Source organism: Podarcis muralis, chromosome W (genome assembly GCF_964188315.1).
Source record: "Podarcis muralis chromosome W, rPodMur119.hap1.1, whole genome shotgun sequence".
In the NCBI taxonomy this organism is placed as follows: Eukaryota; Metazoa; Chordata; class Lepidosauria; order Squamata; family Lacertidae; genus Podarcis; species Podarcis muralis.
This window is the reverse complement of record NC_135674.1, coordinates 4,777,633-4,849,721: the sequence shown is the minus strand read 5'-3', so window position 1 is coordinate 4,849,721 and position 72,089 is coordinate 4,777,633. Positions and strand designations below refer to the sequence as shown.

The 72,089-nt window shown below is 45.7% G+C and overlaps 1 pseudogene; it reads left to right on the top strand.

The window, feature by feature from the left end:
• Positions 1-23,088: 23,088 nt before the first annotated feature.
• Positions 23,089-64,955, top strand: LOC144326448 (uncharacterized; annotated as a pseudogene).
• Positions 64,956-72,089: the final 7,134 nt, after the last annotated feature.

Here is a 72,089-nt window from a genome sequence, read left to right as displayed (position 1 = left end):
GTTTTTTACCCTGTTAGCTTCAACTGGTGAAATCCATCTTGGGGTCTTTGGTTCTAAGAGTCTTCTATATTTTTCCCAAACTCTAAACAGGGCATTCCTTACTATGTGGTTTGTAAAGCTCTTATGTACTCTACACTTATCATAATTTAAGTACACATGACACCCGTACCGGATGTCATGCCCTTCTATATCTAGTACATCTGTATTACTAAGAAGGAACCAGTCCCTCATCCACAAAAAGCAGGCAGCCTCATAGTTTAATTTTAAATCAGGGAGGCCAAAGCCTCCCCTTTCATTAGTATCTATTAAGACCTTATGTTTTATTCTTGGTCTTCTCCCTGACCAAATGAATTTAGATATTTCTTTCTGCCAGCAGTTGATGCAACCTGTTTTCTCAATAACCGGAATAGTCTGAAACGAGAAAAGCATCTTTGGCAAAATGTTTAATTTAACTGCAGATATATGGCACCAAAATGATATTTTTAACTTACTCCACCTCTCCATATCTCTTTTAATTCCTGCCCAGCACTTAACATAATTCTCTTCATAAAGATTTATATTTTTAGATGTCAGCCAAATTCCCAAATATTTGATTTTTGAATATATTTTTAATTCTGTTAATTTCTCAAATTCCTCCTTTTCTATTGGTGATAGATTTTTTACTAATAATTTGGTTTTATTGATATTCAATTTAAATCCAGAAACCTTTCCATATTCTTGAATGATTTCCAGCCCTTTAGTAAGACTCTCTTTCGGATCCTCAGTTGTTATAATAAAATCGTCAGCAAACGCCCTCAGTTTATAACTACTACTCCCCAGCTTTATCCCTTTAATATTTTTTTCCTCTCTGATTTGTTTATTTAGAATTTCCATTGTTAAGATAAATATTAACGGAGAGAGAGGACAACCCTGTCTCGTCCCCTTGTTAATTTCGCATTCCTGAGTTATATTCCCATTTATTATAATTTTAGCTTTTTGTTTGGTATATATTGCTTGAATAGCTTTACAATATTGATCTCCAAATTCCATCTGTTGCAACATACCCTTCATAAACGTCAAGGATACGTTGTCAAAGGCTTTCTCCGCATCCACTGCCATTAAAATAGCTGGTTTATCTATTCTTAAATCCAGGTATTCCAGCAGATTTATAATATTTCTTGTATTGCTCTGAATCTGTCTACCGGGGAGAAAGCCTGCTTGATCACTATGGATAATTTTCTGGAGGCTTCTTTTTGTTCTTTCAGCTAAAATATACACGTATAATTTATAATCATTATTAAGGAGCGATATGGGTCTAAAGCTAGTTATTGCTTGCTGATCTGTTTCCTGTTTCAGAATTAGCGTAATAAAACTTTCTTTCCATGACTCGGGCATCTCGTCCTCTTTCAGAATGTTATTCATAATATTTTTGAGAGGTTCAGAGAGAACATCCTCTAATTTTTTATAATAAATGGCCGGGAGGCCATCCGGCCATGGTGTCTTTCCAGACTTAGATTCCTTAATGGCCCAAACCATTTACATTCCAAGTTATTATTTTTAAATCCATACGATATACGATATCTTTATTGTCATTGTCCCATACAGAACAATGAAATTGAAAAACTACATAAAACATTCAAAAACCCCTAAAAACTCTGGAACCCCATTTTAAAATACACTATACTATACTATACTATACTATACTATACTATACTATACTATACTATAAAAACCCCTAAAAATTCTGAAACCCCATTTTGAAATACACTATACTATACTATAAAATACACTATACTAAAAAATACACTATACTATAGAGACTCCTTATACTGCGTTTAAAACCAGAATTGCATTTGTGTAGAAACTGTTTCTCAGGCAGCTAGTCCTGGCCTTTATAACCCTATACCTTCTTCCAGAAGGCAGAAGCTGAAAGAGATCATTTCCGGGGTGCGTACTATCCTGCGCTATCTCTGCCGCTTTCTTATGGCACCTGGCAGCATAGATTTGATCTAAGGTGGGAAGAGTGCACCCAATTATTCTCTCTGCAGTCTTTACTTTAAATCCATAATTTACTTTATTAGTTTAACGATCAACAAATTGAAATTATCTGTAAAAATACGACTGCTCTCAGTCAAAATAAATTGTTCATGATATAGTTTTGAACCTTTATGTTTTCCTTAACCCCGCTTCCTAGCCTTCCTCCTCTTCTGATTGTTTTCCTGTATCCTCCGCTCCTCCACCCAGCTGTTTTTTACCTCCCAATTCCTCTCTATACCTTCTCCAGAATTTATCTGCGTCTTCCCACAAAGTAAATCTTCTTTTTCCTTTGGAAAGAAAAGGAAATTCCCTCTGGAAATTCCCACCTGTGTACATTTGCTTTTCCTCTTAGGGCTTCTACTAACGGTTTGTAGTTATCTCTTTTTCTTAGAAGCCTGGATGGAATAATTTTATGTGTAATAATATCTGTCTGCTGAATTCTAAGTTTTTTCTTACTGCTAAGTTACGAGGCAGTCCCCTGGCCAATTATTTGTTCTAGCTATGCTGGATCTGACTCTAAAGATTCTCTCTATATTATGTGCCATCTCTTGCTCTTCTCTTTCAAGCCACTTTGCTAATTCTGAAACTATTTTCTTATTTAACTGTTCATCCGGCTCCTCTGGAATTGATCTTAATCTTAACGTTTTCTCTCTTCTGTGCATCTCGATCATAGATATTGTGTCTAAGACTGCCTCGTGTGTCTCTTTCATTTCTACAATTTCTTTATTTTTTCTGTTTCTCCCTTCCGCTCTCTATTCTCTTTCTGCACCTTCCTCACCCCCTCCTCCAAGTTAATTGTTCTGCCCTTCAGTTCTTGTACGGTTTTTGACATCTCCATATTTTTTACAACTAACTCATTCATTTTTCCTGTTAACTCTGTCACCATCTTTGCATTTTCGTCAATTTTCATTCCCATCCTACCCAGTTTTTGGTCTGCAGTCCTAGCATTTTCATTCATCTCTTTCTTCATTTCTAAGATATCTCTTTTCAATCCCAAAATTAATTCTTTCATATCCATATTTATACCTGAACCAACAGTTGAGTTTCTTCTGCTAGGATTGGTAACAGGACTTGATGTCACTGTATTTGCAGATTTCTTATTTGTATTGGACATATCAAACCCAGTTTTTTAAGTTCAGTGTCAGTGATTGTTTTAGCAAATTAAATCGATAAACCAATTATATGGTTCAGTTTCACCTCTTACTATCCTAGTGGTAATAATCTGACAATCACACCCCTAATCAAATTACCTTGTACCCTTAGATATCTAAGGAGTGTTTAAGATTGTAACCACTGAAAAGGCTTAATAACCACTAGGCAATGATCTTAGTAGAATTGAAAAAAGGAGGAGAGGGGGGAAAGGAAGAAAAAAAAACAAACCCCCCCCAAAAAAACAGCAGAGCAAAAACAGAAACAAAAAACAAAACAAAACAAAAGAAGGTAATAATAATAATAGGAAGGGGGAAAGGGGGGAGCGGGGGAGCGGAAAGAAGAAGAACAAGACAGAAAAGAAAAAGAAAGAAAAAAGAAAAAGGGGGAAGGGGGAGGGGGGAGGGGAAAAAACAACCCCAAAAGAAGAAAGGAAGAAAGAACAGATAGCAACCCCAAAATAAACTTAAGGCACTTTTCACTTAAAAATATAAAGTTCAGGAGAGAATTTAAATCGAAGGAAGAGATAGATGTAATGTTATAACAACAAATCCTCATTAATTTGTTTCCATTTTTTTCCAAAGGGGGAGCTGCTTGCAACCTTAGCTCCAATTTTCCCCTTTTAAATTCTCTTTAATGTCTTTTAATTCTTTTTGACAAAGATGCCTCTTTATCTTTAACTCCAATCTCGATACGTAACTCAAAAAGTATATCTGTCAGTCTATTTCATCAACACTCATGTTAGCAAGTTAGCAAGAGGAGTCAGAGAGAGACCTTTTCCAAAGGTTTCCAGCAAAACCACAGTTTAAAAGCTATTCCAGTTTTGTCCTCCAGATGTCAGTATTCCGTTGTATGTTGTTTCCTTCTTTCTGTCTCTCTTGGTCTCCTCGTCTCTATTTCCTCTTCTGTCTCTCTGTCTCTCTGCTCGTTATTCTGTAGCCAATTGTTTCCCAGGAGGAAGAAACAGCTTACAAAAATGGCCCCCAGAGAGGGAGTAGCTTGCAACAATGACTCAGCTGTTTCCCCTTTCACATTCTCCTTAGCGTCTTTTGAATATGCTCTCTAAAACAACCCCTTTGTCTCCAGTCTCAATACGTAGTTCAAAAGGGGGGGGGGGGGGGAGGAAGTACCTTAAACCTTTTCCAGAAGATTTTCAGCAGAGACGCACACATTCCTCTCACCAGGTGGTCCCATAATTCACTGTGAATCATTTGCTTCTGCAATTTTAAACAGTTTCCTTCTAAGTAGAGTCTGGTTGGTTACCAGACTCCAGCACTGGGTTTTGGAGCGGTGATAATGTCTTTAAACTTTGTCGCTTCTCCCCTCCATTTCAGCTTTTCTCCACTTTCACTGACAAACACCCGGTAAGCTTCTGTTACCGGGGGGTGGGGGGATATTCCTTACTCCAATCTCTTTTGTTTCTTATCCGATAATGTTTTAATCTATACTGTCACTTCCAACCTCCAGTAAATAAAAGTTCTTTTCCTGACATTGGCTTTTTTCAGGCACTGTTTTCTATCTACCTCAGGATTGACCTCCTCTTTCACTTGTGTCAACTACCCGACTGTATGGTTAAACAAAGCTCTTCCGGTTAGTTTTCCCAGCCGGTTTATACGAGCTGGGAGCTCGTGTAAGCAGAGTTTGCGTAAATTTAATTAATATAGAAAGTCATTAATGCCGTTTTTCAAAGTTTTAGTCATACTAACCGGGGATCTAAACTCGTCATTGTTGTTCTGTGGAAGTTCTGCCGCCAGGACGCCCTGAAAATCAGGCTTTCTCACCGGGGGGAGGGAACACTGTTACCGACGCCCGTGGTCTCCTTCCCGAACCTCTAGGTCCGTTTTTGGAGACCTTCCCACGCCACAGCGAATCCTTCTAGGTTCTGGAAGCCCTCCTGAACCTTCTGAGGGGTCATGAAGCCTTACAACCCCCGTTTCACCCCTTTGGTGAGTGCGCGTCTCCCGGAGCCCAAGAAACGCGCGTCTGGAGTCGAGCTACGGCAAGCCATCTTTCTCCCTTCCTTAGATGATCCATTTAAATAAGAGGTGGGTGGTCCTTTTCAGCTTGAGGGCCACATTCAGTTAGGGGAAACCTGAAGGCTGCATTCTGTGCAAAATTCCCAAGTTTATTCACACATACACCCACCCACACCCTTTTCATCCAGGCAAGCGAAAGGCAGCATCACAGTTCCAAGATAGTTACAGCTGGACGATACCACTCAAGGAAAGCATGAAACAAGACTGGAGAGACAGAGATAGAGGTCTGGAGGTTTTCATTTGGCCCCTGCATCCAAAATTCCCTGCTCCCAATTTAAATGAAGTTTCCCATTTTGAATAGATCTATAAATATCCTGAGTGCAGTCCAGAAACATCTGGAGAGCAAGAGGTTCCTAGCTCTGCTTTAGAGCAATAAATAACATTGGATCAGGGTTATCACAGGATTGCTTGCTCCAGTATGAAGCTGCTGAAATCTTAAGATCTCCATCAGAGGCCTCCTGGTGCTCCTGCTAGAGGAATTTAGATAGGGAGACAGCCTCATCGGTGGTGGCCCCTTGTTTATGGAACACCCTTCCCTGAAGAGCAAGGGAGTCCCCAACACAATCTTTTACTGTTCTGTCCTTGAAGCAATTTTAGTAGTTTTTTAAGGGTTCACCATATAAGGTTTCGTAAACTTTATGTGATGGCCTGGGAATCTGATTCAGAGGCTGAACCGGAGGAATCCCAGCCTGCACAGGAGTCCCCGCCTCCAGGGCCGGCTGAGCCGAGGCAGGGCCTTGAATCTGAAGGGCCCGCACCTGTGTCGGATCCTCAGGAGCAGACACCAGATGAATCCACTCTGGCTCCAGAGGTGATCGAGGACCCATTGCCTGCAGGTGCGCCTCTCCTAGCCCTGTCAGGGGAAGGTGAAGCTGCCCCTGGGTCCAGTAACCCTCCAGCCTCTCCTGAGCTGCAGAGGCTCAGGGCAGAGAGGCGGAGGGAACTAAGTTCTATCAGGAGGAGTGCTCGCCTTAAGGCCAGTAGAGGCGGGTCACCTGTGGGCCGGGACCGCCCCTGGCCTCAGAGGAGATAAAGGCCAGTCAGCCCAGTCCCAAGTTGCAGGAGCAACGTCGTTGGATACCTGTTTCTGCCAGCACCCAGACCTGTTTTTCTGGAGTTCCCGACCACGCCCGGCTCCTTGCCTTGGACCCTGCTTCGCCCTTGACAGACAGTCTCCAGACCCCCGAACCAGGACTGGACTCTGACCACGCCTCACGGTAACCACCCCCCCCCCCCGGACCAGCACACTTTACTTGTCGTCTTTGCTGTTTTGTTTGTAAGCAGTTTTGTATGTCTACAGAGCAGGGATGGGGAGACTGTGTCCTTGCAGATGCTGATGGACTACAGCTTCCATCATCCCTGGCTATTGGGCTGGTTGGCTGTGGCCAATGGGAGTTAACAGCCCAACATCTGGAGGGCCACAGCTTCCCCACCCCTGGTGATTGTTACTGCAGCTGGGTGTTGTGTCTTTCCAGGAAAGCAACTTTGAGCTGTGGGAGCGGCCCCTGTCGGGCAGAGCCTTTACCATTTCTGTGCTGAACCGTCAGGAGATTGGTGGACCACAGGCTTTTGTCTTCTCTACTGCCTTCCTTGGCAATGGCTTAGCTTGTAACCCTGCCTGCTCCATCCAGCAGATCCTTCCCACCAGCGTGGATTTGGGACTGCACAACTGGGTTTCACCTTTGAAGGTGGTAGTGAACCCAACTGGCACAGTGCTGTTGAAGATGGTGGTGACTGAGGAGAAACTGTTTGATAATGGAAACAAGCACTTTCCAGAGTTCTTGTAATCTAGCATATTCTCCCCCCCCCCCCTCATATTTTTCTCCCAAGGAGGACTTTTAAGCAGAAGCAGGTAACCTTCCTAAATGTCTGGGAAAGGTTGCTACAATATCAACTCCTTAGTTCAGTGCCACATTCCTAATCCTGCAGTGACTTCTAAATTTCCTTTAAAGTGTAAGAACCTGCATTGCTGGAGAGTGCCTGAAGAACTATGGATGGAGGCTTGCAACATTATACAGGAGGCAGCAATGAAAACCATCCCAATGAAAAGGAAATGCAAGAAAGCAAAGTGGCTGTCCAACGAGGCCTTACAAATAGCGGGGGAGAGAAGGCAAGCAAAATGTGAGGGAGATAGTGAAAGATATTCGGTAGAAGATTTATTGCTTTTCTGTCCAGCTACGCCTCCGCTTGTCAGCTCTGCTGCCAGCGTTTGCAGCTTCTGTTTTCCAGCATAGCTCCAGGAGAAAGCAAACAAAGCAAAATGCGCAACGGAATGTGAGGAAGACAGTAAATCAGTCCAGCCGTTTCTTCTAATCTAGAAGTTCTTTATTTACATGCCAAACAGTCAAAAAACTCCACCAGAGAATTCGGACATCTTTCTCAGCTGAGAGCCGCAATCCAACTAACAACCGAAAGCACTCTTTCTGACGTAACGTCCTGGCTTACTTCCTCTGTAAGCCCGTCCCCTCAGGCACAAGACACAGAAGGTTAACCCTTCACTACACCCAACACCCCCTCTTGTCTCGCGCCTGAGGGGGAATATTGACCCTTGGTCACCCCAAACCCAGACCTTTGCAAAACTCCCCATGTCTTTGGAAGGAGAGTGGCTTCGTGAACCCATCAGCGAGGTTTTTGGCAGAGGGACAGTACTTCAGTGCAACTAACCCCTCCTGAACACTCTGACACACATTCTGAAAGCGAATGTCTAGGTGTTTGGTCCTGGCCTTGAATTGACCCGTCTCGGCCAAACGAAGGCATGGTTGATTGTCTTTGAAGACACGTATCGGCAGACAATCCACTCCGCAGAGCTCCTGGACCAAACAAGCATAGAACTCTACTTCTCTGCACACCTCTGAAAGAGCACTGAACTCAGCCTCAGTGGATGAGAGCGCTATAAGACTCTGCTTCTTGGACCTCCAACCAACTACTGAGTTCCCAAACCTCACCACTAGGCCAGACACGGACTTGCGGTCCTCAAGATTAGCCCAATCCGAGTCCACAAAACAAGTCAGTTTGACTTTACCTTGCGCTGGCAACTTAAGACAAAAGTCTTTGGTTTCCTGCAAATACCTCAGAACTCTCTTGATGCCATTCCAGGCTTGCACACTAGGGTTTGAAGCTCCCCTGCTGAGCAGATTGACAGCAAACGCTATATCTGGTCTGCTCCACTGGGACAAGTACAGCAAACTCCCTAGGGCCTGCTGAAACACCTCAGCATTTTCGAACACAGCGTGTTCTACTTGCTGACTATCCTTCACAAAACTAGTCTCCATAGGACTTCTCACTCCCGCACAATCGCTCATCCTGAATTTCTGAAGCAGTTGCTCAATTTTGCCTCTCTGGCTGAGCAAGAAGCTTCCATCTTGTGCTTTGACAATATCTAAGCCTAAATAGGTCTTGACAGCACCAATCTGTTTAAGCTTGAACCGTTTACCTAGCTCTCTAGCAAACCTTTCTGCCTATTTATCTGTCTCTGAAAAGAATAGCAAATCATCGACAAACTGCTGCAAGAACTCTTGTGTTGCTCCTGATCCTCTCAAATAAAGGCAACTATCAGCAACACTTCTTCTGAAACCTAGCTCTTCTAAAGCTTCATTCAGGCACATGTTCCAGTTTCTGGCTGATTGCCGTAATCCATAGATGGATTTGTGCAATCTCCACACAACACCCTGCCTTAAGATCTCAAACCCTGGAGGATGAAGCATGTACAGCTCCTCCTGGAGATCTGAGTTCAGGTAGGCAACATCCACATCAAAGTGGTTTACCTTCCAGCCTCTCTGTGCAGCAACAGCTAAAAGCATCCTCAGAGTCTCTGCTCGTGAGGTTGGCGAATACACCTCCGTGAAGTGTATTCCCTTTCTCTGAGTGAATCCTCGAGCAACTAATCTGGCTTTATACTGCGGTTCTCCAGTATCAGTGGGTTTAAGGCGGTAAACCCACCTGCAACTCACAGCCTGTTTGCCCGGTGACACACCTAGATCTTCCATGGACCTCATCTCTTTGTCCATTGCCTTGTGCCATTTACCTGCTTCTTCCTGAGGTAAACTCTGAATATCCTCGAAGGATTCAGGTTCACATCTGGCTGCACCTACCCAGACGCCTGAAGCGTCATACCGATCAGGAGGCCTCCTTGTCCTTGCTGATCTCCTCAGTGTGAACCCTGGTGTCCCTTCTGACTCACTGGGACCAGCTAAATCATCCTCAACTTCAGTGTCCTCCCCCTCTGACCTGCTGCGCCTCTTGGGCCTTACAACTGGTCCAGCAGGTGAGGAAGGCTCACTCTTTGGCTCAGACTTAACACTTGCCTGAGGAGGTGTTCTAGGTTCCCCCCTCTGAGGGATCCTGAGCTGTCCCTGCCTTGGACTCTGTCCCTGTGGTGGACCCTGTTGCTCTGGACCACAGTCCCCAGCAACAAGTTCCTCTTCCTCTTCAACGTCTGAGTCATAGAACGGCTGTGAAATCACGTCTGGTTTAGCGTGCAAACGTTTCCAACCAGCTTGTTCACAGAACTCAGCGCTATTGCTGATCACCAACCTTGACTGGTTTCCACTTGGGTATGCAAACCGCCAGGCCTTGGAGCCAGGCTCATACCCCACAAAGATCTTCTTTTGGATCTTGGCTCACCTTTCTTGCATAGAGCCTTTGGAATAAGAACCCAGGCCTCACAACCAAACACACGAAGGTAGTGCACCTTAGGTTTCTTTCCATGAAGCAAGAAATAGGGTGTGTTCCCTACACTTGAGTTGTACACTCTGTTTTGCGTATGCACTACAAAGCGCCAGGCTTCCATCCAGAACTTCTGGGGTAGCCCTGCATCCCACAGAACAGACGATACCGCTTCCTGTATCGTCCTGTTCTTCCTCTCTGTGATCCCATTCTGTTGCAGAGAGTAAGGAGCGGTCAATCTGTGGCTAATCCCCTTCTCCCTAAAGAAATCCTGCAAAGCAGAACCAGTGAACTCAGCACCTCTGTCACTTTGAAAGCCACACACTTTGGTGGAGAAGGTTACCTCAACTGCGGTGATCCAATCCCTGATCAATTTAGCCGCCTCCCCTTTAGAGCGTAAAGCAAAAGTCCAAGCAGACCTCGAGAAATCATCAACCAGAAGCAGAGAGAACTTTGATCCCCCCAATGACTCAACTGACATGGGGCCACACAAATCTGCATGAATTAACTCAAAGGGTTGAGTGGTCTGTCTCTCTGACTTTGGATAGGAGCATGTCACAACCTTGGCTTGTTTACAAGCATTACAATCTAAGAATTTGTCACAAGCCTTAAATTTGCACCCCTGTGTCAGCTCAGGTGCCTTCTGGACAAATCCCCAATTCAAATGAGCAAATCGCCTGTGCCAGATATGTGGACAACCATCGTGGGGCGCTATATTCACACATTGCCCCTTTGCATCTTCGGTGTCATCTTCTTCTGTAGAAACAGGCACATCTACAACAAACAAATTGCCTTTAGATTGCACTGTGTACAAGTGCTTCCCATTCTTTGAGAACTGGCATTGGTCACCTGCAAAAGACACACAAAAACCATCAGCAAGTAAATCATGCACACTTAACAAACAATCGGCTAAGCCTGGCACTGCAAAAGCTTTGACCTCATGTTTAAGAAAGGAACAGTAAAAGAGTCCTGACTGTGTCAGCCTTTTTTTACTTCCATCCGCAAGAATGATGTATTTGTCAGTTTTTACTGTCCTGCAGTTCATCAAAAGACCAGCAGAGGGCACGAGAGTGTTTGTCGCTCCACTGTCCACCACAATAGTCAGAACGTCTGGTTGTTGACATTCCTGGAGCATTGCCATAGCAACACTCCCCTTGCTACCCCCCTCCTTGGGCCTCTGCAGACGTCCTCTCTGGTTGTCACAGCAACAGACTCCCCCCGGCAGGGAGACTTGCCCACGACCTTCACAGCTTCCGTAGATGCAACTCTCTCAGTTGCCTTGGAGACTGAACTTGTCTCGGCGTTCTCACACAGCTCAGAAGCTCTTATCTGTGTTTGCTGCAGGTGGCTGACCTTGAAGCCTCTAACCGTATTCAACTTCCCATGGCTATGCTCCGGCTCACGACGTAAACAACACTCGGCAGCTTTTGGAGAAAGAGGCTTCTCTGAGCTTTCACTGCTCACTGCCCCCCCACTGCTCACGGGGCCTTTGTCTGCACCCCCTCTGCTGGGTACTGTTGGTTTCTGCTTTCCTTCACTGTGCAGCGAAAGGGCTTGTCACGAGACAGGTGTTTACATTCCACAGTCTGTACTGTTGGAGTTTCTCACGGGAAAGGGAGACTGGATGTGATGTACACTGGTTTCCTGTTTTTCACTGTGTGATTCTCTCCAAGCTGTCGAGGAGAGAGGATGCATTTTCTGCTCCGGCAGAGGCAAGATGTCTTTCTGTAATATATCTGCTTTGAACTGTAAATAAAGCAATATTGAGTATGTAGTACGTACTCCTCATCCTTCCGCTGGGCACGGAACTCTGCTTTACACCAACACGTGGTTATGGGCTCCAGAAGTCGAATCGGAGTGCCGGCAAAGGATCGGAATGCAGAGGGACAGATCGGATTGGAATCTGCTCTGCGCGTAAAAGTGATTGATGAGGTATGTACTACTGCTCCGGGCAGCCTGCCAGCTTCTAGTTAATGGCTTTATGGCTGGACTTTGAACTTTTAAAGCCGTTTTGCCGGGAATACGCAAAAGGCTCCCAGGCTCAAGTTACTATGCTGGGGAAATCGAAAGTAACTTTTAAAAGCGCTTTTGGAATGAAGCAGCTGCAGCAGTGACGCAGCAAGATTTAAAGCAGCATATATAACGCTGAAGGCTAATGCCAGAGTCATGATGGCCCTTCAGGATGCTTGTAGGATTCCTAAGCTCAACAAGAAAAACTATGTGGACTGGGTTTTGTATGCAGAGGCAATTCTGCGGAAAGAGGGTTTGTTTGAGGTGATTACAGAAACCCCCCCAGCTCCAGTTACAGATGCATGGAAAGCTAAGGATTCCAAAGCACGGGGAACGCTTACATTGATAGTATCCCCAGAAGAGCTCTGTCTATTGCGTGATAAGACCTCAGCCAGAGAAATTTGGGATTCTTTGAGGGAGGCTCACTTAAGGACAGAAGCTGGATCTACTATGTTTTACTTCAACAAGCTGCATAATATGGCTCTTGCTGAAGGTGGAGATGTGCGTTTACATCTGATGGAGATGCAAAATCTGAGACATGAGCTGCAACAGAGAGGACTCAACTTTCCAGAGGCTGTGTATTCTTTCATGATACTACAATCTTTGGGTTCAGGTTGGGAGTCTGTTGCAACCCAGATTGCTGTGCAGCCAACAGCTCAGCTGACAGTGGACTTTGTTACTGCCGTGATTCAGAATGAAGCAGATCGCCGGGGTGCTAGCTGCATGGGCAAGGGGGAGTCTTCACAGACGTCATCCCACAGTGCAGTGGAACCACCAGATGGCGCCAAAGCTTTGAAGGCAGTGAAATGCTACTCATGTGGACGTCTAGGCCATATGAAGAGGGAATGCAGATATCCCAAGGCCAAGACAGAGCAGCGCAGCGAAAGCTCATCGCGTGGAAAAGGCCGAGGCAAAGGCAAAGGTCCGGTGTCTAGGACAACGCAGCACAAGGCTATGGTTTCACGCTTCACTCCAAAGGTTGCAGAGGTCCAGAAGACGTCTAGATCTTTCTTCGTTGTTGATTCGGCGGCGACCCACCACATGTGCAACGATAAGAGACTATTTGTGTCTTTTACACCGCAGGAAGGTGCGATTCACCAGGCGGATGACCACACTATTCCCAGTAAAGGCTACGGAACTGTTGTTCTTCACAGTTTGGACTTATCGATACAGAATGTCCTTTACGTGCCAGACGCCAAACATAATCTTCTCAGCGTTGGACAGCTGAATGAGCGGAACATTGACGTGTCCTTCAAGAACAAGAGGTGCATCATCACAAAGAAAAATGACTATGTATTGCATGCTGAATATGTTGATCGTTTGTTTGTCTTGTATTATGATGATGTTGTGCAGGATGACACTTGTTGCATTGCAGGTTCTAACAAAAGTTTGCATGCAGGATGTATTCATGATTTTCATCGAAAATTTGGTCATTTGCATTTTGAGGCAGTATCTAAAATGCCTGCCTTGGTTGAAGGTATGACTATTAAACCCTGCAAGTACCACATGAAGTGCAAAGCATGCGCAGCAAACAAGGTGAAAATGGCTGCGAAAGGTAAGGTGTCTAGTAGGCAAGCTACGGAACCATACCAAATTGTTCATGCTGATTTGGTTGGACCACTATCGCCCTCTTTGGGTGGAAATAGGTACTTCATGGTTCTCATTGACGCATTTTCGAGGTATATTTTTGTGTACAATCTCAAGCAGAAATCAGAGGCTTTTCCTAGGTTCAAGGAATTCTGTGCTTGGTTGGAAAATGTGCATGGTAAGAAGATAAAGACTCTTTTCAGTGATCGCGGGGGAGAATTCACTTCTCAGCAGTTTGAAGCTTTTCTGACTGAGAAAGGAATTCAACACGATTTGTCTAGTCCTCGCTCGCCATGGCAGAATGGACTTGCGGAACGGGCAAATCAGACATTGCTACAAGGGTTAAAAACCTTGCTGCATGATGCCAATCTTCCAGAGAGTTATTGGGCCGAATCTCTCTCGTGTTTTGTTTACAGTTACAATCACAGGTTATCTTCAGCGATTGGTTGTACCCCCTATGAGAAGATGTTTGGCAAGAAGCCATACATCAAACACATGAAAATTTTTGGTTCTGACATGTGGGTTCATTCACCACAAAACTCCAAGTTAGACAAGCGTGGATTGCATGGTATCTTTCTAGGTTATCAGAAAGGGTCTTACAGAATAATGATGACTGACTCTAAGACAATTAAGCTCACGAGAAGTGTTGAGTACAATGCAAAGTGGGGGGAGAATGTGGGAATTTTCCAATGTTATCCTGATGACGGTGATGAGACTGAGGATAGTCAAAAGCAACCACAACAACCCACTGATGAAGGTTCTGAGTCTGAATCTGAAACTGAATCAGGTGATTCAGAGGATTTCAAGAGTGCGAAAGCCTCTATGCGACCCTCTGAATGCTCTGATCGAGAAGAATTGGAGGAACCATTGTTCACAATAGGTCGTTTTTCTCCTAAGAAGGAAGAGGAGAGTGTTGAAGACTTAAGGCTCATTCGTAGGTCACAGAGAGCCACAAAAGGCAAACCTCCAAAGAGATTTGCTGATGAGTTTGCTACGATAGCAGTAACAGCTGTTAAAAGCTCCAAGAAGGTATTTGAACCTTCAAGTTTCCAAGAAATCCAGGGTTTGGATTCAAAGGAAGCTGAGCCATGGTTAAATGCCATGAAGGCTGAGCTTGATTCCTTGGAAAGGAACAAAACATGGGAGCTAGTTCCGGTAGTTCCAGGAATGAAACTGCTTGGAAGCAAATGGGTCTTCAAAGCGAAGACAGATCAAAATGGCAAGATAGTCAGACACAAAGCCAGATTGGTAGCCAGAGGTTTTGCACAGGTACCAGGTGAAGACTATCACGAGACCTACTCACCCACAGTGAGGTATGAAAGCATTAGGCTTATGCTCAAGCTAGCTGCAGAGAAAAGTCTACACATTAGTCACCATGATATTAATACAGCTTTTCTGTACGGATCTCTAGATGAATCACTTTATATGCTTCCACCTGATGGCGTACAGGTAAAACAGGGATTTGTTTGTGCTCTGAAGAAATCCCTTTATGGTCTCAAACAAAGTGCACGGTGTTGGCACACAAAACTCACTGAAGTATTGTTTTCTCTTGGTTTTCAGCAAGGGAAAGCTGATCCATGTGTATTTGTCAAAGAGGAGGGGCAAAAGAAACTGTACTGTTTGTTTTATGTTGATGATTTATTATTCTTTTGGAAAGATGTCGCAATGTACAATAACGCCCTAGCTCAACTGAAAGAGCACTTTGACATGAAAGATCTTGGTGAGGTAAACAACTACCTATCTCTGGAAATAGAGAGAGATCAAGATGGTAACACTCTAGTACACCAGTCACGGAAAATTGCTGATGTGTTAAGCAAACTAAACCTGATGGATGCTAACCCTGTAGACACACCGATGACAACAGGTTATCAGGTAGATGACACTGAAGAAGCATTTTCTGACACTACACTGTACAGAAGTGTGCTAGGCAAGCTAAACTTCATTGCCAGATGTTCAAGACCAGACATTGCTGTTAGCTGTAATTTGCTAAGCAGACAAGTCAACAATCCTAGTGTCAAGGATTGGAAAGCTCTGAAACGCATAGCGCGGTATTTGAAAGGCACTATGCATTACAGACTGAGATTTAACAAACAGAAGTCTGGTGGTCTTGAGATATTTGCAGATGCAAGTTTTGGAAGTGACACTGCAGACAGGAAAAGTACGTCTGGAGTTTGCTACATGTACAATCAGGGTCTGTTTGATTGGTCATGCAAGAAGCAAACAACAGTTAGCTTAAGTACTTGTGAAGCTGAACTGAATGCACTGTCTTATTCACTTAAGGATTGTGAATGGTTGATACAATTGTGCAAAGATATGAAAATTCCTGTCAAATGTCCAATCCAGGTTTACCAGGACAACAAAGCATGTTTGGCTTTGCTGAAGTCTGAAGGTTGTAAGCAAAGCACGAAGCACTTGCAATTAAAGTTGCAGCATGCTAGGGAATGTATTCAGAAGGGACTCGTAACGGTGTCCTATATGCCAGGTAATGAAATTCCTGCTGATGTATTGTCCAAGATTGTATCAAGGGATCAACACTGTACCTATGTGCAGAAGTTGGGTTTGTACTGATATTGTACGAACACGCTGCCCAGTGATGTTCACAGAAAGGGGGAGGATGTTGGTTTCTGCTTTCCTTCACTGTGCAGCGAAAGGGCTTGTCACGAGACAGGTGTTTACATTCCACAGTCTGTACTGTTGGAGTTTCTCACGGGAAAGGGAGACTGGATGTGACGTACACTGGTTTCCTGTTTTTCACTGTGTGATTCTCTCCAAGCTGTCGAGGAGAGAGGATGCATTTTCTGCTCCGGCAGAGGCAAGATGTCTTTCTCTTCCGACACTTGGCCTCTCTCCTGGCTCCTCACACAGACACGTTGCAGCATCCAGACTACTCCCAGGCACTGTAAAAACACCAGCAGCATCACCAGCAACAGTCCCTTCGCCCCCCCGGGGGGGCTCAAAGCTCCTTCCAGCTTTGGGTGAGCTCTCAAGAATTTGGCCGGCGCCATCTTGGCTCTCCCTCTTTGGTGCAGCCACGTCTCAGCCCTTGCTCCCCACCCCAGCTTCACAAGCTTTCCGGAGTGCTTCCCAAGCGACCTCTGGCTTTCTTGCACCCTGTAAAACTGGCACAAGATAAGCTTCCACATTTTCAGCCAAAATTTTGAACACACGCTGCTCCAATTCATCTTGAACTGCAGCCGTCTCTGCCTTTGCTATCCCAGTTGCAGACTGTGGGGGCTGGACCAAGTCCCATAATTGCTCTCCCACCAGCAGGAATTCCATTGCAAAACTCCATTCTAGCCAGTTCTGGCTATTCAGTCTCTGACACGGCATATTAAACTCAAAGCCATGTCCCTGGCGCTTTGCCATGCTTTCCCTCTCCCTTCTGTGGCTTTTGCAAGAGTACTCACTCATTCCAGCCAACTGGGCGTCCTGGAAAGACTTGGCATCGAAGCTCCCTCTCTCCGTCAGCCTCCACTGATCTGCCCTCTGAAGCCTTTGGCAGTCGATCAAGCTGACTTTCAGTCTTTTAAAGCCTTTAACGTCCTTTCTCACATTCTTGGCATTGACCCATAACCTATTCGGTAGAAGATTTATTGCTTTTCTGTCCAGCTACGCCTCCGCTTGTCAGCTCTGCTGCCAGCGTTTGCAGCTTCTGTTTTCCAGCGTAGCTCCAGGAGAAAGCAAACAAAGCAAAATGCGCAACGGAATGTGAGGAAGACAGTAAATAAGTACAGCCGTTTCTTCTAATCTAGAAGTTCTTTATTTACATGCCAAACAATCAAAAAACTCCACCAGAGAATTTGGACATCTTTCTCGGCTGAGAGCCGCAATCCAACTAACAACAGAAAGCACTCTTTCTGATGTAACGTCCTGGCTTACTTCCTCTGTAAGCCCGTCCCCTCAGGCACAAGACACAGAAGGTTAACCCTTCACTACACCCAACAAAAGATGCAGGAAATTGAATGCAGATTTCCAAAAAATAGCAAAAAGAGACAAGAAGGCCTTCTTAAACGAGCAATGCAAAGAAATAGAGGAAAACAATAGAATGGGAAAAACCAGAGATCTGTTCAAGAAAATTGGAGATATGAAAGGAACATTTCGTACAAAGATTTCCATAATAAAAGACAAAAGTGGAAAGGACCTAACAGAAGCAGAAGACATCAAGAAGACTTGGCAAGAATACACAGAGGAACTATTCCAGAAAGAAATGGATGTCTCGTATACCCCAGGTGGTGTGGTTGCTGACCTTGAGCCAGACATCCTGGAGAGTGAAGTCAAATGGGCCTTAGAAAGCACTGCAAATAACAAGGCCAGTGGAAGTGATGATATTCCAGCTGAACTATTTAAAATATTAAAAGATGATGCTGTTAAGGTGCTACACTCAATATGCCAGCAAGTTTGGAAAACTCAGCAATGGCCAGAGGATTGGAGAAGATCAGTCTACATCCCAATCCCAAAGAAGGGCAGTGCCAAAGAATGCTCCAACTACTGCACAATTGCACTCATTTCACACGCTAGCAAGGTTATGCTTAAAATTCTACAAGGAAGGCTCAAGCAGTATGTGGACCGAGAACTCCCAGAAGTGCAAGCTGGATTTAGAAGAGGCAGAGGAACCAGAGACCAAATTGCAAACATGCGCTGGATTATGGAGAAAGCTAGAGACTTCCAGAAAGACATCTACTTCTGCTTCATTGACTATGCAAAAGCCTTTAACTGTGTCGACCACAGCAAACTATGGCAAGTTCTTAAAAGAAATGGGAGTGCCTGATCACCTCATCTGTCTCCTGAGAAATCTCTATGTGGGACAAGAAGCTACAGTTAGAACTGGATATGGAACAACTGATTGGTTCAAAATTGGGAAAGGAGTACGACAAGGCTGTATATTGTCTCCCTGCTTATTGCTTTCGTTCTCTCTCTGTGCCTGAGACATCAAAGCAGGCAGTCATGTTTTTTCTCTGTTCTGATCAACGCTGAATAAAAGTTGTAAATATGCTCTCCTGAGTGCATCTTTCGTTGTACGAACTCTGCTGATAGAGCATGCACTAGTCCTTGGAATGTGGAAAGCTATTTCTGAGGCTTTGTGTCGCTAATTGACGGATACTGCGTTTCTAGCAGAGATTGATGGATCGTCCGGAGACGGCTTGGGGGCCATGATGGCTTTTGTCTCCCTGGCAGTATCCCAACAACAGGTTATGGGCCCAGATTCACGGCACTTACAGGAGAGTAAGACTGCGACAGACTGCTGTGAGAGGTATGTGGAGAAATGTAAGGCTTTTTGTTGCCGCGGCAGAGCCTTTGATGTCCGGCTGGCTTAATTGGCCTGGGAGCCGCGCCAGAGGCTTCGTGATTTACGAGCTGCCAACATAAGAAGTTTTTGAAGGCATAAAGGCTCAAGGCTCAAGTAAAAGCCTGGAATGGAGTTTTTCCAAGCCTCTGAAGGCACTGAGTGCCCAAAGTTGAATCGGCACAATTATGAGACTTGGGCAAGTTGCTGTGAGAGTCTACCACGACAGTTTGGAGTGTGGCATACTGTGTGTGAAGCCCCTCCAGTTCCTCTGACAGATAGATGGAGGGCCCAAGATTCAAGGGCCATAGACGTAATAGTCTTATCTGTCTCTCTGGAGGAAATTGCTACGCTAGCTGGCAACACGACAGCACGTCAGATGTGGAATGCTTTGAAAGTAGCCCATCTGCCGGTCATCCCAGCTCAGAGTTTGACTGCATCGGAGGTCCTGGCTGTTTCCCAGAATGCGAGTGAATGCAGGGTTGCCAAGGGCACCGGTTGCAAGCTGCAGGGGGAGCTGACTGTGATGTCATCCCAGGCAGCATTCCAGCCTCCAGGGGGAGCCAAGGAGTCGGCAGCTGAGAGCTCTGATTCCCATGAGAGCCAAGGTCATCTTTGCAGAGGCCGGAAGGCCAGAAGTAAACAGAGACAGAACCCTGCAGATGGCCTGAAGCCCATGCTTTGGAAAGCCCATGCCAGTGGAAAACAAGGCTTTGTTTGCTGGCAGAGCTTCACCAGAGGCTAAAGGCAAGTCTGATGGCCAGGAGCAGGGGGGCAAACAGCAAAAGTCCAAGCCAGTGGAAAACAAGGTTTTGTTTGCTGGAAAAGCTGCTCCAAAGGCCAAGGCCAGGTTTGTTATAGATTCGGGAGCCACACGGCATTTGGCCAAAGATAAACATCTTTTTATCTCCTTCATGCCTCAAGATGGTGAGATCCACCAGGCTGATGGAAAGACGTTGCGAATTGCAGGAGTCGGGAATGTGAGACTGGCAAGTCTGCACACTACCATCAGAGATGTACTTTATGTTCCAGATTCTGCAGACAATTTGCTCAGTGTCCCACAGCTGACTGGACGTGGCTTTGAGATTTCCTTCAAGAGGAGCGTCTGTGTCATCAGGAAAGGCAAAGAGGACATTTTGCATGCAAAGTTTATAGATGGTTTGTTCTGTATAACTTATGATGACAATGGTGCTGCTGTGTCTAATGTTGATTCTTGTTGTGTTGCACAAACTAACAAAGTTCTTCATGGAGGTTGTATTCACGAGGCACACAGAAGGTTTGCTCACATGTCTTGGCAGGCACTGGCCAAGATGCCTGAATTGGTTCAGGGTTTGAACATCAAGCCCTGTAAGTTTCACATGAAATGTGTATCTTGTGCAGAGAACAAGGTGAAGGTTGCTCCAAAAGGCAAGGAGTCTAGCAGGCAGGCTTCCAAACCCTACCAGCTAGTCCACACAGACCTGGTTGGTCCTCTTGCGCCCTCTTTGGGAGGAGCAAGGTACTTCATGGTTCTAATTGATTCTTTTTTCTGGTACATTCATGTGTTTATGCTCGAGTAGAAATCGCAAGCGTTTCCTAGGTTCAAAGCATTCTGTGCTTGGCTGGAGAATGCTCACGGTAAACGTATCGGCTGTCTGTTTACCGATCGGGGCGGGGAGTTCACTTCTCAGCAGTTTGAAGCCTTCCTGACTGAGAAGGGAATCCAGCATGACTTGACAACGCCTAGATCGCCATGGATGAATGGGCTTGCGGAGCGAGCAAATCAAACGTTGCTGCAAGGACTGAAAACAATGTTGCATGATGCCAATCTCCCTGATACGTTTTGGGGGGAGGCTCTGTCGACGTTTGTTTATTCTTTTAACAGGAGACTGTCATCACCTATTGGTTGTACTCCGTACAAAAAAATGTTTGGTAAGAAACCTTACGTCAAGCACATGAGAATCTTTGGTTCTGACATGTGGGTACACACCCCACAGAGCAACAAGCTTGGGAAGCATGGGGCACATGGTTTGTTCATGGGGTACGAAAAAGGTGCATACAGAGTATGGATGACTGACTCTAAGTCCATTAAATTCACAAAGAGTGTTGAGTACAATCCTAAGTGGGGGGGAAATGTTGGAATTTTCCAGAGTTACCCAGAGGAAGATGAAGGTGATGTGAAAAAACCAGATGATGTTGAGGTAGAAGAGGAAGCTGAGGATGAGGATGATGATGATCAAAGTTCGGATTCCAGCTCAGTGGGCAGCGCTGCTGCTGTTGTAAGCGACAGTGATGACACAGCAGACTACAAGAGCGCAAAGGCCTCAGTCAGACCATCTGATGCGTCTGACACTGAATTGGAAGAACCACTGTTCACCATTGGCCACTGTTGTGTCTATTGCTTTCGTTCTCTCTCTGTGCCTGAGACATCGAAGCAGGCAGTCATGTTTTTTCTCTGTTCTGATCAACGCTGAATAAAAGTTGTAAATATGCTCTCCTGAGTGCATCTTTCGTTGTACGAACTCTGCTGATAGAGCGTGCACTAGTCCTTGGAATGTGGAAAGCTATTTCTGAGACTTTGTGTCGCTAATTGACTGATACTGCGTTTCTACCAGAGATTGATGGATCGTCCGGAGACGGCTTGGGGGCCATGATGGCTTTTGTCTCCCTGGCAGTATCCCAACAGGTTTCATACTAGGGTTCCCCAATTTAAACACATCTTTTAATCCCCATTTCGTTAACTTAAATGATTGTTCTGTCTTTAAACTCCTATTGAAATTACCAGTCACAATAATTTCCCCTTCCGTATATGCTTGTAATTTAACTAAAGTTTTCCTTAAAAAAAAAATCTGTCCTTTATTTGGGCAATATATATTGGCTATTGTGAAAATTTTCTTCATTATTTGAATTTTTATAAATACCTATCTACCATCATTATCTTTCTTCCAATTCAAGACCTCTAACCTCAGATTTCTATTACATAATATAGAACCCCCTCTGGCCTTATTTGTTGCTTTAGGTTCTATTTTTAAACCCCAATGCTGGGAAGGCAACAGAGGTTTATTGTTTGCTTTGTCTCTGTATGTTTCAGGCAAACATAATATATCTACCTTCATTTTCTTTCTCAATTCCATTATCCTATACAGCTTAGTATTAGAAGTTAGCCCGCTAACATTTACCGATAAAATCTTTAAGGCGCTATCCATTATCCCTTTCAATGTTTATTTTTTGAGTCCATCCGTGCACATATTCTTTACCTACATTTATGCTTCCTTCATACCCCGAGAGGGGAGTTAATAAATGACCCTCTCAGTGTTATGTATTTCTATGCTGTTACGGAATGGAGGGGGGCGCACACGAATGAAGTCTTACTCCCGAGTAAGTGTGGAAAGAGAGAGACAGGAAGAAAAACAGTCTCGAGAGAAAACACTGAGTTTGACCAGAAAGTGGGGAAGGGGACCGCGACACCACACAGATAACCTCTGTTAAAGAGCCCATAAGGCGTCCGGAAAGAACGTGACTCAGCACACCAAAGTAGGCAAAATGGAATAATTAGAAAAGTAAATACAGCAAAGTTTAAAGTTTAAAGAAAGACTGGCAACCGATTCAAATATAAACGATTTAAAACAAAACTGCTGAAAGTAATACAGACAGGGGAACAAAATTAAGTTACCTGCGTCTGAAGGAGGAACAAAGGAGGCAACGCCGAGGAGTTGCCATTGGAGAACATCATAAAGAATACAAACAGAAAAGATGCCAAAGAAAGAAACTTGGAAGCAATAGAGAGAGGAGTACAGGAAAAGAAGACACTGAAGGAGAGAACAGCGACACGTGTGGTGGATGGAGGAAAAGGCATAAGCTAAAATACAAGTTGAGAAAATAGCACCACGTATTGGACATAAAGAAAAAAGAAAATCAGACATAAAAACTAAAAGGAGACGAAATAAAGAACAGAGAAATTTTATAGAAAGATTTTAATGATTTTGGTACTAAATTACGCCTCTTCTCTCTTCTCAACTGATCATTTGGAAGAAAATACCAGACAATTTTTTAAAATAAAAGGACATATAAATACTTAAAATAAGGGAATTCCCTGAAAGAAAAGAACGTTGAGGGGGAGCAAAAAAAAAAAAAAAAAAAGGAGGGAAAAACAGACAATATTACAGCTCGATGGGATCAAAGAAAATACCAGCTTTCAGTGGTGCCAACACATCTCAAAACCATTTGAGAAGAATATCAATAGTAGAGAGCGAAAACAATATGGATATGAAAGAAATCCTAGCAGTAATGGAAAGAATGAAAAAAAATCTAGGGGAAAAGATAACAGCACTTGATGGGAATATAAAATCACTAGATGAAAAGATGGAAAGTATGGGCGCTAAAATAGAAAAAAAATCAAGGGTAATAATGGACCTTTCAACTCAAGTAAATCAACTGACAGTCAAGCATCAAAGTTTAGACACAGTGGTCCAGGAGACCAAGATAAAGATACAGAAACAAGATGAAAATATGAAGAAGAATCAACAAGATCAAAAAGAAATGAAAAGATACCAAGAAAAAAATAAAGAAGAAATAGATGAATTGAAAAGAATACAGGAGGACTCTTGGGATTCTTTGGCCATCTTACAGATGAAACAAAGAGAGATGATTCTCTGTCTACGCGGCATCAAAGAAAGCCAGGATGAAGATATATCCACAAAATTGATAAAAGCTACGGCAGACTGGCTGGGAGTCCAAGAACAGGAGATGATACTGGACATTGAAAAAATATTTAGAATAAGAGTGAACAAAACTTAAGCTAGGAAAGGACCTGGAGATTGTTTGATATTTTTGAATTTGAGATTGCTTAGAGACAAACTCCTGCTGAAAGGCAGGTCTGATCCACTCTGTATAGAAGGGAGTTATGTCGAATTTATGAGAGAGATCCCAACATGTCTGCGCAAGAGGAGAGAAAATTACAGATTTATGACCTCAGCGCTGAAGAAAAACAAAATAAGGTTCAAGTGGGAATTCCCAGAAGGACTATCATTTACATACAAAGACAGAAGAAGATCCTTCAGATCGGTAGAAGATGCCAAAAAAAATTGGAGAAAGTATTGGGAGGAGAGAAGCTGATATAGTGAAGAGAGAAAGATAATATTAAACTTTTAATACAACTGTTGTGACTTACGCACACTAGATTTTTCGTGGAATAGCCGTATAGTAATAGATATAGTGAGATTATTTTAAGCCAATAAAGAAATATGTTATTGAAATGCATTTCTTGGAATGTTAATGGATTAAATTGTAAACTTAAAAGAAACAGAGTTGAATGTTGAATCCAGCAGGCCACACACTGGATTTGATCTTTGGCGCCGGTATAGATGTGATCATGTCTCCTGCAATGAAGGTGCCATGGTCTGATCACTACGCACTGAAAGCCAGGATTGATTTTCCACCCCCACCCTGCTTAGGTGGTGAGCCAATTTGGGCTCGCCCGCAGAGGCTGATGGACCCTGATAGATTCCGTCAGGCCTTGCGGGACCTTGCTCCCCCTGGCGACTCATTGACTGAGCTTGTTGAGGGCTGGAATACCCAGCTCCTGGCAGCCATCGATGAGATCGCACCTAAGCGCCCTCTGCGACCCCGCAGAAACCGGGCTCCCTGGTTTACCGAGGAGCTTCGGAAAATGAAGCGGGACCTCAGACGGCTAGAGCGAGTATGGCGGGGTGCCCGTGACGGAGCCTCAAGAACATCTTATAGGGTTTTTATGAAAACCTACGAGATGGCAGTGAAGTCTGCTAAGAAGTCCTACTTCTCGGCCTCCATTGCCTCTGCTAGCTCTCGCCCGGCGCAATTATTTAGTATAATTAGGTCTTTAACGTCCCTTGAAGGACAGCCAAATTTAAATAACAATTCGACACACAGCTGTGAGGCATTTGCGAGCTTTTTTGCGGAGAAGGTCCTGTTGCTCCGCCATGACCTCCCTGCCAATTTGGATACAATACAGGAACTGGAGGCCCCTCGACTGTCCTCGGGCCCAGTATTGGACCACTTTGACCGGATATCCCCAGCCGATGTGGACAGACTCCTCCAAGCTGGAAAGCCCACCACCTGTCCTCTGGACCCGTGCCCGTCTTGGCTGATTAGAGCGTGTCCAGACGAGGTGCGGGCCCCCCTGGGTGATATCATCAATTTGTCCCTTGGCACCGGGATATTCCCAGGGGAACTGAAGGAGGCAGTGGTGCGTCCACTCTTAAAGAAAACATCATTAGATCCTCTAGATCTATCCAATTACCGCCCGGTTTCAAATCTTCCATTCCTGGGTAAGGTGATTGAGAGAGCGGTTGCTGAACAGCTTGGTAGGTTTCTGGATGAAACATCGGCTCTCGATCCATTCCAGTCCGGCTTCCGCGCTGGTCATGGGTCCGAGACGGCTCTGGTCGCCCTAACATTTGATCTCTGTAGGCAGCTGGATCGAGGCGGGTCGGGGCTGCTGATTCTTCTAGACCTGTCAGCAGCCTTCGACATGGTCGATCACAAACTCCTGGACCACCGCCTTGCCGACGTGGGGATCCAGGGCACAGTCCTTCAATGGCTGCGCTCGTTTCTCTCTGGTCGGGGACAGAGGGTGGCGCTTGGGGTGGAATTGTCATCGCGCCACTCCTTGGTGTGTGGAGTGCCTCAGGGTGCGATTCTCTCCCCGATGCTTTTTAACATCTTTATGCGCCCCCTCGCCCAGCTTGTCCGGAGTTTTGGGCTGGGCTGCCATCAGTATGCCGATGACACCCAACTCTATCTGTTGATGGACGGCCACCCTGACTCGGCCCCAGATACACTGACCAGATGTCTGGAAGCTGTGGCTGGATGGTTACGTGGGAGCCGGTTGAAGTTAAATCCTTTGAAGACAGAGGTCCTTTGGCTGGGACGGAGCGATATGGGATTGAGGGGGCAACTCCCATCTCTTGCGGGGGTGCAATTAGTGCCAACATCATCCGTTAAGAGTTTGGGTGTAATCTTCGATACCTCCCTCTCTATGGAGGCGCAGATTACAGCTATAACAAAGGCGGCATTTTTTCATCTCTGCCAAGCTAAGCAGTTGGCTCCTTATCTCTCTCGCCCTGACCTAGCCACTGTGATCCACGCGACGGTCACCTCCAGACTGGATTATTGTAACTCGCTCTACGTGGGGCTGCCCTTGAGACTGACCCAGAAACTCCAGCGGGTGCAGAATGCCGCGGCGAGACTCATTATGGGGTCTTCGCTGCGAGATCATATCCATCCGGTATTATACCAGCTGCACTGGCTCCCGGTGGAGTACAGGATCAGGTTTAAGGTGCTGGTTTTAACCTTTAAAGCCCTATACGGCCTGGGACCCTCGTACCTACGGGACCGCCTCTCCTGGTATGTCCCACAGAGAAATCTACGGTCTGCAAATAAAAACATCCTAAAGATCCCAGGCCACAAAGAGGTTAGGCTGGCCTCAACTAGAGCCAGGGCCTTCTCAGTCGCGGCTCCAATCTGGTGGAACACTCTGTCACAAGAGACTAGGGCCCTGCAGGACGTGACATCCTTCCGCAGGGCCTGCAAGACAGAGCTGTTCCACCAGGCCTTTGGTCAGGGTGCAGCCTGACCCTCTCCTCTGGCAATCGGCAATCTGCACAGAATTTGGCTTGATGGTTGCCATTAATTTGATTTAAATTTAATTTGATTTAATTAATTTTATAATGAATGTTTTAGAATGTCGGATTATTTTGATTGTTGTTAGCCGCCCTGAGCCCAGCTTCGGCTGGGGAGGGCGGGATATAAATAAAAATTATTATTATTATTATTATTATGTATACTAAAGGGGGAAAAATGGGATGCCATATGCATGCAAGAAACACATATATCCAAAAATCATTTGAGGGTGTTGAAGAATACAAGACTAGGACAAGAATTCGTAGCGTCAGGAACAGACAGAAAGAGGGGAGTGGTTCTCTACATAAACCCAAGGCTGAAATCTCAATTGATATTTCAAGATGAAGAGGGTAGAATCTTAGGAGGAGAAATACAAACAAAAGAAGGGAAAATTATAGTGGTGGGTATATATGCCCTGAATAATAGAAAGGAATAATTTTATAAAAATCTAGAAGAGAGATTATGGGACTATGCAGATGAGAGCATAATAATTATGGGGGACTTAAATGGGGTGACATCTATAGAAATGGATAGAATGCAAAGAGACAGAATGTCAAACTCGGGTAGACTACCACTCTCCTTTCATTTAACGGAAAACTTTAACTTATACGATGCTTGGAGAACCAAAAACCCAAGCGTCAAGGATATAACTCATTATTCTGAGGCTAAAAAATCCGGCGGGCGAATTGATGCAATTTGGCTATCAAAGAAATTGATGTTAAATTTGGATAAATCAGAAATATTGAATAGATCAATATCAGACCACAACCCTGTAACAGTCTATATGAAATTTAAAAGTCACACAAAGGGGAGGTGGAGAATGAATGATGAGGTATGGAGAGATGAACAAAGGGTAATAAAAGCAAAAGAAATGTTGAAAGAATTTTTTGAACTAAATGAGAACCAAGGTACAGATAAGAAAATAATTTGGGAGGCGAGTAAAGCCTATATGAGAGGATATGTAATACAACAAATGGGGAAGATAAAGAGAAATAAAGAAACCAATATTATGGAGATAAATAAGCAAACAAGAGAGAAATAAAAAGAATTGGCAAAGAATCCAAAAAATGAAGGCACCATCCAACACATAAAGAACCTACAATCCCCTTTATCTAATTTAATTAACAGAGAAGTTGGGAAAAAATTATTTGGGCAAAGCAAAGATATTTTGAACAAGCAAATAAAACGGGCAGAATGTTAGCATGGCTCATTAAAGAAAGACAGACAGAAAGAGTAATAAACAAAATTATAGATGAAGAAAGAGAAATTATTGAACCAGAACAGATTAAAGACAGATTCATAAAATAATATAAAAATTTGTACAAAGCAGAATTGAAAGAAGAAAGGAAAATTCAAAAATACCTGCTAGAGAATGGATTACCAGAAATTGATGAAAAAGAGTATGCTATCTTAAACTCAAATATTGAATTAGAAGAGATTAAAAAAGTTATTAAAAATATGAAAGAAGGCAAATCACCAGGACCGGATGGCATTTCAGTAACGTACTATAAAAAATTAGAAGATATAATTGCACCCAAATTAAAATTAATTATGAATGAAATATTAGAGTAAGGAGAAACACCAGAATCCTGGCAAGAAGTGCTAATAACCATAATCCTGAAACAAGGTGCAGATTTGAAATTAATTAAAAATTACAGGCCAATATCTTTATTAAATATAGATTATAAAATTTTTACAGGCATCCTAGCAAACAGAATGAAAATTTTGTTAAAAAGAATAATAAAGAAAGATCAAGCTTGATTTCTACCAGAGAGACAAATAAAAGATATTGCTAGAGTAATTATAGACCTATTGGCATACATAGATATGAAACCAAGTAAGAAAATAGCAATGTTACTGGTAGATGCCAAAAAGGCATTTGATAGTGTCTCATGGAATTATCTAATTAAAACCTGTGAGAGTTTAAAAATGGGAAATAGATTCATGAATGGAATCCAGGCAATTTATATAAAACAAAAAGCTAAATTAATTTTAAATAATGAAATTACAGAAGAATTTGATATTGAAAGAGGGACACGACAGGGATGCCCCCTATCACCACTTTTATTTATAACAGTATTGGAAACACTACTAATTGCTTTAAGGAAAGATGAGGAAATAAAGGGTATAAACCTGAAAACACAATGCTATAAAGTTAAAGCGTTCGCGAATGATGCAATTATAACAACTGAAACACCAATAGAAAGTATCCAGAAAGCACTAATAAAAATGAAGGAATTTGGGAGGTATCAGGGTTTAAATTGAATAAAGATAAGTCGAAATTATTAACAAAAAATATGGGGGAGAAAGAGAGAAATTAATTAGAGAGAACAACAGGACTAAAAATAGAAAATAAGGTAAATTATTTAGGGGTATGGATTACAAATAAAAATACGAACCTATTTAATGACAATTATGTTAAAAAATGGAAAGAGATAAAAGGAAGTATAGAAAAATGGAATAAATTAAAATTATCATTGGGGGGAGAGTATCAATGATTAAAATGGTGATATTACCAAAAATTCTCTTCTTATTTCAAACTATCCCAATAGTAATTGGGACAAAGTATTTCATAAGCTGGCAAAGAGACCTTGCCAATTTCATATGGCAGAGGAAGAAAGCCAGGATAAAATCAGAAACAAAGATGAAATCAAAGGAAAGTGGGGGATTTGCAGTCCCTGATTTAAAAAGATATTTTGAAGCAGTATGCTGGAACTGGTTGAAAAAGTGGATATTACTAAAAGATCCAGAAATTTTGAAGTTAGAAGGCTGGGATAAAATATATGGTTGGCATGGATATCTATTTTATGGGAAGATACAGCTACATAAAGGATTTACAAATAACTTAGTAAGGAAAGCCCTGTTTGAGGTATGGGAGAGAACGAAAGAGAGGATTATAGAAAAAACCCCATGGTGGATTTCCCCACTAGAAGCAACTTCAACATTAAAAAACAATATAAAAACTATCTGGCCAACATATAGAGAATTAGCAGAAGAAACAAATGGAAATATCAAATTAAAAAATTATGAAGAACTCAAAACAATGGGAATAAATTCGCTAGAATATTTCCAATTGAAGGCAACATATGAGAAAGATGTAAAAACTAGGGGATTTGAAAACATAATCTCAAAATTTGAGAAAGAGGTATTACAAAATAATCAAAAAATATTTTAAAAAATGTATAGATTGCTAGAAAAAATACCTTCAGGTCAAGAGCTCAAAGGAGAGAATATGATGAAGTGGGAACGAGATCTAGGCTATACAATTGACTTGGAAGATTGGAAAAAATTTTGGAGGAAAAATATAAATTTTACAGCCTGTAACTCCCTGAGGGAAAACTATATGAAGATCCACCACAGATGGTATTTGTCTCCCAACAGACTATAAAAAATGAATAGAGCGATTAGCAACAAATGTTGGAGATGTAACAACACGAAGGGTACTCTACACCAAATAAATAAATAAATAAATAAATAAATAAATAAATAAATAAATAAATAAATTTTATTTACATCCTGCCCTCCCCAGCCGAAGCCGGGCTCAGGGCGGCTAACAACAATAAAATAGTGCAACATTCTAAAAACATTTCATTATAAAAATTAATTAAAATCCAATTGATGGCAATCATTAAGCTTTAGTTCTGTAAAGATTGCCAAAGGAGGGAGTCAGGCTGTGCCCTGACCAAAGGCCTGGTGGAACAGCTCTGTCTTGCAGGCCCTGCGGAAAGATGTCAAATCCCACAGGGCCCTAGTCTCTTGTGACAGAGCGTTCCACCAGATTGGAGCCGCAGCCGAAAAAGCCCTGGCTCTAGTTGAGGCCAGCCTAACCTCTCTGTGGCCTGGGACCTTCAGGATGTTTTTATTTGAAGACCGTAAGTTCCTCTGTGGGACATACCAGGAGAGGCGGTCCCGTAGGTACGAGGGTCCTAGGCCATATAGGGCTTTAAAGGTTAAAAGCAGCACCTTAAACCTGATCCTGTACTCTACTGGGAGCCAATGCAGCTGGTATAGCACCGGGTGAATGTGATCTCGCAGTGAAGACCCCATAAGGAGTCTCGCCGTGGCATTCTGCACCCGCTGGAGTTTCTGGGTCAGTCTCAAGGGCAGCCCCACGTAGAGCGAGTTACAATAATCCAGTCTGGAGGTGACCATTGCGTGGATCACAGTGGCTAGGTCAGGGCAAGAGAGGTAAGGAGCCAACTGCTTAGCTTGGCGGAGATGAAAAAATGCCGCCTTTGTTATAGCTGTAATCTGTGCCTCCTTGGAGAGGGAGGTATCGAAGATTACACCCAAACTCTTAACGGACGGTGCTGGCACTAATTGCACCCCCGCAAGAGATGGGAGTTGCCCCCTCAATCCCATATCGTCCCATCCCAGCCAGAGGACCTGTCTTCGAAGGATTTAACTTCAACCGGCTCCCACGTAACCATCCAGCCACAGCTTCCAAGCATCTGATCAGTGTGTCTGGGGCTGAGTCAGGATGGCCATCCATCAACAGATAGAGTTGGGTGTCATCAGCATACTGATAGCAGCGCAGCCCAAAACTCCGGACAAGCTGGGCGAGGGGGCGCATAAAGATGTTGAAAAGCATCGGGGAGAGTATCGCACCCTGAGGCACTCCACTGTTGGAAAACAAGCCCCCTCGCAGGTTCCCGGAGCTTGTTTACCGGTAATCTTCCTCTGGCTGACATCCCGGACAGACCAGGGAGATTTTGATAGGCGACATTTCCCAGCGTGGAAAATGCACACCCCCTTCTCCCCCTTGCATACCAGCAGGAGAAAAGAAGATAGTCAGAAAACCTTTTACATCTTGTTTATTTCTGACTTTACAGCACTACAGAAAACATGTCCGATCCGTTCAGACTTCTTCTAGCAAGTGGCTAAGACTTCCTGTACATACGCAAGAGGAAGGTCTCATATTACACACAGAGCAAATTCCGGTGAATCGCCCTGTGAACTGGCTGTAACATTCATTCCCACAGTCAGCCACATCATGTGACGTTTTCACCGAGCTGCCAGTTTACAGCTGTGTTGCTTTCATATCGTAACAACCAGTGGCACTCCACACACCAAGGAGTGGCGCGATGACAATTCCCCCCCCAAGCGCCACCCTCTGTCCCCGACCAGAGAGAAATGAGCGCAGCCATTGAAGGACTGTGCCCTGGATCCCCACGTTGGCAAGGTGGTGGTCCAGGAGTTCGTGATCGACCATGTCGAAGGCTGCTGACAGGTCTAGAAAAATCAGCAGCAGCGACCAGAGGCGTCTCGGTCCCATGACCAGCGCGGAAGCCAGATTGGAATGGATCCAGAGCCGATGTTGTTGGTTTTTTTTATATAAATTTTTATTGGTTTTCAATACACAAAATAAAAACAAACAATAGACAATACACAAACATACAAACATATAAACATGTATAATTCCATACTCTTATTTTCATACACCTTACTTCCTGGACTTCCCCATACCTCCCCTTTTCCACATCCTTGTTTTAAATTTCTTCAGCAACTCCTCCAATTAGCTAATTATTCAAATCAGTTCTTTTAATTTCTTCCTTAACTTGTTAATTACAGCTGCAATTCTCTGTTTACCATTTCCCTGACATCTTAACATTCCTCAATTTTACAACAATTTTTAAGATATATCTTAAATTTCTTCCAGTCCTCTTCCACTGTCTCTTTCGCCTGGTCACGGATTCTGCCAGTCATCTCCGCCAGTCCCATATAGTCTATCACCTTCGTCTGCCATTCTTCCAGCGTGGGTAGTTCTTGTGTCTTCCAATACTTTGCTAAAAGGATCCTTGCTGCTGTAGTAGCGTACATAAAAAACGTCCTATCCTTCCTTGACACCAATTGGCCCACCATACCCAAGAGAAAAGCCTCTGGCTTCTTAGGAAGAGTCCTTTTGAGAACTTTCTTAATTTCATTATAGATCATTTCCCAAAAGGCTTTTATCTTCGGGCAGGTCCACCAAAGGTGGTAGAAGGTACCTTCAGTCTCATTCATTTCCAACATTTATTATTGGGCAAATGATAAATTTTTGCTAGCTTGACTGGGGTCATGTACCACCTGTAGATCATTTTCATAATATTTTCTCTTAAGGCATTACATGCCGTAAATTTAACACCGGTGGTCCATAACTGTTCCCAGTCAGCGAACATAATTTCATGACCAATGTCTTGTGCCCATTTAATCATAGCTGATTTCACCGTTTCATCCTGTGTATTCCATTTCAACAGCAAGTTATACATTCTCGACAAATTCTTAGTATTGGGTTCTAACAACTCTGTTTCTAGTTTTGACCTCTCCCTCTGGAAGCCTATTTTCCTGTCCTGTTTGAATACCTCGTTTATCTGAAGGTAATGAAGCCAGTCTCGTACTTTGGACTTTAATTTCTCATAGCTCTGTAGTTTAACTTTTTCACCATCTTGTTCTAAAATTTCACAATATTTTGGCCATTTAGACCCCATATTGAGTTTTTTCACCTCCTTAGCTTCCATTGGTGACAACCACCTGGGAGTTTTACTTTCCAGTAAATCTTTGTACCGCATCCAAACATTATATAATGCTTTCCTAACAATATGGTTTTTGAAACCTTTATGCGATTTTACCTTGTCATACCATATATATGCATGCCAGCCAAATCTATTATCAAACCCTTCCAAATCCAAAATGTCTGTGTTCTCAAGAAGCAGCCAATGTTTCAGCCAGCAGAAAGCTGCCGATTCATAGTAGAGTCTTAAGTCCGGCAGGGCAAACCCCCCTCTATCTTTTGCGTCAGTTAGAATCTTAAATTTTATTCTGGGCTTTTTGCCCTGCCAGACAAATTTAGATATGTCTTTCTGCCACTTCTTGAAACAGTCCATCTTGTCCACAATCTGCAACGTCTGGAATAAAAACAACATTCTAGGCAATACATTCATCTTGATGACAGCAATTCGGCCTAACAAGGAAAGTCTCAGCCTTGACCATATTTCTAGATCTTTCTTTACTTCTGTCCAGCATTTGTCATAATTGTCTTTAAATAAGTTCACGTTCTTAGATGTTAAGTTTACCCCCAAGTACTTCACTTTCTTTGCTATCACTAAACCTGTTTCACTCTGAAACCTCTCTTGGATCCAGAGCCGATGTTTTATCCAGAAACCCACCAAGCTGTTCAGCAACCTCTCTCTCAATCACCTTACCCAGGAATGGAAGATTCGAAACCGGGCGGTAATTGGATAGATCTAAGGGATCTAATGATGTTTTCTTTAAGAGCGGACGCACCACTGCCTCCTTCAGTTCCCCTAGAAATATCCCGGTGCTAAGGGGCAAATTGATGATATCCCCCAGGGGGGCCCGCACCTCGTCTGGACACGCTCTAATCAGCCAAGACGGGCACGGGTCGAGAGGACAGGTGGTGGGCTTTCCAGCTCAGAGGAGTCTGTCCACATCAGCTGGGGATATCTGGTCAAAGTGGTCCAATACTGGACCCGAGGACAGTCAAAGGGCCTCCAGTTCCTTTATTGTATCCAAATTGGCAGGGAGGTCATGGCGGAGCAACAGGACCTTCTCCACAAAAAAGCTCGCAAATGCCTCACAGCTGTGTGTCAAATTGTTATTTAAATTTGGCTGTCCTTCAAGGGACGTTAAAGACCTAATTATACTAAATAATTGCACTGGGCGAGAGCTAGCGGATGCAATGGAGGCCGAGAAGTAAGACTTCTTAGTGGCCTTCACTGCCATCTCATAGGTTTTCATAAAAACCCTATAAGAAGTTCTTGAGGCTCTGTCACAAGCACCCCGCCATACTCGGTCTAGCCGTCTGAGGTCCCGCTTCATTTTCTGGAGCTCCTCGGTAAACCAGGGAGCCCAGTTTCTGCGGGGTCGCAGAGGGCACTTAGGTGTGATCTCATCGATGGCTGCCAGGAGCATTCCAGCCCTCAACAAGCTCAGTCAATGTGTCGCCAGGGGGAGCAAGGTCCCACAAGGCTTGGCGGAATCTATCAGGGTCCATCAGCCTCTGCGGGCGAGCCCAAATTGGCTTGCCACCTAAGCAGGGTTCGGACATGTTCAGAGATTAGAAAGTTCTGGGATATGAAACCTTGCTTGTAAAACAACCCTCCCCACCTTTCGAAGGTGGGAAACTGAAAGATAAACATAATCCGTCTTGTGAGTGAGACAAGTGAAGCCAAAAAACCCAGGACTAAGAGACTCCAGCAAACTGCTCCCAATTACCTTTTTCCACGCTCAATATGGTCCTTACAAGAAAGAACTATATGGACCTGGGAATTGCACCAATATCACCTCAGGGGGAGTGGGAGCCCCGAAGGAAGCAAAGTAAAATCACCAATTACTTCCCCCATAAAGAAGGGAGTAAGAATCCACAGCACGAGAGCACTCCAAAAGAAATTGCCCCTACTGTGCTGGATTGGTCATTACAACGCAAAGACTTACAAACTGAGCTTGAAAGACCAAATTATTCCATGAGCTGGGCACAGGAACTGGACCTAGCTGAGAACGCCTTGATGACCAATTCCCCCAACCCCAATGACCTCGAGCACCAAAAATCAACCCAGAATCTCAGGGAAAACCAGCAAGACCCTCAGAATCTCAGGGGAAACCAGCAAGACCCTCAACCCACAGCGAATGCCAACAGTATAGAAGAGAGGGGTGACCAGTTACACGATCAAATAGATCAGATACGCACAGACCTCTACAATATAAAAAACTTCCTAGCAGTAACAAATGGCCTTCTCCTGACGCTCGTGGAGAATTTCAAACAAGCAAAAAGAGCCTTAGACTCAGAGGCTAGAATCCACATACCACCCAAAAAGAACTCACGCAAAAGAAAACTGGAACCCAAGACGAAGAAAACTAAAAACATCAAAAATTTTAAGCCGTCTAGAAAAACCCAACACATCAGTAAAAAACAGTGGCAGAAACTCCTCAACTTATTATCATCACCTCCTATATCCACAAAAAAAATCAAAGCTCAAGGCACCAAAGAGATCGACAAGGGAGACTCGCCAAAGACCAAACCCCTCCCCATATGTAAAAATAATTCCTCAAGTACATTCAAAGAAATAAGCCCCCCCACGGCTGTTCTCCCCCTGTGTTCGCCCAGCCTGACAAAAGCAACCAAACTACAGCTGGATGTTCCTGCCTTGAATCCACCTAGGACCCCTGTAGCAACTGCAAACAGAAGTAAGTCAGGGATCTCCAATATAGACGGGAACCCGCGGGAACTCCAAGCCCGCAGTAGAAAGAAAGAATGGATCCTGGTCCTAAGCCCGGAAAAGATGGTATTCACGAACTATCCAAAACCACTGGGCCCTCGCACAGGGACAGACCGCGTGAGGCACCTGCTGACTATTATAAACAACATTTTACCTGGGGCAGTTAAAGCAACCAACATAGACAGTATAGACTACCTATATCAAGATGGACATTCAGTCCGTGCCCTGATCACTTTCACAGATGATAATCTGGTCAATTTCATCTTTAGAACAAGAAATCTATTTTTAAAGAAAGGACTTCCGGTCAGCGCCAGCGCTTAATGGCGGATTTCCCTCGGAGCTCCTGAGGGAATCTGCTCCGCGGGTTCGGGTCCTGCAGCTACGGCGAAGCGGGGACCCCCAAAAATCACAGGTGCGAAGCCTGTGAACAGGAGACTCGGTGGGCACCTTTTGTGCACCCCCAAAGCTGCGACGGAGCCTTTTTAAAGGCTTCGGAGCAGCGGCGGGTGAGCGGCGCGGTGCTGAGAGTTGTTTACCCAGCCTGTGGAGTGAAGCCGCATCGCCATTAGCGGAGAGCGCTGATTTCTTCCAGAGAATTGGATTTGAAAGAAACAACTACCCGTGAGTAGGATTTAAGATTTAAGGACTAAATTGATCTTACATTTGAAGAATTTCGGTACCGAGACGGGAAAGGTATAAAGAGGAAGTCTGCCTTTCCGTTCTGCAGTTAGATCAAAAGCAAAGAGATCGCTAAGCTGTAACCTTTGGAGAACTTATTTGTGGATAAAAGCAATTCACCGTCAAAAAAATAAGAATCCTCCTCCCATAGGCAGGAGTGGTGGGGAGGAAATTTTATCTTATATGCCTGCGTTAAGAGAAGGGAATTGGAATTTGCACCGCTGTTTTGTCACCCTGGGGACGGACTGCCGGGAAAGGGAAGCCGGCTGTGGACTGTCAGCACGTTAAGGTAAAAAAGTAACTTTTGAGTTAACTTTTTGAGCCAACTCTTTGGAAGGATACACTGTCCCTGGAATATATTTGGACTTTGTTGCATTTGGATTAATTCTGAAGAAAATTGATACTGTGGCCTTTTAAGAGACTTTTTTAAAAAGAACATCTTTTGTTTTAAAAGTTGTAAAGGTTAGTTGGAGACTTCTCCCTCTAGAGGAGATTTGGTTGGTAACAACAACAATTGGGCCACAAACTGCTGAGCTACTGGAAAACAACTTTACAAGTGTGGGACTGACCTTGACTTGGTATGATAGTGTTATGGCAGATGGCAAAGGGAAAGTAGAATCACAGGGAAAAATCTTGAGATCTGGCAGACAATACAAGACTGATAGTTTACAACAAAGAAGGGCCTCAACATCTGGAGCTACAGGAGTAGCTGCTGCCCCACAAACAAAAGCAAGAATTATGTCTTCTGAAGACGCACTGGCAAAAGCACTTGGCAAAATTAATGAATCTTTGGAACATTTAACGAAGCAAGGGGCAGAGACAAGCAAACAAGTTGCTGAAACTAACAGGCAAATTGCAGAAACTAATAAGAAAGTAGCTGAGATCTCAGCAAAAATTGATTTAAACACTACAAGTATAAATGAGCTTGGAAAGAAAGTGAATTCTAACACAGAGACTATTGAAAAACTATTTGAGGAATCGGCTACCACTCGAAAGATTGCAGAGGAGGCTAAAGAAATTGCGACTGCTATTCAGGAAAAAATTCCACCGGTTTTTAAAAAATTGGAGGATCATGATTTGGCATTGTCCATGATTGACATGCAAAGAAAAGAGAGAAATTTAAGGATCAGATCAGTACCTGAAAGTGAGAGGGACAACCTGGTGGACTATCTAACAAAAGAGTTTTCAGACTTTTGGCAACAGGATCTGGAGAAGGAAGAATTTAAGATAGTGAGTGCATTTAGACTTGGTACAAGACAAAGAAGGAATAAGGCAAGAGATTGTTTGATAACCTTAAGATCAAAAGAAGAAAGGGATAAAATTCTGAATTTGCACTACCAAAAAACATTGCAAATTGAAGATTCCTTTGTGGGGATCTTTAAAGACATTCCGAAGTACATTTTGGATGTAAGAGCTCAGTACAGAGATTTGGTTGTCTTACTGAAAAGAAATAACATACCCTTCAGGTGGGAATTTCCTCAAGGCCTATCTTTCAAATACAAGGGAAGGAAAATAAGAATAAAGACAGTGAGTGACAAAGACAAGTTTTTGAGAGACCACGAAGAGGATCTTCAGAAAGAGGTGGATTCTGGACAAGAACTACTCCCACCAGGAAAAGGAATACTGGACATAGCAAACCTATCATTTGGACTACAACCACCGACAGAAGAAGAACAACTACTTGGAGCAGTAGGAGGGGAAAATAAATAACTCCATCATGGCTCTGCAACTTCTAAGTTGGAATTGTAATGGTCTAAATATTCCCCGGAAGAGAAAAAGTGTTTTTCACATATTAAAGAAAGAACAATTGGACTGGATTTGTTTACAAGAGACACATGTGACAAGGTCACATAGGAAAATACTTATTAATAAAAGATTGGGACAAGAATTCATATCCTCTGATAGAGTTAAAAAAAGAGGAGTGGTGATATATGCAAAGGAAAGATTGCTACCGAAATTAATCTTTAAAGATGACCAAGGAAGATTTTTGGCAATTGAAATTCAAGTTCAAGGAGAGAAATTTTTGATTGTGGGAATTTATGCACCGAATGAGGGGAAATCTGAATTTTTTAAGAAGTTGCATGAGACTTTGTTGGACTATTTGGATTATAACTTAATCTTGATGGGTGACATGAATGGAGTAGTATCGACAAATATGGACAAAGCACGAAGACAGGTAGTTACTAAAGACGGAAGACTACCAAAAACTTTTTTTGAAATGACTGACAATATGGACTTGGTTGACATTTGGAGAACAAAAAACCCTCTTGAAAGAGAGGGAACCTTCTTCTCTGAAGCCAAAATTACATGGACTAGAATTGACCAAATATGGGTTACTAGAGGAATGGCACTGTAATGGGAATTGGGGTTGCTTGTGTGTAAACCTCCAAACTGCTCCAAACTGCTTGGGGTGGTTGCACCTTTCCCAGGCTGAGCAGCCCCTTGGCACGGCTGCTTCAGTCGCTGGCAGAATCCGTCAGTGGGCGTTTCCTAAACTTCTTCCAACATAAGAATTCCTTAACGGACAACCTCCTCCGCGCCTCTCTGCGCGGAAGCCTTCTGCGCAGAGTGGGCGTGCCAAGCGGTGGTCCTCCACTCTCCTCATTGACCTCACTGGAAGAGTCTCGGAGCCTCCCCTCCAAAGTGCTCTCTGCCTCTCCTTTCTTCCTGGTGTCACCCTGACTTCCTTCCCCAGCGGAAGCTCTCTCTCTTCTTTACTGGTTCCCTCTCCGGCATCATTGGGGAGCCTAACCTCTCCACTCGGCTCCGATGTCAGTTCCCTGACATCCACCTCCCTCCCAGGGCCCTCCCCCTCCCCCGTCCGTTCCTTGGACGGTGACGCAGGGAACCCTCGGAAAGAGCTATCCCCTCCATCTGATGATTCAAACACCGCTCTCCACCTGCTGCTGTCTCTACCCGCTCCCCAATCTTCCCAGTCGGATTCTTCTTCTTCGGATAATTCCCCTTCCTCCTCTTCGGAAGTGGGAAATCCCACAAACTCTTCTTCATCATCTGTGGTCCCAAATTGCTCCCCCCAGACTCTCTCTAGTGGTTTGGGCTTCCTAGGGTACCTGCGACGAAACTCCTCCTGTAGATACTCATCCCTAATCTCTTCTGCTGGAACCCATGTGTTTTCCGATTCTGACTCCCCCTCCCAAGCCACCAAATATTCCACTCGCCCCCCTCTCCACCTAGAATCGAGAATTTCAGCTGCATGTCCACTGAGTTCCCTTTCCTCCATCTGTGGATGCAAGGGTGTTTCTCTTTGTTGGCCCAGAAATTCTCTCCCCTCCCTGAACGGTGAGAGTAAGGACCTGTGGAACACCGGGTGCAGTTTCATGTTTGAGGGCAATTTGAGCCTAAAGGTCACAGGATTCACCTGTTGGGCTACTTCGAACGGCCCCAACCGCTTTGGCCGTAATTTCTTACACCCTCCTTTGAAAGGTAACCCTTGAGTGGACAACCACACCTGGTCCCCCACTCTTATAGTTTCCCCTTCTCTGCGGTGCTTGTCCGCCTGTCTTTTGTACTCTTCCTTTGCCCTTTCTAGGTTAATCTTAAGCTGTTGGTGTAAAGCCTCCATTTCTTCCACAAATTGTTCGGCCGCTGGCACACTCCACCTCCCCTCCCCCGCCCCGGGGAAAGCCCTGGGGTGACACCCGTAATTCGCCATAAATGGAGTCATCCCCGTGGACACATGTTCCGCGTTATTGTATGCAAACTCAGCCCGCGCTAATTTGTCCACCCAATCGTTCCCCCTGTCGTTGACGTAACAGCGTAGGTATTGTTGAAGTATGCTATTAGCTCTTTCTGCTTGTCCGTTGGTCTCTGGGTGTCTGGCCGTTGAGAAGCTCACTTCGACGTCCAGCAGGCTCATCAGCTTCCTCCAGAATCTGGAAGTAAATTGCCGGCCTCTGTCGGATAAAATCCTCAAGGGGGCGCCATGCAACCTGAAAACATGCTCTACAAACAGCTTAGCAGTCTCTTCTGCAGACACTGCATGCGAACAAGCAATAAAGTGGCACATTTTGGTCATCAAGTCAGCTACCACCATTACTGCCGTTTTCCCCCTGGCCTTGGGTAAATCAGTCATAAAATCAATTGATACCACCTCCCATGGTTTCTCTGGTGTGGGTAAAGGCTCCAGTAACCCCGCGGGTGCTGCCCTCTCCCCTTTAGCTCGCTGGCAACGCTGGCACCCGCATACGTATTCCTTCACATCATCCCTCACCCTTGGCCACCAGAACTGCCTGGTGACCAGTAGCATTGTTTTGTGTTGGCCAAAATGTCCCGCTGTGGGGTTGTCATGAAGTTGTTTCAGTATTCTTCTCCTCAAATCCCCTTCCGGTATGTACAACGCACCCTTATAGTACAAAGCCCCGTCCTTTACCTCAAATCCCCCCTGATTTCCTTCGGCATTACCGATCTCCCTGATCTTGGTTTGGGCGTACTGGTCCTCCCTCGTCAAACCTGCTAGCTCTTGTCTCCCTACCAACACTCCCCCACACACCCATCGGTCCTCGGGTATGACGTGACGTACTTCCGGCACTCCCTCCCCTTCCGAGTACTCGGGCTTGCGGGAAAGAGCGTCTGCTCTGACGTTTTCCTTCCCAGGCACGTACCTAATCTCAAAATTAAACTTGGAAAACTCCTGTGCCCACCGCACCTGTCGTTCTTGCCTCCCCCTGTCCTTCACTTCCAGTGCAGCAAGTCTGTCGTGTTCATTAAGGACGACGGCACACACTCTCTCCGCGGTCAGATCCTGAGCCGGTAGGGAACCAAGCTGACTGGCAACAACCTTGTAGGTGCGATTAAGGCTGTTAATCATCATGAAGCAAAATACTTCCTCCTGAAGACGGAAATTGCGTTCCACCATCTGTTGACGCAGAAACTTGATTTCTGTCAGGTGCGCTTGAACATCACCATCAGGCGCAAGTCTCAGATTGGTCAACTTCTCAAAATACAGCAACGTTGAAGAACCAGCATCTCTCTGATGCGTTGTGCGTAGCGTATCCCAAACCTCTTTCGCATTTTCTAAATGCTGGATATGCAGAAGCTGCTGATCTGAGACACACAGAATTATAGCAGTCCTGGCCCTCACGTTCCGCGACTCCCAACCTCTGGTTGGTGCTGCAGGGATGGGGTTTTCAATTACATCAAAAAGCCTCTGATTCTGCAGCAGGGCCTTCATCTTTACAGACCAAGATGAATAATTGTCATTGTTTAAGGGAGGTGGGCAAGGCAGAGCTCCCCCTTTCTTGGCATCCATCTTGAAGCCAAGCCTCTCTCACAGTCCAACCTTGCTAATACTCCAATAGCCTCTTGCTGGGTTGTTTACTGCCTTTCCAGGCAAGCTGCAAGCTGTTTATCAGACCTTGCACAGCTTCGGTAACGTAGACAAAACAATCTTTCGCTTCCCAGGCTCATTCAGAACCATCTGCGTAGCTAGTAAATTTCCACGTCTCTGACGGGCTTCTTTTAGCTACTGCGCATGCGGGAAGGCTTATCTTAACCACAGGAATTTGTGGAATGCAGGCTTAGCCTCTGAGCTGCAGGCCTCTCCTCCCGGAGCTTTCGTTTTCTTTGAAACACAGCTCCCGTGAACCAGTGAATTAAAATCAATCTGCGTTCACACTTTTAGCCCGAAATGCAGCATACCTTGAGCTCTGTTGCTTTGAAAAGACTTTCCTCTGGATCCATCCGTCAGGTCAGCCTCCGGCTGCTATCAGACGCTTATCTTCTCCCTCGGAGCAGAGGAGGACACTTCACCAGCCTCTCATGCAGATGTTCGATGAATCGCAACCATCCAAAGGCTGCCATATGTTAGTATCTCAGCTCACAGCCAGAGGTAGCTGGCCTCCCCCGAGGCAAACTGAGTGAGATACTTGTTTACCTTCCGTCTGCGTCTCCCGGCAGACTAGGTCGTAAACCGGCGATTCTCCTCATTAGACGTGAGGAGAACACACCCTCTGCTTCTCTCTCCTTGCTTTCCCCCCCAGGAGGGGAAATGAAACAGACAGGAGTCTTTTTACATGACTTTTTATTCCTGTCATTCAGCAGCACATAGAATCGTGACTGCTCCCTTCAGACTCCATTAGAAGAGTCACCACTCTGCCCCTGCACTTCCAGTACAGGTCAGATGACACTCTGAGCTAACATCCGGTGCTCAGTACAGAGAATAGGCTCCACCTTTTCTCCAACAGTACATCTGCAAACATCAACATTGTGTTTTGCATTCCAGACACCTGCAGCTGGCTTTTGCATTGCTGATTTTTCCTGACATGAACATGGTGGTTTTCCATTCATCCCCCTCCCTCATCCTTATCAAATTGTACGCCCCCCGAAGGTCCAGTTTGGTAAAAATCTTCCCCTTCCTTACCCTGGTTAAGATGTCATCAATTCTGGGCATTGGGAAGGTCACTGGTTCCGACACCCTGTTTAACCCCCGGTAATCCACTACGAGCCTGGGCTCCTTGGAGTCCCTCTTGTCCACAAAGAACACTGGACTACCCCCTACAGCCCTAGATTCCCTTATGAATCCTCTTTCCAGGTTCTTGTCAATAAACTTCCGCAATTCCTGCATCTCCCTATCTGACATGGCGTACAGCTTACCCACTGGCAGCTGAGCCTCTGGGAGTAGGTTGATCTGACAGTCAAAGGGCCTGTGAGGGGGTAGTCTATCCGCCTCCTTCTCGCTGAAGACTTCTTCCAAGTCAGCATACTGAGGTGGTACCTTCCCCTTTTCCCCTACTGCCATCCCTGCCACCCTGGCTACTGCCATCCTCAGGTTTTCTCCCCCATGGCAGTGCTCTACGCAGTGGGCCGACCCAAAGGTGACTGTCCTCTGGTGCCACCCTACTACTGGGTCGTGCAGTGCTAGCCAACTCATTCCCAGTATGATAGGTGGTCCCGCTAAGGTGGCTACGTGAAAAGCAATTGTCTCTGTGTGTCTGGAGACCGTCATTTTCATGGGCGGGGTCTGGTGGGTCACTCCCCCCCCCCGAGTTCTCTCCCATCAATAGTTGTTACTTGCAAGGGATGTTCTAGAGGCACCACTTGGAGCTGGTGTTCCAGCGCAAAATCCTTGCTAAAGAAGTTGCAAGAGCTGCCTGAATCCAGCAGCGCCTTCACCTTGATTGGGTGTCCGTTTGGGAGTTCTAGCACCACCTCTATGGCTATGGCTGCTCGGGGAGGGTCTGGTTTGGGCACTTCTACTGGTTGCTCGCCTGGCTGCTGTGCCCGCCTTCCTGCAGCCAAGCACTGTCGTTTCCCTGCGCCTTATCCCTTTCCTCTTCACTCCCCACTGCCCCCACCATTCCTTGCCATGCCTTTTTCTGAGGGCATACTCTGGCAAAATGTCCCGGCTGCTGGCAGAGGAAACACTTCTTATTTGCCTTCCCCTCGCCAGAGTTTGAAATCCCGCGCCCGCGCGCTCCTCCAATCTCCATTGGCTCCTCGGGCGGCACAGTTGACGCCGGCACGTCTGGAATGCGGTTGTCATGCCAACGCTCTGCTCTCCCTTCCCGCCTTTCCAGAGCGCGCGTCTCCTGCCTGACTCCCACAGCGAGCGCCAACTTGGTCAGCTGGTCCATCGACTCCGGGCGGGGTGAGCGGGAAAGTTCATCTCTCACCCAAGAAGATAAGCCTTCTTCAAATAACATTTGCACTGGTTCGGAACTCAGATCCCACCCAAGTTTATGGATCAACATCGCAAATCGCGACCAGTACTCTCTCACTGATTGGTTCCCTTGTTTGCACCCCATCAGTTCTTTGCGAGTTACGCTTTGTTCAACATCACTCGAGAACATGTGGTCCATGGCGCTAAAAAACTTTCTCAAATCCTTCAAAGCTGCGTTCGCCGCCGCCATTAAGGGCCTGACCCAATCTCTGGCCCTCCCTTCCAGGTGCCCCACCACAAAAGCGACTCTTCCCCCCTCGTCTGCAAAGTCATCATACTGCAGGTCCAGCGCATACTGCACTTCTGTCTTAAATGCATTATAATCTCTGGGGTTGCCCCCAAACTTCTGCACTAGTCCTGGTACCTTCCTTGCGATGGGGGTAATCTTCCCCTGGGCATCCTGAGTCCTCCTTTCATCCAGCCGCGCCGCTAGTAGAGCCAGTTGCTGTTCCAAATCTCTGTTTCTCTCCTCCAGACTTGGTCCTCCTTTGGCCCCCTCTCCTGCACCAGCTCCTCCGGTTTGACTCATGACTGTGCCCCTCTCCTCTTGCACACAAGCAACGTAAGAGACTGACGGATTGCTGTACTGGGAATTGGGGTTGCTTGTGTGTAAACCTCCAAACTGCTCCAAACTGCTTGGGGTGGTTGCGCCTTTCCCAGGCTGAGCAGCCCCTTGGCACGGCTGCTTCAGTCGCTGGCAGAATCCGTCAGTGGGCGTTTCCTAAACTTCTTCCAACATAAGAATTCCTTAACGGACAACCTCCTTCTCGCCTCTCTGCGCGGAAGCCTTCTGCGCAGAGTGGGCGTGCCAAGCGGTGGTCCTCCACTCTCCTCACTGACCTCACTGGAAGAGTCTCGGAGCCTCCCCTCCGAAGTGCTCTCTGCCTCTCCTTTCTTCCTGGTGTTACCTTGACTTCCTTCCCCAGTGGAAGCTCTCTCTCTTCCTTTACTGGTTCCCTCTCCGGCATCATTGGGGAGCCTAACCTCTCCACTCGGCTCCGATGTCAGTTCCCTGACAGGCACCAAAGATAAAAAAAGTCGAAATCTGCCCAAAAACTTGTTCCGACCATAATGCTGTAAAGATGGTGATGAAGCAAACAACAACTGGCTCCTTCAGATGGAGGATGAATGACACCTTATTTGGAGATGAAGAAGTCTATAAAAAGGCCCAAAAAACCTTGAAAGATTAGTTTGAAATAAATATGAAGACTAATGTAGAAAAAAGAGTAATCTGGGACGCAAGCAAAGCTGTTATGAGAGGATTTTTGATACAACAAAGTGCAATAAAGAAGAGAAGCCAAAATGAGAAGAAAGATAAAATTTTGGAGAAGATAAAAGATGGGGAAAGGAAATTAAGATCAAAACCAAAGTCTCATGAGATTCTGAGAGAAATCAAGTTATATCAAACACTGTCAGGGCCGCCTCAGGTCCCAGCTCACAAGAGACCAACGCCAAGTCCACTTTATTTACAAAAGTCTTTATTGAAGTACATTGTTTGTTCCACAGCCGAGGCGCGCAGCCCCACGTCTGTTACGCTTAGACCGCTGAAGTCCCCTCTGAATCAGTCCCGCCTCTACACCAGTTTAAGAGGCTTGTGCTAGTCCACCTCTTCCTGTCCTTCCTTTTCCGCAGGGTCTTTCTGACCCCCTGGGTTCCTTCCCTCCTGCTTTCCTCTGACGCTGAGTCCCCAGACGCCTGCTCCCCCCTCCTCCGTGCTTTGGGACCAGGCTCCTCCTCCGGGCTCTCCGCATTTCCGCGCGCCTCCACATTTGAACTTGGCGCGCGTTCGCTACCCCTGACCTTCCTCTTGACAGTTATACTACTCTCTGTACTACTCTCCGCCCCTTCCGGCAGGACGTCTTGCCCCGATCTCCTTCCCCTCTCTGCTTCCTGCTCTGCTTCGTCTGTCACACTGGGAACTCCACCCTCTTCACTCCGTTCCGGCGGGGAAGCCGGCCCCGATCTCCAACTCCCACTCGGGGTTTCCCTGCTGCTCCCCTGCTCCTGACGAGTCCCCCCTGTGGCTCCCCTTGGCCTGACCAGGGGCGCCCCCTTTTGGGAATCCTCCGATTCACTTGAGAGACTCATGGAAGCCCTCAAGTCATTGTCATCCTCCTCCTCCTCGTTCCTGGATTCTTCCCCCTCGCTCTCAGTCTCCTCCCTCATCTGTGCCTCTCTCCCTGAACCCCTGACATCCATCCCCCCCTCAAAGCCCCCCCTTCCCCCCTCCCGCCCGTCGGGCGCAGGTTTTGGGAGCCGCGTCTCTGCGGGGGTAGATGCTGGATACAGTTCGTCTACTTCAATGTCCTCTGCTTCCAGCTCAGTGTATGTGTGTTCGAACTCAGGGTCGTCTCCCAAGGTGTTCTCGGTCTCCTCTCCCATTGTTACTTCGTCCGGTGCTGTTGGCCAAGGCCCCTCCCTCCACCTCCTGCGCCAGTCCTCCTCTGGTTGCTCGTCCCACCAATACGAGGGTTCCGTCTCCACCCCCGAGCACGATCCCCTGGGGGGGCTCGACTCTGGCGTTCCCTCCTCCGTGGAAGAAACCCCCCGGAAAGTGCTGGCTGAAAGTGTGGGCGTAAAAAGCCAGTCGTCAAAGTACTCTGCTGGCATGGGCCTGTGTGGGAAAAGGGCATGGAACTCGTCCTTGAGAAGAGGCTCGTCCAAAGCGTAGTCCGGCACCCAACTGTTGGCGCTGGCTGGGGTACCCTCTCTGGCGAGAAAATATTCTACTCCCTCTTCCCCCCATCTCGAGTCCAGAATCTCTGTGACCTCGTTGATTGGTTCGGCCCTAGGTGACCTCCCCCTCTTGGGTGACTCTCTGCGTGGTTCTGGTGCCGTCCCTGACTCCTGAAATCTGTGTGGGGCCTTGTAGGGGGTGAACACCGACCTATGAAAGACCGGGTGCATTCTGGAACCTTCGGGGAGGGCCAGTCGAAACGCTACGGGATTGATCCTGGCCTCAACTTGGTATGGCCCTAGCTGCCTGTGTCCTAGCTTCTTCTTAGCTAACGACTTGGCCGGCACCGCTTGGGCCGCTAACCATACCCAGTCCCCCACCTGGATGTCTTCTCCCGCCCTCCTGTGTTTGTCCGCCTGCACCTTATAGGCTTGCTTAGCTAGCTCCAAATGTCTCCGCAGCTCCTCGTGCACCTCTTGCAGTTCTGCTGCGAAATGGTCGGCCCCCTGCGGCGCCCCCTCCCCCGTCGTTACGAGCCCCGGGAAGGTTCTGGGATGTCATCCATTGTTAGCGAAGAACGGCGTCACCCCCGTCGACGCGTGCTTCGTGTTGTTGTAGGCAAACTCAGCCATCGGCAGGTAATCCACCCAAGCTGCGGGTCGCTGATTGGCGTAACATCTCAGGTACTGCTGCATGATAGCGTTGACCCTCTCTGCTTGGCCGTTGGTCTGTGGATGTCTCGCCGACGATAGGTTGATTTTGACGTGCAGGATACCTAGGAGCTTCTGCCAGAAACTGGAAACAAACTGGCGCCCCCTGTCGGACAGAATGGACCGTGGCAGCCCATGCACCTTGAACACATGGTCGATGAAGAGTTTGGCGGTCTGTTCCGCTGTCGCCACCTTCGCGCAAGGAATGAAGTGCGCCATCTTGGTGAACATGTCCACAACCACCAGAACTGCCGTCTTGCCTCGGGAGCTGGGCAGATCAGTAACAAAGTCCAGCGCTACCCGCTCCCAAGGTTGCAGTGGCGTCTCCAGCGGTTCCAATAGTCCGGCTGGCTTCTGGTGCACTGGCTTGGACCTCTGACAGGTGTCACATCTGGCGACGTAATCTGCGACCTCTCCTCGCATTTGGGGCCACCAAAAGTCCCTGGCTACCAGTTCCGCTGTCTTCTCCTTGCCGAAATGGCCCGCGCTGGGTGCGTCGTGCAACTGGTGCAGAACCTTTGCGCGGAGATCGTCCCCTGGCACGTAGAGGGCACCCTTGCGAGTTAACAGCCCGTCGCGTATCTGGAACTCGTCGTCTCTCGTTGTACCTCTGCGCAGCTCTTCCATCTTGGATTGTGCAAACTGATCCGTCTGCAACGCGCATCGCAACGCGTCCAGGTCGACGGCGACTGAAGCGCACGCCCACGCCTGCGGTGCGAAAATGTGCTTGGCTGCTACTGTTGCCACTTCCTCGAGATATTGCGGTTTCCTTGAGAGTGCATCGGCTATGACACTGGAGTCCCCCGGGATGTACTCTATTTGGAAGTCGAAATCCGCGAAGAATTCCGCCCAGCGCATGTGCCTCTGGCTCTGGAGCTTCGCCGTGCGTCAATACTCTAAGTTCTTGTGGTCTGTGCGGACCTGCACGGTGTGCTTGGCTCCTATGAGGAAGTGCCGCCACGCTTTGAAAGCCGCGTGAATGGCCAACAACTCCCTGTCCCAGATGGTGTAGTTCTGTTCCGCCTTGCTGAGCTTCCGGGAGTAGAAAGCACAGGGCCTCCAGTGCCCTTGCGGATCTTCCTGCAAAAGGACGGCCCCTACCGCTCTGTCTGATGCGTCCGTCTCGACCCGCATGGGCCTGCCAGGATTCACGTGCAGCAGCTGTTCCTCGGAGGCGAAGAGGCTTTTAAGCTTCTGAAAAGAGCGCTCCGCCTGGTCCGTCCAAGTGAACTTCTTCTTCTTGGAACTGAGAGTGTCCGTGATTGCTGCTGTCTCCTTCGCGAAACCCCTGATGAACTTGCGGTAAAAGTTGGCGAAACCGATGAACCTCTGGACTTCCTTCCGATTGCGCGGGCTCTTCCAGTCCAACACCGCGCGGACCTTGGCGCTGTCCATGGCCAGCCCCTTGTCGGACAGCTTGTAGCCCAGGAAATCCACCTCCGTCACATCGAACTGGCACTTCTCCAACTTGGCATAGAGTCTGTGTTCCCGTAGTTTCTGGAGGACCTCCTTTACATCTCTCTCGTGAGCCTCCGGCGATTCTGAGAATATCAGGATGTCGTCGAGGAAGCACACACACTTCTTGTAGAGGAGTCCCGCTAGCACGTGATGCATAAAGGCTTGGAAGCAGTGGGATCCATTTTGGAGACCAAAAGGCATAACTCTGTATTCATACGTGCCCAGAGGCGTGAACATGGCCGTCTTCCACTCATCGCCCTCACGCATGCGTATGAGATTGTACGCTCCGCGCAAATCCAACTTGGTGAAGATCCTCCCCTTCCGCACGGTTGCTAGGAGGTCGTCAATCTTGGGCATGGGAAAGGCCTTGGGCTTTGTCATCGAGTTTATGGCCCGGTAGTCCACAATGAGTCTCTTTTGGGGCGTGTCCTTTTTCTTCACAAAAAACACAGGACTGCCCCCCACCGCTCTGGATTCCCGAATGAATCCGCGCTTCAAATTGTGCTCTATGAACTCCCTGAGTTCTTGCATCTCATCTTCAGACATGGAATACAGTTTTGCAGTCGGCAGCTTCGCCCCCGGCAACAGGTCAATCGCACAGTCGTAAGGCCTGTGGAGTGGCAGCTGGTCAGCTTCCTTCTCGCAGAAAACCTCCAAAAATCCCTCGTACTTGCGGGGTACTGCCTGCACCATGCCTAGTTGCAGTTGCTGCCCAGCTTCCTCCCCTTGGCTGGACTGGATGCAATGTTGAGCACAGTACGATGAGGAAAAGGTGATCTGTCGCTGGTTCCACGCCACTGCTGGACTGTGTCTCTCTAGCCAGCTCATGCCTAACACTATAGGCGTGTCTGATAGGCGGGTGACGTTGAAGCTAATGACTTCTCGATGATTTCCAATCTGCATCACCATGGGAGGCGTCTGTTGCACAACTTGCCCTCCTAGCAATTTTCTGCCATCTACCGTGACTACGTTCAGGGGCGTCGTAGCTGGCAGAAGCGCTATGCGATGCTGCTTGACGAACTGCACCCCCACAAAGTCCGCGTTGCTCCCAGAGTCGATTGTAATGGGGACTTCCAGGGTGGTTCCATTCGGCAACTGGAGTGTTGCAGTGAGCTGCACCGCTGGCTTGGGTGGTAAGGGGTCTGTGTGCTGCAAAATCGCTGGGGACTGCTCTACAGACTCGCCTGGCTGAGCCCCAGCATCGCTGTCTCCAGCCAGGCACTGTCGTTTCCCTGAAACTGCTCCTCATGAGGTACGTCTGCTGCGACCGTTGCTAAAGCTGCAGTGTGTCTCCGGAGCCTCTGGGGACACTCTTTAGCCATGTGCTGTGCACTATCACAGATGTAACATTTCCTGTTCCCTCTAGGAGGCTTCTCCTTGACTGCACCGGACGTTGGGGCTCTGGCTGCTGTCTGAGCTCTAGCACCGCCAAGCTCCATTGGTTCCTCCCCCTGCCGCATTAGAGGCGAAGGATGCGCCTGGCCGAACTCCCTGGGGATAAAAAGAGGTGCCCTCGCTGGCGCACGCACCTGGCGACCTTCCTCATTGTGCCAAGGACGTTCTTCGTGTCGTATTCCAATCGCAAGAGCCCTCTGTACTACGTCTGCTAGGGTTTGAGGTCTGTCACCCCTGGCCAATTCATCTTTTATGGAGCTGTGGAGTCCCTCCCAGAACAAATCTCTCACTGGTTTGGAGTCTTTCTCCCAGCCCAATACAGTCAGCAATGCAAAAAAGCGCGAATGGTACTGACGCACAGTGGCTTTGCCTTGTCTGAGTCCGTGCATCTGTTGGCGCGCAACATCAACATCCACGGTGGACTGGAAACAAGCGTCCATCGCTTTAATAAATTCATCAGAATCGCGGCGGGCAGGACTATCTTCACGCCACAAATTGCGCAGCCACGCTCTGGCGTCTCCATGCAAATGAGACACAATAAAACCCACCTTCTCCTCCTCATCTTTAAAGTCATTGCGAAGCAAATGCAGTGCATACAGGACGTCTGCTCTGAAACTGGGGTAGTGCTTCAGGTTCCCATCGAAGGGGGCTACTAAATTTCCTCCCCGCCTTCCAAGTCCGATTCCCTCTGATCTGGACCCCGGGAACCCCTCTTTGCACGCACGTTCCCACCTGGTTTGCAGATCGTGGCATCGCGCCTCCGCGTCTTCACTCTTCTTCTGGGAGACCACTACCGCAGTCGAAAGCTCGGAGACTGCGTTTCGTAGTGCTGTCAACTGTTCTTCCGCACTCATGGTTGCCACACTTAGTGAGTTTTGCAAAAAAAAAATAATGCGTTTTTTTTGAGAGGGGACTTACTGTCAGGGCCGCCTCAGGTCCCAGCTCACAAGAGACCAACGCCAAGTCCACTTTATTTACAAAAGTCTTTATTGAAGTACATTGTTTGTTCCACAGCCGAGGCGCGCAGCCCCACGTCTGTTACGCTTAGACCGCTGAAGTCCCCTCTGAATCAGTCCCGCCTCTACACCAGTTTAAGAGGCTTGTGCTAGTCCACCTCTTCCTGTCCTTCCTTTTCCGCAGGGTCTTTCTGCCCCCCTGGGTTCCTTCCCTCCTGCTTTCCTCTGACGCTGAGTCCCCAGACGCCTGCTCCCCCCTCCTCCGTGCTTTGGGACCAGGCTCCTCCTCCGGGCTCTCCGCATTTCCGCGCGCCTCCACATTTGAACTTGGCGCGCGTTCGCTACCCCTGACCTTCCTCTTGACAGTTATACTACTCTCTGTACTACTCTCCGCCCCTTCCAGCAGGACGCCTTGCCCCGATCTCCTTCCCCTCTCTGCTTCCTGCTCTGCTCCGTGTGTCACACTGGGAACTCCACCCTCTTCACTCCATTCCGGCTGGGAAGCCGGCCCCGATCTCCCACTCCCACTCGGGGTTTCCCTGCTGCTCCCCTGCTCCTGACGAGTCCCCCCTGTGGCTCCCCTTGGCCTGACCAGGGGGACCTTTTGGGAATCCTCCGATTCACTTGAGAGACTCATGGAAGCCCTCAAGTCATTGTCATCCTCCTCCTCCTCGTTCCTGGATTCTTCCCCCTCGCTCTCAGTCTCCTCCCTCATCTGTGCCTCTCTCCCTGAACCCCTGACAAACACAATATATGGATGGGACTTCCGGAGGCGGCGCGAACGGTAATGGCTGCCCGCTCCTAACAGGGAGAGGGAAGCTCCGCTGAAACGGGTCTCCGCTGCGGCGAAGCGGAGACCCACTTAGGAAAACCACAGGTGGCAGAAGCCTGTGGTCTTGAGACCCGGCGGGCGCCAGAAGCAGCCCCCAAAACGTTGAAGGGACCCCGTAAGGGGCTCCGGATCGCAGAGGGGGTAGCGGCGCTGTGGGTCGTTTCGCAGTCAACGGAGCGAAGCCGCGTTGCTGTTGCCGGTGAGCGCTGACCTTTCTTCTTGAAACCTCTAAATTCGGAAAGCAACAACCCGTGAGTAATTTGGACCTTACAAATTTTAAGACTTTTAAGACTTTGAATCTGGCTGAAAGCGGAGTGACGATAAACAGGAAGTCCGTCTTCCGCTGACACTGAACTTGAAAAGCAAAGAGCAGGAGGAGTGGAGACCAAGAGTAACGTTCTAACTAATCGTTCTGGCACCTATTTAAACTACTTTTCTGGGTGGATTAAGGACTTTAAGTGGCTGATTTTTGGATTTATATTGAGACAAGGATATCTTCCTTCTGTTGAACTATTGGATTATAAATTAAGCAAGAAACCCAGGTGCTGGAGCTGCCTGAGCAACTGAGCAGTCAGTCTGCAAACTTGGATACTTTGAATCTAAACTTTGAAATACTCTGAGTTTGAACTTGCTACTTTGAAACATCTGCTGTTTAAGCACTGTTAGAAACATTGTTCTGTTTTAAGTTTAACTCTGCTAAAATCTATCTTTGTGGAGGTCTCTGGACACTGAATTAGATTCACTAATTTGAATTGGATTTGACTTCCTCCCTAAAGACATTTTAAGCTCCCCCTAGAGGATTTTGGACCTACAGCAGTGACATTGTTTTACTTTCCTTTTCCCGGCCTCCTGCTTGACTGTTGCTATCTGGGCCGTTGCTTTCTCATGGGAACAACTCAGTTTGACCTTGGTCTTTAGATAACTCTGGAATGAGTGGAACAAGAAAAAGGGGAAGAACCAGACAAACAACTTTAACTTTATCTGCAGCCTCACAGCGTAGATCATCTGTGCCTGCTTTGCCTTCCACTTTGTCTCCTGAGGTAGAAGCGGCTTCCCTGTCACAGGCAGGGGAGGGAGAAACTGAGGAACTACAACTGGAAGATATGGCCTCAGGAGCAAGTGGCTCTGTTTTAGAGAAAATTTTTGAAAAATTGGAGGCTTTGGACAGAAAGGTTGATCTGCAAACAGCTAAAATTGATCAAAACACAGAAAGCTTGAATAGATTAACTGGACAAGTTGCACAGAATGTTCAATCTATTGGAGAATTGAAGGAGGCTGTAGGTGAAAATCGGAAATTGGCTGAGGATACTAGCCAAAGACTGGGAGAGCTCGAAAAAGAAGTAAGACCACTCAGTAAACAAGTAGGAGAACATCAGATCTACTTTTCTATGACAGAACTGCGGAACAGGGAGGCCAACTTGAGGATACGGTCAATACCAGAAGTGGAAGAAGGCAACTTAACTGAGTTTCTGACTAAAGAATTTTCCAAGTTCTGGAACCTAGAGGAAAAAGACTTCAAAATAGTATCTGCTTTCAGGCTTGGAAGACTTATAAGGAAAGAGAAGCCCAGAGATTGCTTGATAATACTGAGATCAAAGGAGGAAAGGGATAAGATTTTGGGTCTGCACTACGGAAAGTCACTGGACATTTTGGATAAAAGAATTGAAATTTACAAGGATATTCCCAAACAACTGCTGGACCTCAGATCTGACTATTCGGAACTAGCAAAATTGCTGAGGAGCAACTCAATTATCTTCAGGTGGGAGTTTCCCCAAGGATTATCCTTTACCTTCAGAGGGAGGAAGATCAAAATTAGAACACCGGAGGACAGAGATAAGTTTTTGGCGGCACACGGAGAAGATCTTCACAAAGGACTTGGAGTACTCCCAGGGCCTGAACTTCTGGGGGAGCCTGCACCCCCGGATCCTCAAGAACCGGAGAACAAGGTACCACCCCAGCAAGAATAACCAGATCTATTCAGGATGTCTCTGCAACTTTTGAGTTGGAACATAAATGGCTGTAACATTCCAGAAAAAAGGAGAAAAATTTTTCACATATTAAAAAAGGAACAATTGGACATTATCTGTTTACAAGAAACACATGTGATTAGGCTCCACAGAAAAGTGTTAATAAATAAACGACTCGGTCAGGAATTTATATCTTTGGACACAGTAAAAAAGAGAGGTGTGGTGATTTATGCAAAAGAGAGCCTTTCACCTAAACTTCTGTTTAAAGACGAACATGGAAGAATCTTGGCAATAGAAATACAATATCAAGGAGAAAAAAAATTGATATTAGGAATTTATGCTCCAAATGAAGGGAAATCGGAATTTTACAAGAAGTTGCATGAGACTATGCTGGATTATCTGGACTATAACAACATCATTATGATGGGAGATATGAATGGAGTCGTATCAACTAACATGGATAAGTCACAGAACCAAAATGTTACTAAAGATGGGAGACTACCAAAGACCTTTTTTGAAATGACAGACAATATGGATTGGATTGATATTTGGAGAGTGAGAAACCCCTTGGGAAGGGAAGGAACATTCTTCTCTGAAGCCCAACTGACTTGGACAAGAATCGACCAAATATGGATAACTAGAGGTCTGGCACCTAAGATTAGAAAGGTGGAAATCTGCCCAAAGACATGCTCCGACCATAACGCACTGAGAATGGACATGACATTGATCCCAACCGGTTCCTTCAGATGGAAGATGAATGATGGCCTGTTTAGAGATCAGGAGATTGCCAAGAAGGCCCAAAAAACTCTAAAGGACTATTTTGAGATTAACATGAACACTACGGTGGAAAAAAGAACTATCTGGGACGCAAGCAAGGCCGTGATGAGGGGGTTCTTGATACAACAGAATACCATAAAGAAAAGGAAACAAAATGAAAGGAAGGACAAAATTCTGGAAAAAATTAAAGAGTTAGAGAAGAAGCTAAGATCCAATCCGAAGTCTCAGCCGATTCTGAGAGAAATTAAACTTCATCAAGCACAATATTCTAAACTGATAAACCAGGAAATAGAATGGAAGATTAAATTAATGAAACAAAAAACTTTTGAATCGGCTAATAAATGTGGAAAACTGCTAGCCTGGCAGTTGAAGAGGAGACAAAAATTAAATACAGTAACAAATTTAGAGATTGAAGGAAGAAGTATTCAGAACCCCGGAGAGATTAGAAAGTGTTTCCAGAGATATTTCAAAAAATTATATACTCAAGGGCCACAAGATGAAACTGAGATTAAACAATTTTTGGAGAAAAATGGACTAGCAAAGCTGTCAGAAGAAAATAGAACAATCCTGAATGGCAAAATAACACGACAAGAGATTGAGCAGGCTATCCAGAACATGAAACAGGGCAAATCGCCAGGGCCAGATGGGTTGACCTCCAAGTATTATAAGACACTGAAAGACTATCTGATACAACCATTGATGGAGGTCAGCAATGAAATTATGGAGGGGAAGAAGGCGCCGGAATCGTGGAAGGAAGCTTTTATCACATTGATACCAAAATCGGAAACTGAAAAGACACAACTTAAGAACTACCGTCCCATCTCCCTTTTAAATGTGGATTACAAAATATTTGCAGACGTTTTGGCAAGTAGATTCAAGAAAGTTTTAAACGAAGTAATTCATAAAGACCAGGCAGGCTTTCTCCCAGGCAGACATATGTCTGCTAATACAAGGAACATTATTGATATATTGGAACTTTTGCAAACAGACATAAACACTAAAGCAGTTTTAATTTTTATAGATGCGGAGAAGGCCTTTGACAACATATCCTGGAAGTTTATGAAGGGGAATCTAAAAGAAATGGGAGTGGGTCGGGGGTTCGAGAATGGGATTGATGCAATATATTCAGAACAAAAGGCTAAACTGATAGTTAACAATGTGGTTACAGAAGAGTTTAAAATTGAAAAAGGAACACGACAAGGCTGCCCGATTTCCCCGTTACTATTTATTTCGGTTCTGGAAGTGCTCCTGAATATGATTAGAGGGGACCGGCTGGTGGAAGGGATCCAGGTCGGAGCGAAACAATATAAACTTAAAGCGTTTGCAGATGACCTAGTTTTGACATTACAGGAGCCAGAATCTAGTACGAAAAGAGTATTACAACTGATTCAAGATTTTGGTCGGGTGGCGGGATTTAAACTAAATAAACAAAAAACTAAGGTCTTGGGGAAAAACTTGACAGATACTGAGTCGGAACGGTTTCAGAGAGAGACAGAATTAACTGTGGTTAAGAAAGTGAAATACCTAGGGGTAAACATAACAGCAAAAAATCTGAGTTTATTCAAAGATAATTATGAAAAATGTTGGTCGGAAATTAAGAGAGACTTGGATAGCTGGTCAAAATTAAAACTTTCATTGTTAGGCCGAATAGCTGCCATTAAGATGAATGTATTGCCAAAAATGTTATTTTTGTTTCAAACATTGCAGATTGTAGACAAAACGGAGTGCTTCCGGAAGTGGCAGAAAGACATTTCTAAATTTGTCTGGCAGGGCAAAAAGCCCAGAATTAAGTTTAAGATACTAACGGATGCGAAAGAAAGAGGGGGCTTTGCCCTGCCAGACTTAAAGTTGTATTATGAAGCCACAGCTTTCTGCTGGCTAAAAGACTGGCTACTTCTTGAAGACACGGATGTACTGGATCTGGAAGGTTTTAACAATGCATTTGGATGGCATGCATACTTATGGTATGATAAGGTTAAGATTAATAAGGCCTTTAAGAACCATATTGTCAGGAAAGCAGTATTTAATGTCTGGACAAAATACAAAGACTTACTGGAGAATAAAACTCCGAGGTGGCTGTCACCCTTGGAGGCCAAGGCCCGAAAAAGACCCAATATGGAGGCCAATTGGCCAAAGTATTGGGAAATATTAGAAAGAGATGGAGACAATTGGAAATTGCAGAGTTTAGAGAAAATGAAAGATAAAGTGCGAGACTGGTTACACTATGCTCAGATCAAAGAAGTGTTTAAGAATGATAAAAAGTTAGGATTCCAGGTGGAGAAATCGAAGTTGGAAACAGAACTGCTAGAACCTAAGACTAAAGTACTTTCAAAAATGTATAATTTGCTGCTGAAATGGAACACACAAGACGAAATGGTTAAATCGGCTATGATAAAGTGGGCACAGGACATTGGGCATAATATTATGTTTGAAGACTGGGAAAGGTTGTGGACCACTGGGCTGAACTTCACTGCATGTAATGCTCTGAAGGAAAATGTAATGAAAATGATATATAGATGGTACATGACCCCAGTTAAATTGGCCAAAATATACCATTCGTCTGATAATAAATGTTGGAAATGTAAGGAAAATGAAGGAACATTCTTTCACCTCTGGTGGACTTGCCCTAGAGTGAAGGCCTTCTGGGAGATGATATACAACGAGCTGAAAAAGGTGTTTAAGTATACCTTTACCAAGAAACCAGAGGTCTTCCTCTTGGGCATTGTCGGACAGAATGTGTTAAAGAAGGACAGAACATTTTTTATGTATGCAACAACGGCAGCAAGGATATTGATCGCCAAGAATTGGAAAACTCAAGATTTACCCACTCTGGAAGAATGGCAGATGCAGCTGATGGACTATATGCAACTAGCTGAGATGACTGGCAGAATCCGAGACCTGGGAGAAGAGGGTTGAAGAAGACTGGAAGAAATTCAAGATTTACTTACAAAAGTACTGTAATTTGGCTGAATGTTAACAGGGATGTCAGAGTAGAAATAATTGTCTACCACTAAACTAGATTTAAGTTCAATTATAAGGGAAATAAGGAAAGTATATATCTCTTTTAAGAGAAAGGAAGAGACTGTATTTTAATGATTGAATCTAAGACTATGAACAAAATGATAATTTGCTTGGAAACAACTTCACAATGATGCAAGTGGGTGCGGGAGGCGTGAGGGAGTCCAAAGTAGTAATGAAAAGATGTTAAATAATCAATGTTGTTTTATTAAATATGCATTTGTATTGAAAAACTTTAATAAAAATTTATATATATATATAAAAAACACAATATATGGAATTGACGAATCAAGAAATAGAATGGAAAATTAAACAAATGAGACAAAAGACTTTTGAATCAGCAGACAAATGTGGTAAATTGTTGGCTTGGCAAATAAAGAAAAGACAAAAATTGAATACGGTTACAAATTTAGAAGTGGATGGAAAGAACCTTTATAATCCTACTGAGATTAGGAATTGCTTCCAGAGATACTTCAGACAACTATATTCACAAGGGCCGCAGAAAGATCAGGACATAGAACAATTTCTTGGAAAAAATGGACTGAAAAAGATTTCACAGGAAAGTAAAATAGTTTTGAATCAGGAAATAACAGAACAAGAAATAGAAGGTGCCATTCAAAACATGGCATTGGGCAAATCCCCAGGACCGGATGGACTGACTTCCAGATACTATAAAGTTTTGAAGGAGTGGCTATTACAACCTTTGAAGGAAGTTTGCAATGAAATTTTGGAGGGGAAAAGGGCACCAGAAACGTGGAAAGAGGCTTATATTACACTTATACCGAAGACAGAGACTGAAAAGACTCAACTTCAGAACTACCGCCCCATTTCGCTATTAAATGTGGATTACAAATTTTTTGCTGACATTTTAGCTAAGAGACTGAAAAAAGTCTTGATGGAGGAGATTCACAGAGACCAAGCGGGCTTTCTCCCAAGAAGACATTTGTCAGATAATGTAAGGAATATAATTGACATTTTGGAAAAGTTGGAAGTGAACATAAACACTAAAGTAGTTTTGATATTTGTGGACGCGGAGAAAGCCTTTGACAATATTTCTTGGAGCTTTATGATGAAGAATCTCCGGGGGATGGGGGTAGGCCAAGGGTTTGAAAATGGTATAGGTGCAATATACTCTGAACAAAAAGCAAAGTTGATTGTAAACAATGTGGTTACAGAAGAATTTAAGATAGAAAAAGGGACACGTCAGGGATGCCCAATTTCTCCATTACTTTTTATATCAGTCCTGGAGGTTTTGCTGAACATGATCATAAGGGACCAGTTGGTTAAAGGAGTGCAGGTCGGAGCTAAACAATACAAATTGAGAGCATTCGCAGATGATTTGGTACTTACATTACAAGAGCCTGAATCTAGTACGAAAAGGGTCTTAGAATTAATTCAAGAGTTTGGTCAAGTAGCAGGATTCAAATTGAATAAGTTCAAAACTAAGGTATTGGAGAAAAATTTAACACCTTTTGAAAAAGAGAGGTTTCAGAATGAGACAGGATTAACTGTGGTTAAGAAAGTGAAATATCTGGGGATAAATATGACAGCTAAAATGTGAACTTATTTAAAGACAATTATGAGAAATCCTGGACAGAAGTGAAAAAAGATTTAGAAAGTTGGTCAAATCTGAAGCTTTCCTTGTTGGGTCGAATTGCAGCTATAAAGATGAATGTATTGCCTAGAATGTTGTTTTTGTTTCAAACATTGCAAATAGTGGACAAGATGGATTGTTTCAAGAAGTGGCAGAAACATATTTCGAAATTTGTCTGGCAGGGCAAGAAACCCAGAATTAAATTTAAGATTTTAACTGATGCAAAGTAAAGGGGGGGGGGGGATTTGCCCTGCCAGACCTTAAACTGTATTATGAATCGGCAGCTTTCTGCTGGTTGAAAGACTGGCTACTTCTTGAGAACACAGACATTTTGGACCTAGAAGGTTTTAACAACACTTTTGGGTGGCATGCATATTTGTGGTATGACAAGGTTAAAGCTCACAAAGCCTTTAAAAATCATATTGTCAGGAAAGCACTATATAATGTCTGGATTAGATACAAAGACTTGTTGGAAAATAAAACTCCAAGGTGGTTGTCGCCAATGGAGGCAAAGGCTGGGGAAAAAACTCAATATGGAGTCTAAATGGCCGAGATATTGGGAAATTTTGGAACAAGAAGGGGACAGATTGAAATTGCAGAGTTTTGAGAAACTAAAAGATAAAGTGAGAGATTGGCTTCACTATTATCAAATAATGGAGGTTTTTAAGTTGGACAGGAAAATTGGCTTCCAGGTGGAAAAATCAAAATTAGAGACAGAATTGCTAGAATCCAATACTAAAAACTTGTCAAAAATGTATAACTTGCTGTTGAAATGGAATACACAAGATGAAACGGTTAAATCAGCAATGATTAAGTGGGCACAGGATATTGGTCATAACATTATGTTTGCTGACTGGGAAAAGTTGTGGACCACTGGGATGAAATTTACGGCATGTAATGCCTTAAGAGAAAATATTAGGAAAATGATCTATAGGTGGTACATGACCCCAGTCAAACTTGCAAAAATTTACCACTTGCCTGATAATAAATGTTGGAAATGTAAGGAAAATGAAGGTACATTCTTTCACCTTTGGTGGACGTGCCCAAAGATTAAGGCATTCTGGGAAATGATATATAATGAATTGAAAAAGGTATTTAAATATACGTTTCTGAAGAAACCAGAGGCCTTTCTTTTGGGTATTGTCGGCCAATTGGTGTCAAAGAAGGATAGAACGTTTTTTATGTACGCTACAACAGCAGCAAGAATACTTATCGCAAAGTACTGGAAGACACAAGATCTACCCACCTTGGAAGAATGGCAGATGAAGGTGATAGACTACATGGGACTGGCAGAGATGACTGGCAGAATCCGAAACCAGGGAAGAGAAACAGCGGAAGAAGATTGGAAGAAATTCAAGGACTATCTTAAGAAATATTGTAAAATTAATGAATGTTAGAATGACGTTGGGTTAGAAAATATGTGGTTATCAGCGGCAATGGATAAGTAAAAAAGAAAAGAAAGGTCAAAAATTAAGTGAAAAACAAGGGAAGGATTTGCTGAATAATAAATTAGAAATTGGAATACAGAAAGGGGAGGTATGAGGAAGTCGGGGAAGTAAGTTATAAGAAAATAAGGGTTGAAATTATACTTGGGTTTTGTTTGTTTGTTTGTTTGTTTGTTCTATTGTATTGTTTTGTTGTGTTGTTATAAAAAATTTTGAAACTTGAATAAAAAATTTATAAAAAAAAAATTTTTTTAAAGAAAGGAATAGATTTATTAAGAATCTTTGAAAACAGAGCCCCGCTAACCTCCCTACTGGCGGTCAAGGGGGAAGGGAGACCAGGAACAGAGGTACAAAACGATAGAGTGCACATGCAACAAAACCAGCAAAACCAGAGCCTAGTGCACCAGCAGGAAAACATAGATCCTACTGATACTCAACTTCATTTGAACGACAGAGAGGACTCTTTTTCCATAGAAGAACATGCCCTAATAAATCGGTTCTGGTCACTGCAGATGCCAGCCCAAAAGGAAATCTTGGTCAGACTGGACACCCTAAGAAGCAGACTGACCAAAAAGGAGGCCCATGTTGAAACTACGGAAGGCTCACACATACGGCCTATATCCCCCAAGTGCCTAGTGGACAAGAGGACGGTGGGAGGCGCCTTTAAATGTGTAGATTCGGAAGACCAATCGCAGCCCCCGCTGGTGTATGGTAAGGCAAAACGAAAACAGACTGTCACATCCCCGAGTACCTGGTTCAACTATCTAAAACTCTCCCCAAATGAAATAGCTACTCCCCCAAGTCCAAACCACCCCCTTAAGTCCCCAAGCCACACCATGGAGGGACAGAGAATTAAAGCTGCTGTCCTGGAACATTGCAGGATGGCGCGCTAAGAAAAACAATCAACAACTTGCAATGTTTCTTAAGCGATTCGATATCATCCTCCTGCAGGAGACCTGGTACAGCAACCCCATCCTGTTCAATGGGTATTCTTGTCACTCCCTATTTGCTACTCCATCTGTGAAGGGAGGTAGGCCTAGTGGAGGTTTAGCTAGCCTTATCTCCACAGAGCTTGAACATTCCTTAAAAGCCCTCCCAAACTGCAATTCACTAGCCACGGCAGTCCTACTCAAATTTAAGAGAGATGCACTGGTAGTGGTCAATGTCTATCTGCCCCCCTGCCAAAAAAAATCTATAGTGAAAGCTAACTGGGCAGAGTTAGAGGCATTTCTAGAGTCCATAGAATCTTCCCACCCTTCTACACCGATTATAATCGGGGGGGATTTCAACGCCCGTATGGGAATTGATGACAACAATCTTTATAGCCAATATAATCAGATTCAGGACCCTGAAAGTCCAACCGAAGCAGGCGTTTCACGACTTTCTAAAGATAATAAATGCAACTTCTTGGGGCTATCTCTAGCCCAGGTCGCAAAAAGAAGGGAGCTGATGATAATAAACGGTAGTAAGGAAGAGGATCGCCCAGGGGAGTATACCCATTTTTCAAAGATGGGAGGAAGTGTGATAGACTATATTCTGATATCAAGATTCGCCTATAACTCTGTGTCGAAGTTTCAAGTGGGACATAACACCAAAAGTGACCACCTCCCACTAATTTTAGCGCTCAATGGCCCATCGTCTAACAAACCCACGGCTAACCTTTGCTACGCCCCCATCGTTAATCTGGGATCAATGGCCCCCAGAAGAATTAAATGGACCCCCATGCTCAATACAGAGCTAACTCATCTCCTCCATTCGGAAGACGTGAAGACCATATACACAGCCATTGTATCAGCTAATACCGGGGGAAAGGCCATGGACTCGTTCAACGAGTTATTAGCAAGACTAAAGACCTTTCTAACAACTGAGATACTTAATTCTGTTACAAAGCGGGCAAAGGATCAAGAGAGATGGTTTGATTTGGAGTGCAGACAAGCAAGGAAACGTCTGAGATCAACATACCGGAATTACAGAAACACCGGAACACCCTCACTATTTATGGCTTACATCGATTTAAGACGAAACTATAAATAGCTATTAAAGGTAAAAAAACAAAAAGCTGAGAGATTGGCCTGGTGTAACCTAGTGAAGACCTCGAATGAGAAAGACTCAACCTCCTTCTGGCGTACCATTAGGGGGCTCCTGGGCCAAGAGCGGATTGGCCCCACATGTACTGTAGAACCCCAGGAGTGGATGAAATATTTCCAAAACCTCTTCTATGACGACAAAGCTCAGCACAATGATCCAAGTGCCTACTCCGAGAATTTACCATATTGGCCTCCTGTCTCCATAGAGGAGGTGGGGAAACTAATTGCCCAACTGAAAAACAACAAAGCCCCGGGCATAGACCACATTCCAGCAGAGCTCATGAAGAACAATATCAGTTGGTGGGCTCCTATAATGGCGTCAATATTCACATACATCGATTCAACAGGCATAATCCCTGGCTGCTGGACAGAGGCAGTAATCATTCCAATCTATAAAAAGGGTCCTATGGCAGATCCAGCGAGCTATAGACCCATTAGCCTCCTTACTATCCCCAGCAAATTGTATGCCAAACATCTCCACATCAAACTAATTGATTGGATGGAAACTGAGGCAGTTCTGGCAGAGGAGCAAGCCGGCTTCAGACAGGGCAGAACAACAATAGACCATTGTTTCGTATTAGCACACCTCATTGACAAATACACCAATAAAACACGTGGGATTCTATACGCAGCATTTATTGACCTGAAGGCAGCCTTTGACTCGATCTCACGAGTCAAACTTTGGGCTAAACTCAATGCTACCAACATTGACAAAAGATTACTATTCTTGATAAAAAGCCTATATAAAGACTCCAAGTTATATGTAAGAACCTCAGTAAATGGGCAAGCCACCAAAGGAGTCAAGCAGGGCTGTATTTTAGCCCCGGCCTTATTCAACTTATATATAAATGACATGGTCAAATACCTAACATCCCTGGAGTTTCATGCCCCCAAACTGGCCGAAAAACCAATTTCAGTACTCCTCTATGCAGACGACGCGGTTCTCTTATCACGAACTAAAGTAGGCCTCAGAAGGCTACTAAGAGAATTCTCAGCCTACTGCAGGAGAGATCAATTGGTGGTTAATCACCAAAAAACCAAAGTCATGGTCTTCGCTAGGAGACACAGACATCACAGATGGGAGATGGACAATCAGCCAATAGAACAGGTCAAAATCTTCAAATACCTCGGAGTAGTTTTCCAGTCAACAGGGGCCTGGGAGGCCCATCATAAATATGCTAGGGAAAAAGCACCTCAAAGCGCAAAAATACTGTCTCGCTTTTACTTTACGAAAGGGGGCAGACATATCCCAGCAGCTCTGGAGATCTTTCAAGCAAAACCCTTGGCGCAATTACTCTACGGGGCCCAAATCTGGACGGGAAATCATTGCCGCACACTTGAAACGGTCCAGTCTAAATTCTTAAGACAGATTCTAGCCGTTCCACCATGCGCACCAAATGCGGCCCTACGGCTGGAGACTGGCCTCCTCTCCGTCGAAACCCGAACCTGGTTAAGAACATTTAACTATTGGCTTCACTTAAATTTAAACCCATCCGGACTACTACCTCTAGTAGCACGAGATGCTCATAGAAGTTGGTGGTCCAAAGTAATGCATCAAAAACTACTTATATGTGGCCTCCAAGCACAGCATCTCCTGAAAATGGGTCTCCCCAAGGCAAAAACTATTATTGATCAGCGCATGAAGGATATTGAGCAGCAGAATAATCTGGCCTATATTAAGAAATTTAGTGCTTGGTACGCTTATCTGTCCCCCTCCCACTTTGATTTTCGGGCACCTTATTTGTCTACCTTAACCATTCCAAAACTCAGACGGGCCTTTACACTGGCCAGACTAAATATGTTACCCTCAGCTGTTCTTGAAGGTAGATATCAAAAAATTACATTCGAGAACCGGCTCTGTCCCTGTGGAGCTGGCTACGTAGAGACTGTGTCACACGTTCTCTTGTCTTGCTCCCTATATAAAGATCTCAGGGACGAGACCATCACGCCGCTCCTATCTGCCATCCCGGGCCACTCTTGTGAAGCCAAACTGTTCTCACTCCTAGCCGACCAGAACAGCTCGACAACAGAGAAGGTTGCCAAATTTATCGAGAGAGCAATGAGACTGAGAGCTGCTATCTGAATGACATTAGTGTCGTCACCCGGATTCCTCGCCTAGGATCTTATTATTATTATTATTATGTTTTACTACTATTATTTTATTACCTCTGCCAAGTTTTAAGTATTGAGATTATTAATTTATCTGCATCTGGTTATTATTATCTTTCTCCCTGTCCTGACCATCCCTCTGAGGTTATATTTAATATTTATAATCTTGTAATTTGGCTGGTCTATTTACTTAACCGACCTGGAACAATCTACCAGAGAAAAGGCCCGCTTGGTCCTTATGAATCACTTCAATCAATACTTTTTTCAGTCTCTTAGCCAAAATGTCAGCAAAGATTTTATAATCCACATTTAATAGGGATATGGGACGGTAGTTCTTAAGTTGAGTCTTTTCAGTCTCTGTTTTCGGTATAAGTGTAATATAAGCCTCTTTCCACGTTTCTGGTGCCCTTTTCCCTTCCAAAATCTCATTGCAGACTTCCTTCAAAGGTTGTATTAACCAGTCCTTCAAGGATCTATAGTATCTGGAAGTCAGCCCATCCAGTCCTGGAGATTTACCCAGTTGCATGTTTTGAATGGCATCTTCTATCTCCTGGTCAGATATTTTACAGTTCAACATTAATTTACTTTCTTGTGAGATTTTTTGTAATCCATTTGTTTTCAAAAAACAGTCAATGTCCCTTTCATTCTGTGGCCCTTGTGCATATAGTTGCTTAAAGTACTTCTGGAAGCAATTTCTAATCTCATTTGGATTATATATGTCTTTCCCTTCTACTTCCAAGTTTGTGATGGTATTCAATTTTTGTCTTTTTTTCAATTGCCAAGCCAGTAATTTCCCACATTTATTCGCAGATTCAAATGTCTTCTGTCTCATTTGTTTAATTTTCCATTCTATTTCCTGATTCATCAGTTCCATATATTGTACTTGATAAAGTTTTATTTCTCTCAAAATCTCCAGCGACTTTGGCTTTACTCTCAATTTTTTCTCACCTTCTTTTATTTTCTCCAAAATTTCATCTTTTTTCTCATTTCGACTTCTCTTCTTTATTGCATTCTGTTGTATCAAGAACCCTCTCATCACAGCTTTACTTGCGTCCCAGATTACTCTTTTTTCAACATTTGTTGACAAATTTATTTCGAAGTAGTCTCTCAAAGTTTTTTGGGCCTTCTTGTACACTTCTTCATCTCTAAAAAGGGTGTCATTCATCCTCCATCTAAAGGTGCCGGTTGTTGTTTGCTTCATCTCCATCTTTACAGCGTTATGGTCAGAGCAGGTTTTAGGGCAGATTTCCACTTTTTTATCTTTGGTGCCATTCCTCTAGTAATCAAAATTTGGTCAATTCTAGTCCATGTCATCTTGGCTTCAGAGAAAAAAGTTCCCTCTCTCCCCAGGGGGTTCTTAGTTCTCCAGATGTCAATCAAATCCATATTGTCAGTCATTTCAAAGAAAGTTTTTGGTAGTCTGCCATCTTTGGTGACTACCTGTTTTTGGGCCTTGTCCATGTTTGTAGATACGACTCCATTCATATCTCCCATCAGGATTATATTATAGTCCATAAAGTCCATAAGGGTCTTGTCACGGGAATTGGGGTTGCTTGTGTGTAACCTTCTCGCGGTTCCAAACTGCTTAGGATTGGGGTGTGTCTTCCCTGACTGAGCAGCTTGGGTGCTGCTGCTGCTCAGTCGCTCGACGAATCCGTGAGTGGGCGTTTTCTAAATTTCCTCCAGCATAGAAGCTCCTTGACAGATAATCTCCGCCTCCCCTCTCTGCGCGAAACCCTTCTGCGCAGAGTGGGCGTGCCCAGGGGTGGCCCTCCACTCTCTTCACTGCCTTCCGTGCCAGAGTCTCGGAGCCTCTCCTCCAAGATGCTTTCCCCCGCTTCCTTCTCCCTGGTGTCACCTGGACATTCTTCCCCAGATGACGTTCTCTCTCTACCCTTACTCGTTCCTTCTCCTGCAGAATCGGGAAGTACCGCCTCTCCCCTCTGCTCCGATGTCAGTTCCCTGACATCCACCTCCCTCCCAGGGCCCTCCCCTCCCCCCGTCCTTCCCTCTGACGGAGATGCAGGGAACCCTCGGAAAGAACTCTCCTCTCCATCTGACGGTTCAAACACCCTTCTCCACTTGCTGCTCTCTCTCTCCTCTTCCCAATCTTCCCACTTGGATTCTTCTTCGGGCCAACCCCCTCCCTCCTCGTCGGAGACGGGAAAACCCGCAAACTCTTCCTCCTCATTGGTGGTGCCAAATTGCTCCCTCCAGAATCTCTCTGGTGGTTTGGGCTTTCTCGGGTACCTGCTATGAAACTCCTCCTGCAGGTACTCATCCCTCATTTCTTCTGCTGGGACCCATGCATTTTCCTCAGCTGTTTCCCCCTCCCATGCCACCAAATACTCCCCCCTCCCCCCTTTCCACCTGGAATCGAGAATCTCAGCTGCATGTCCACTGAGTTCCCTTTCCTCCATCTGTGGATGTAAGGGTGTTCTATTTTGCTGACCCAGACACTCCCTCCCTTCCCTGAATGGTGAAAGTAAGGACCTGTGAAACACCGGGTGCAATTTCATGTGAGATGGCAATTTGAGCCTAAAGGTCACCGGATTGACTTGCTGAGTTACTTCGAACGGTCCCAGCCTCTTTGGCCGTAGTTTCTTGCATCCCCCTTTGAACGGTAACCCTTTGGTGGACAACCACACCTGGTCCCCCACTCTTATGCTTTCTCCCTCCCTGCGGTGCCGATCTGCCTGCCTCTTATACACTTCCTTGGCTCTCTCCAGGTTTAACTTAAGCTGTTGGTGTAAAGCCTCCATTTCTTCCACAAACTCCTCCGCTGCGGGAACACTCCAACTTCCCTCCCCTTCCCCTGGAAAAGCCCTGGGGTGACACCCGTAATTTGCCATAAACGGGCTCATCCCTGTGGACACATGTTCTGCGTTATTGTATGCAAACTCAGCCAACGCTAATTTGTCCACCCAGTCCTTCTCCCTCTCGTTGACGTAGCAGCGTAGATATTGTTGCAGCACGCTGTTCGCTCTCTCTGCCTGTCCATTAGTCTCTGGATGCCTGGCCGTAGAGAACACCACCTCCACGTCCAGCAGACTCATAAGTTTTCTCCAGAAACGTGACGTGAACTGCCGGCCTCTATCGGATAAAATCCTCAAGGGGGCGCCATGCAACCTGAAAACATGCTCTACAAACAATTTGGCCGTTTCTTCTGCAGTCACCGCATGCGAACACGCAATAAAATGGCACATCTTTGTCATCAAATCAACAACCACCATTACTGCCGTTTTCCCCCTGGCCTTGGGTAAATCAGTCATAAAGTCAATTGATACCACCTCCCATGGTCTCTCTGGTGTAGGTAATGGTTCCAGTAACCCCGCAGGAGCCGACCTCTCCCCCTTCGCTATCTGGCAAACCTGGCACCCTCGTACATACTGCTTCACATCCTCTCTCACCCGTGGCCACCAAAATTGCCTGGTGACCCGTAACATAGTTTTATGTTGTCCAAAATGTCCCGCCGTGGGATTGTCATGCATCTGTTTGAGTATTCTGCTTCTCAATTCCCCCTCAGGTATGTACAAGGCCCCCCTATAGTACAATGCTCCGTCCTTGACTTCAAACTCCCCCTGAGTTTCCCCAGAGATCCCAATCTCTCGCATCTTGGTTTGTGCATATTGATCATCCCTCGTCAACCCGGCTAGCTCTTGCCTCCCTACGAACACTCCCCCACACACCCATTTGTCCTCGGGAATGACATGTCGTGCTTCTTGTCCTCCCTCCCCTTCCTCATATTCAGGCTTGCGGGAGAGGGCATCTGCTCTGACATTTTCCTTCCCGGGCACGTACCTAATCTCAAAATTAAACTTGGAAAACTCTTGAGCCCACCGCACCTGTCGTTGGTTGAGCACTCTTGCCGTTCTCCAATACTCCAGGTTCTTGTGGTCAGTACACACCTGGACCTTGTGCTGTGCGCCTATGAGAAAATGTTGCCACCGTCGAAACGCCTCGTGAATTGCCAGCAGTTCTCGATCGTACACTGTGTAGTTTTGCTCTGACTTGTTAAGCTTCCTTAAGAAGAAGGCACACGGTTTCCACTCCCCATGTGCCTGCTGGAGCAATATTCCCCCTACAGCTCTGTCTGACACGTCCGTCTCTAGCCTCATCGGCTTCCGCAGGTCCACATGTAGGAGCTGCTCTTCCGACGCAAAAGCCCTCTTAAGCTTTTCAAAGGAACGCTGGGCCTCTTCCGTCCATTCGAACTTCTTCTTACTGCTGAGACAATCCATTATGGGTGCCGTTAGATGGGCGAAGTTCTTGATGAACTTCCTGTAGAAATTTGCAAACCCCAAGAACCTCTGCACGTCCTTCCTGTTCTTGGGAGGCTTCCATTCTAGCACTGCCTGCACCTTGCCCGGGTCCATGGCCAAGCCCTTGTCTGACAACCGATAGCCAAGGAACTCCACCTCTCGAGCGTGGAATTGGCACTTCTCCAGTTTGACCCACAGCTGGTGCTCCTGCAGTCTCTTCAGCACTTCCCTGACGTCCTTTACATGCTGCTCCTCGTTCTCTGAGTAGATTAGGACGTCGTCCAGGAAAGCTACGCAATTCTTGTAGAGCAATGGCCCCAACACATGGTGCATGAAACTTTGAAATGTGGATGAGCCTGATTGGAGTCCGAAGGGCATAACTAGGTACTCAAAGGCTCCCAGAGGGGTGAACATGGTGGTTTTCCATTCATCCCCCTCCCTCATCCTTATCAAGTTGTACGCCCCCCGAAGGTCCAGCTTAGTAAAAATCTTCCCCTTCCTCACCCTGGCCAAAATGTCATCAATCCTGGGCATAGGGAAAGTCACAGGTTCCGACACCCTGTTGACGGACCTGAAATCTACGACCAATCGTAGTTCTTTGGAGTCTCTTTTGTCCACAAAGAACACTGGACTGCCCCCCACCGCCCTTGATTCACGTATAAAGCCCCTCTTCAGATTCTTGTCAATGAACTTTCTCAACTCCTGCATCTCCCTATCAGACATGGCATACAGCTTACCCACTGGTAACTGAGCCCCTGGGAGTAGGTTGATCTGACAGTCAAAGGGCCAGTGAGGGGGTAGTCTATCCGCCTCTCTCTCGCTGAAGACTTCTTCCAGGTCTGCATACTGAGGTGGTACCCTCCCCTTTTCTCCCACCGCCATCCCTGCCACCCTGGCTACTGCCATCCTCGAGGTTTCCCCTCCGTGGCAGTGCTCTACGCAGTGAGCTGACCCAAAAGTGACTGTCCTCTGGTGCCACCCTACTACTGGGTCGTGTAATGCCAACCAACTCATTCCCAGTATGATGGGTGGTCCTGCTAGGGTGGCTACATGGAAGGCAATGGTTTCAGTATGTCTGGAAACTGTCATTTTCATGGGAGAGGTCTGGTGGGTTACCTCCCCTCCCAAAAGTACTCTCCCATCTATCGTGGTTACTTGCAGTGGATGTTCCAAAGGCACCACCTGGAGCTGGTGCTCTAGCGCAAAATCGTTGCTAAAGAAGTTGCAAGAGCTGCCTGAATCCAGCAGTGCCTTCACTTTGATGGGGTGTCCGTTTGGGAGTTCTAGCACCACCTCTATTGCAATGGCTGCTCGGGGGGGTCTGGTTTGGGCACTTCTACTGGTTGCTCGCCTGGCTGCTGTGCCCTCCTTCCTGCAGCCAAGCCTTGCCGTTTCCCGACTCCTCCTTCTTCTCCTCCTCACTCCCCACTGCCCCCACCATTCCTTGCCACGCCTTCTTCTGAGGGCATGCTCTGGCAAAATGTCCCGGCTGCTGGCAGAGGAAACACCTCTTGCTGTTTTTCCCCTCCTTCTTGCGCACCTCGCTGGCGTTTGAAAACCCGCACGCGCTCACTCCTCCGATCTCCATTGGCTCCTCGGGCGACACTGCCGACGCTGGCATGTCTGGAATCCGGTTGTCATGCCAACGCTCTGGCCTCCCTTCCCGCCTTTCCAAAGCGCGCGTTTCTTGTCTAACTCCCACAGCGAGCGCCAACTTGGTCAGCTGGTCCATCGATTGCGGGCGGGGCGAGCGGGAAAGTTCGTCTCTCACCCAAGGGGATAACCCCTCCTCAAATAACATTTGAATTGGTTCCGAACTCAGATCCCACCCAAGTTTATGGATCAACATAGCAAATCTCGACCAGTACTCTCTCACTGACTGGTTTCCTTGTTTGCACCCCATCAGTTCTTTGCGCGTCACACTCAGTTCCACATCACTCGAGAACATGTGGTCCATCGCAGAAAAGAACTTTCTCAAGTCCTTCAAGGCAGCGTTCTCCGCTGCCATTAAGGGGCGGACCCAATCTCTGGCTCGCCCCTCCAGGTGCCCCACCACGAAAGCAACTCTCCCCCCATCGTCGGTAAAATCAGCGTACTGCAGGTCCAACGCATACTGCACTTCAGTCTTAAAAGCGTTATAGTCTCTGGGGTTCCCCCCAAACTTCTGCACAAGTCCCGGTACCTTTCTTGCGATGGGGGTAATCTTCCCCTGGGCGTCATGTGTCCTCCTCTCATCCAGCCGTGCCGCTAGTAGAGCCAGTTGCTGCTCCAGGTCTCGATTTCTCTCCTCAAGACTCTGCCCGCCTCTGGCTCCCTCTCCTGCGCCTGCTTCTTCTGTTTGACTCATGACTGTTCCCCAGTGCTCTAGCACACAAGCAATGTAAAAGACTCACGGATTGCTGTCACGGGAATTGGGGTTGCTTGTGTGTAACCTTCTCGCGGTTCCAAACTGCTTAGGATTGGGGTGTGTCTTCCCTGACTGAGCAGCTTGGGTGCTGCTGCTGCTCAGTCGCTCGACGAATCCGTGAGTGGGCGTTTTCTAAATTTCCTCCAGCATAGAAGCTCCTTGACAGATAATCTCCGCCTCCCCTCTCTGCGCGAAACCCTTCTGCGCAGAGTGGGCATGCCCAGGGGTGGCCCTCCACTCTCTTCACTGCCTTCCGTGCCAGAGTCTCGGAGCCTCTCCTCCAAGATGCTTTCCCCCTCTTCCTTCTTCCTGGTGTCACCTGGACATTCTTCCCCAGATGACGTTCTCTCTCTACCCTTACTCGTTCCTTCTCCTGCAGAATCGGGAAGTACCGCCTCTCCCCTCTGCTCCGATGTCAGTTCCCTGACAGGTCTCATGC